This window comes from Crocuta crocuta, unplaced genomic scaffold (genome assembly GCF_008692635.1).
Source record: "Crocuta crocuta isolate KB4526 unplaced genomic scaffold, BGI_CrCroc_1.0 scaffold179, whole genome shotgun sequence".
Lineage (NCBI taxonomy): Eukaryota > Metazoa > Chordata > Mammalia > Carnivora > Hyaenidae > Crocuta > Crocuta crocuta.
In genome coordinates this window covers 17,110,304-17,182,392 of record NW_027551568.1, presented here as the reverse complement: position 1 = coordinate 17,182,392, position 72,089 = coordinate 17,110,304, and the positions used below count along the sequence as shown (strand labels likewise).

Genomic DNA, 72,089 nt, shown 5'->3' with positions numbered 1-72,089 from the left:
CACTCTGTCTCTCTTAGAAATAAGCATTAAAAAAAAAAGTGGTCATCAGATCCTCTTAGAGCTTCCCAGCAATCCCCCTAAGGTTTCCCACAATGGAGTATGATCTCCACTGTTGTCTCTACTGTGTTCTATTCAGGTACTTGACTTTGTTTTTTCTTAATGTTTATTTTTGAGAGACAGAGTGAGAGAAAGTGTGAACAGGGGAAGGGAAGAGAGAGAGGGAGACACAGAATCTGAGGCAGGCACTAGGCTCTGAGCTGTCAGCACAGAGCCTGATGTGGGGCTCAACCTCACAAACTGTGAGATCATGACTTGAGCTGAAGTCAGATACTTAACCAACTGAGCCACCCAGGTGCCCCAGGTGCTTGGCTTTTATAGATAAGGGAAGAACATACTGTCAGATATTATCTAAGGAAATGTCTTCCCCTCATTCCCTCCAATTTATTTCCTCTTTAGTTATCCCATGTACTGTTCATTCATTTATTAATCATTCAACAAACATGTATTGAGCACTTCATATAAGCCAAGCACTGTTTTGGCAGGTGGAGACTTGAAGATCTCATGGTGGTTATAGTCAGATTCAGCAGATGAAGGCAAAACCATCTCCTTCAACTTCTATGAATTTGGTCTTTAACCATTCCATGCCCATTTCCATGTGCATTGCAAAACAACATTGTAAACAGTAAGGAGTTATACAACTCGATTGTAATTACTGGGGTTTCTTTCACTGTATGGTTGCCATTGCTAAGACAAATGATCCAGGCGATACCCATTCAGGTAGTCAAGCAGGAGCACAATTAAATGTACCCACTAAGTAGCTGTTTTCTACCTCCTGACTCTGCTTACTCCCCTGATTATTGTTTTTAGTCTCCATGAACGTCTCCACGAGCACCACATTTCCCCACAACAGGTCATTTAGCAAACCACAATGGCTGCACATCGCTGCTCAGCTTAGGATGTGTTCAGATGGCATTCCTTTAGGAGCTCACATTGGCTCCTGCTGGTTGATGGGTCCTATACACTTCCCATATGGCCTCACTCTTTTGGTGTTTTTCCAAAGGACCACTTTTTTCATAAGTAGTAAAACACCTTACATTCTGATTCAATGGAACTGGAACAAGACCAAGGAAACAATTTTTAACACTAGGGGATAATCTTATCAGTACTGTCACACTCAGCAAAATGCTACCATAAACTGTTGTGCCCTATCATAGTGTCTAGAACTCTTTACTCCATTTATTTATTTATTTATTTTATTTTATTTTATTTAAATGTTTATTTTTGAGAGAGACAGCACAAACAGAGGAGGAGCAGAGAGAGAGGGAGACACAAAATTCGAAGCAGGCTCCAAGCTGTCAGCACAGACCCTGATGCAGGTCTCAAACCCACAGCTGAGTTCACATCTCAGATTTCGTCTGAGCCAAAGTCAGACGCTCAACCGACTGAGCCACCCAGGCACCCTCTTTACTCCATTTAAATAGCTGACATTACATGGACATAATCTTAGACTTATTCCATATCCATGTCTCTTAGATGCTCAGGAAGAAAACTAAGGTTACCTTGAGAACATGACTCTTGGACAATTACTCAAATGAAGACATTTGTCTCTTGAAATTGGCTTTCAAAACCGTATTATTTAAAATGAAGAAAAAGATTGAAAATTTGATGTAGTCATTTACTTTTTTGGTAGAAAACCTCGGATCCCACATTCTGCCAGTTCTGTTTTATTGCCAATAAAGGCCTTGTTGGAGTAGCACAGGCTGAAGTGAGGCTCACTTGCAATAAGGACCTGAAAGAATCAGTTGATAGTGAATGGATCTAGATTTGGGTTGTACTGTTTATTCCTCCCTATGGGGTTTTGCTTTTGCACTTTCCACTATCATATTGTTAACATCACCTAAAACCATTAAAATAATAGGACCTATGGTTGGCAAAAAAAAAAAAAAAAAAATCATTATCGCTATTTTCGTATCCAGAATCCAAATCTAATGGTCTTAGGTGGGCGTGAGTTCCAGTTATTTAAGCATGTTGATTTCGTGTGTGTGTCTGTGCGGAATGCGGCGGTTGCCATGGCATCTTTGTGCATGATTTCAGTGAAGGTAGTGCTGACTGAATCTATAAAAAGATGAGCACAGAAAAATATGTTTATAAAAACCATTTTCTGATTAAATTGTTAAAGTAGTGATAGTCTGTGTGTTTGTTTTGTTTCAGTCCACATTCCATTATTTAATGTTTCTTAAAATTGTAGATTTTTAGACTGCTGTAAGGTTGATTGAAGCTCTTACTGATGATTTATATCATAATATTCTTAGCTTTTATCCCTGTGCTGTGTATCTGAAAAAGAAGTGTAGAATCAAATTTTTAGAAATCAAATGAGACATCTGGCTATCTAAAACAATTCTATGTAATTTCATATGTAAAGCTAATACTCTCCCTGCCTGACCCCCCAGTCATGAGTCTGAGTGACAGGCTGAATTATTTTAAGTTTGGTTTTGGAAGTCTGAGGTCTGATTAAGTTCTACGATTACCTATGGGACTTAAGGCAAATCATTCCTCCAATCTGGACCTCTATTTCTTCCACTCTAATACTGAGAGGGTTGGCCAAGGTGATTCTAGGTTGAATGTAATTGTGTGTGTGTAATAATTCAACTGTTAAATGTAATTGTGTGTGTGCATGTACATGTGCGTAAATGTATATAAGCATATATTGTTACATATCAGATTTGCTTAAAGGAAGGGCCTTTTTTTTTTTAGAAAGCTAGTAGTTCACACTATATACATTTCAAGAAAACAATTTGTTGAAATTAAGAGAATGGCATTTGGTTTCCCTCTCTATTCACAAATTTGTCACAAAATTTTAGGGTAAAACACTGTAAAAAGAGTCTTGACATTGAAGTCAGACAAAATAAGCTGACATTGAGCTCTGCAACTGCTGAGTTGAGTAGATGAGAGACTTGATTTTGAATTTAGTTAAAAGTTCAATACTAGTTTAGAAATGATGGCACATGGGATGCCTGGGTGGTTCAGCTGGTTAAGTGTCTAACTCTTGATTTTGTCTCGGGTCATAATCTCACAGGTCCTTAGTTTCAGCCCCATGTTGGCTCTATGTTGACAGCATGGAGTCTGCTTGGGATTCTCTCTCCCCCACCCCCACCCCCACTCTCTTTCAAATTAAATAAATAAGCCTTAAAATTTTAAAATAATAAAGGAATGATGGCACATGCTGCCAACGGTTATCTCTCAAATGAATTGTGCAGACTGAAAAATTTAGGAAGGATTTTTAGAAAAAGAGGTATTCACAATGAGAGGGTTCTTATATACTTGGTGAGCAAGATTAAATAGTTTTTTAATCAAAAGTCCTACTTTTCACTGGATGAAGAAGATACTTTTGGTGACACAGAAGTGAGCGGGTCAAAGGTTTATCTGAGCATTTATGTATTAGTTGAAGTAGTGCATATTGTCTTAGATTGGGTTACTGAGAAGCAGACTCCATGATGGAGAATGGTATAGAGAAATTTTATTCGGGCTTTGGGAGAGAGATACCTGTAGGGAAGTAGTAACTAGGGAAGTCAGGATGGGACAAGTTGACCTGCTTGTAGATGCAGCAAAGTTTTTAGCTGAGACCCTACAGGGACTTCTGGAGGTTAGATGATCTTTAAGATTGGTCTCAAAATGAGAATGAGCCTTTACATTGGGGTAGGCCTTTACATTGTTATCAGCTAGTAATTGGCCACAGATCAATATCTGAGGGGTAGTTCCCTGATGCCGAATGCAATGCCTAGTGAGCAGCACGGCAATGAGCCTTCAGCAACTGACACATTTTTTTTAATGTTTTTTTTTTTTTTTTTTTTGAGAGAGAGAGACAGACAGCATGAGCAGGGGAGGGTCAGAGAGAGAAGAGGCCACAGAATCAGAAGCAGCCTCGAGGCTCTGAGCTAGCTATCAGCACAGAGCCCAATGCAGGGCTCGAACCCACAAACGGTGAGATCATGACCTGAGCCGAAGTCAGATGTTCAACTGACTGAGCCACCCAGGTGCCCCAGCAACTGATATTTTTAGCAGCAGGGGATGAGTGCACTGGCTCTGAAGGGGGATCCAGAAGGAGCACATAGTATTCACTATACTTTTTCAATCCATAGTAAGCAAAGTATACTTTATAAAGTGGTCCCCACACATGAATTTTCTGTTAAAGTAAATTGGTAACCATGTTCTCCTAGAGAATCGTATACCATGTTATCATGGCCAGAAGTTCCGTTACGACCTACCAGAAAAGAAGTTTGTGTAACTAAAGTGCTCCACATCTTACGATACCATGTGACTTATTTTGTTATAACACCAAATAAAAATATGTAGAATTAGATTCTATACACCATTCACTGGAAAATGTTAATTTATAAATAAATTACTAGGGTGACTACTGTTTATTAGTATCATTACCTAGAAAGTATTTTATCATTTCAACCATTCTTCAGAATGCAATATAACACATGCACACACACACATGTTCATGTGTGCATTTATCATTCTTCCTTCCATTCATGACTTGGTTGACCTGGATGGGTAAAAAAAGACCAAAGTTAAGTTTAGATTATCTGTATTTAAGTTTAGATTATCTTTACCCCATAAAAACGTATCTATGCACTCATACATTCTTTTGTTTACTCAATCATCTATTTATTCAAAAACCATTTACTTTGTATCTGAATATTTGCTATAGAAGCTAGAATGTGAGCTCCAGTGAAAACAGGACCTTTGTCTACCTTGTTAACCACTCAAGTGTCAAGCACAGTATTTAGTGGCACAAAAATATTTGTTCAATGACTGAATGCCCAGTGGATGTAGGTAGGCACCATGCCAGGTGCTGGGGTACAAAGAAGACACAGATTGTGTTTCCAGAGGCCACAGGGGCTCATCTCTGGCAGAGACCTTCAGAACAATGAAAGATTTAAGGTGAAACTTACTATGTAAATAATTTGAAAAATATTACCTGTGTTAGCTCCAAAGATCTCACACAGATAAAATATGCAGTAGGAATTCCCTTCTCATACATATATAATACTTGAGAGCTTGCAGTAATAATCCTTAGTCATTGTTATGATATCATTCTTTAGGGCTGCTAGGATGGGTGATTGTAGGATGGGAAGGAGACGGTGGTGGGTGGTGAGAATTGGCATCAGCTGTAGGAAAGTGGCAAAGTCATTATGTCTAATGCTGATCAACATTCTTTCTAATTCTTTGAACATGGAGAGAATTTAGGGAGAGTGAATTATAAGATTTGGAATCAGGCCTAAACCATAGGTTGATAATGGAATTCTTGCTATGGTTTTTCAGCCCTCTGGCTAGTTCTGGGGCCAAACTGCACTAGCACATCTGCCAGCCCAGTGTCTTCTCAAACTGCCAACCTCGTCTCCTCCACTCTTTGGCTCTTCTTGAGGAGATCTCTTCCTGCTCAATTCTGCTAAACTCCTCAAAGCCAACAGGAGCCTGGCTTTGGGTTGTCAGCAGCCGATATGTTTAAAGACAGATGGCTTAGGATTTGAGGGAATGAACACCTGTAATATAGTCAATGCCAGGACGTATTCAAAGGTAAAAATGAGAAGATAGTTGGTGATAGAGCCTGTGTATAAAGAAATGAAATGAATGGCAATTATATTTGATCTGATCCAGCATTGTCTACATGTTTTTAATGTTCTTTATGTTTATTTTATTTATTTTGAGAGAAAGACAGAGTGTATGAGTAGGGGGAGGGCAGAGAAAGAGACACACATAGAATCCAAAGCAGGCTCCAAGCTCTGAGCTGTCAGCACAGAGCCAGATCGGGGACTCCAACCATGAATCATGAAATCATGACCTCAGCCAAAGTTAGACACTTAACCTACTGAGCCACCCAAGTGCCCCATCTACATGTTTTTAAAATTTTTTTCTATTTTAATGTTTTTTATTTATTTCTAGGAGAGAGAGAGAGACAGCGTGAGCAGGGGAGGGTCATAGAGAGAGGGAGTCACAGAATCCTAAACAGGCTCCAGGCTCTGAGCTGGCAGTCAGCACAGAGCCCGATGCGGGGCTCGAACCCACGAACCGCGAGATCATGACCTAAGCGAAAGTCGGACGCTTAACCGACTAAGCCACCCAGGTGCCCCCCATCTACACGTTTTTAGATGAAAATTCACACACTCTATTAAGAACCTAAAATCCAAGTTGGAGGTCTCTTTGTTATTCCTGCTTTTTACAAGGTCATAACTTCAATTTTCTTCATGCCATTTGATATTATCTCTCCTTCTGTCTGATTCATAAGAATATTCATAGTAAATTTGAATTAGGAAGTAAAAGATCAGCAGGTTCTATGTATTTTGGTTTCATTTTTTTGCTTTTCATACTGTCTCAATATATTGAACACTTTTTTCTGGCTGATAACATTTCTAATTTTTTGTCCTATCTTTTACTATTGTTTCTCTGTTGTTTGTACTTTATTCAATATTAAAGCTATAGCCACAGCCCCATGGTAGCTTCCTTCCCTAAAATAGACTTGGAATTGGACAGCACAGTTGATTACTTCACTTGAAGTCTCAAACCTCCTGACAGAACTTTTGAATCAGTGAATATTGCTCTGAATCTCATTTCCACATACTTGAATACATTCAAACTTTGGACTCCATATGGGCTCCGCATGAAGTAAATATTCTTCATAATGGAAGTAAGATGATAACTAAAATATAGGTTAGAATTCAAAGAGATATCATTGCCTAGGTACAAAGAAAAACATTTATAAATGTTCTAACCGAACTGTATTCAACACAGCCTACTTGACTCTTGGGGTGAAAATGAACTTTGACTTACGTTTGTTGAAGGCTTCACCACCCTCTGCTTTCTCAGTTCCTCTAGCTGATGGATAGCTAAATCCAAACAGCTAACACCCTAATCTGCTCTCTTTGAGTCTCCTCTGTAAGCTTCTGTCTTTAGACAAGCTCTAACTTAAAAAAAAAAAAAATAGCAAAACAAGACTTCTGTGGCCATCAAAAGAATCTAGACACTCAAGTTTTATTCTCAGTATTAGAAAGCCTTTTGCTCCAACAAGTCTGTGGAAATGACAATTGTCAGCAGGATCCTTATTCCTTTGGCTCTGGTTCATTTCCCACTGGAAAGGTAGTTCGGAAAGCAAGTTCCAGATTCCAATCTGCTTTTTCCCTCCAACCCTACCTCTTCCATATATCTTTTTCTGGGTCGTAAGAGAAGGAAAAATGAATAAAACTTATTCAATTTCCCCTTGACTTAAGAACTAAATACCTTCTGATCAGAAAATAGTTTCTTGGCTGACAATGTGGGATTTCTAAATACTTTTCTCAGTGTGTCTTCCTGGATCATAGTACCTTCTTTCGTAATCAATAGCTAATTAAAACGGAGGCTTGTTGTTGAAAATTGAGATGATAGATGCCCTGAAGTTTGAGGACATCTTGAAAACTGATTATCAGTTATTTGTTTCCTAAAACAAACACAGTGATTCTCAAAGTATTTGTAACCAGAAGAACAATCTTAAACAGTATTGGAAGATTTTTCTCACAGACCCACAAGAATGTACCTTTAAACACATTTGCAAAGGGACAGAGTCGGGGGTAGAGTAAAATCATTACCTGTGATTTAAAAATATCTCGAGGAGTTTTGTCAAATAATGTAATATTGAATAAGTGAAACAAGATGGATAGAAAGACCAAAATCTGTGCTGCTCAGTCTGAAATGGTCCACAGAGAAATGTCAGAGCTTCAGTCCTGCTACTTAGGTCCCTCTGCCAGAGAGGCAGCCCGGACAAACAGCACAGACTCTGCAATCTATTGGCCTTGGTTCAGATACTGACTCTGTTGCTTTTTAGCTGTGTGATCTTAGACAAATTACTCAATCTCTCTATGCCTTTTCTGAAAAGAAAATAAAAGGGGGGATACTCATAGCACCTACCTCATAGGATCATTATGAGCCTATATTTTGTTAATATACATAAGGTACTAAGAACCATGCTTGGTAAGTGCTGGGCGCTCTGTAAGGGCCTCTCTAACTATTATCAGACTTAATTTTAAAAATGTAGCAATAGGGGCACCTGGGTGCCCAGGTGAGCCACCCAGCCTTGGTGGCTTAGTTGGTTGAACATCTGACTCTTGATTTTTGTTCAGGTCATGATCTCACAGTGTGTGCGTTCAAGCCCCACCTCGGGGTCTGCATTGAATCACAGAGCCGGCTTGAGATTCTCTCCCTCTCTCTCTCTCTATCTGCTCCTCCTCTGTTCTCTCTCTCTTGCTCGCTCGCTCTCTCTCTTTCTCAAAATAAATAAACATTAAAAATATTTAAAACTATAACAACAGTTTATCAGGAAATGGGAATGTGTTGTAGTTAAAATCTAGTAAGTCAGCTTTAATTTTTGCCCAATATTAACTATTTTACTTCTGTTAATACTGATGTCTCTCGCCTTGATTCTTTTTCTTGAAATTTAGAAAGGAAGCACATTGTGCCTTGCAGTGATAAGCAGAGAAATGTAGCTTTCCCCAGTGTCTGCTTCCTCCTGTCCACATTTTAGATGAGACTTAGTTTAAGCTTAGGCCTCTTGAAGGAGGCCTTGGGCTGTAGCTAAGCTTCTGATTGCTGTTTACAGGGTGACCTCAGGTGGTTCTTAGGCTGTGTGGATTCTAAAAGCATAGGAAGTCCAGATCTGCTTTCACATAAGAGAAGCAAGGAGAGCAAGATCAGAATCACTAGAACAATATGCTTTCCCATTCTCTTTCTCTCTCCTTCAATGCCCAATCTTTAAAGCTAGGTCACATGGTTTATATATCGAGGCTTTGTATAAGATTTTAAAAAGAATCAGACGCCAAAAGCCATTGAAGATGCCTTGCCCATGGCATGGATTTGGACAAACTAATATAAGCAGACTTTGGTGGCAGTTTTTTTTTTTATTTTTTTCTTTAATGTTTCATTTATTTCTGAGAGAGAGAGAGAGAGACAGCTTGAGCAGGGGAGGGTCAGAGAGAGAGAGATACAGAATCTGAAACAGGCTCCAGGCTCTGAGCTGGCTGTCAGCACAGAGCCTGACATGGGGCTTGAACCCACGAACCATGAGATCATGATCTGAGCTGAAGTCGGACGCTTAACCGACTGAGCCACCCAGGCGCCCCTGTTTTTTATCTCTTGCTTATGGTGATGATGAGGAAGAGGAGGTGGAAGAAAATAATACCAGTAGCTAGTATTTAATAAGCCCCTACCATTTTTTAGACACTATATACTAGATGGTTAAATGTGTTGAATGATTTAGTTTTCACAACAATCCTGTGAGGCATTATACTAATTTCATGGGCAAAAAAATGAAATCGAAGAGGCTAGTAGCTTTCACGGTGTGACGAAACCAGTGGATGTCCACCAGCCTCCAAAACCCAGCCCCCTCCACCTACTAACATCGCTTTATTACTATTAATTACCCACTTACACATTTCTGCTTAGTCAGAGTGCCTTCACAGCCTCTCAAAATCAAGATGCCCATTGTTTCTTTTATGTGTTTTTCTTTACGGCTTGATCATAAATTCAGGTTAATATAAATTGCCTTTGTTGACTCCAACGTATTAGGTTACTTGACATTGTTATTCTAATATATGCTCCTTCAAGATACAGTTACAGAGGAAAAAGACCTTGTAAAGCTCATGCATTTCCAGATGAGTTTATAAATAGAAGCAACATTACCCAGTCTCTTGAAATAGAGAGACATCAGGAGAGAAGGCATTTTCAGGCCTCTCTTGCCTTGACCAGGTCACTTCTTATTGTGTCCTTACTGATCAGTGAAAGCAACTGATACCCCTGTCTTTTGAACATTTAGTGGGTGCTGTTTGGTATAGAAAGAAGCTACAGGGGCGCCTGGGTGGCTTAGTCGGTTAAGCGTCCAACTTTCACTTAGGTCATGATCTCGCGGTTCGTGGGTTCGAGCCCCGCGTCGGGCTCTGTGCTGACTGCCAGCTCGGAGCCTGAAGCCTGTTTCAGTCTGTGACTCCCTCTCTCTCTGACCCTCCCCTGCTCATGCTGTCTCTCTCTCTCTCCTAGAAATAAATAAAACATAAAAAAAAAAAAAAAGAAAGAAAGAAGCTGCAGAATGCTGTTAGCCTCTGCCCATTTATCTCCTTTTAGTAGCTAGATAAAGTCATACTAGCAGGTTGGAAGAAGATAGTGGGATGAATTTAGCCCAGTTTCATTTGATTCAACAAACGTAAGCAAATGATTAGTCAGCCTTTAAGTGTAGAAGACTATAGAGCGCATTTACAACTTTGGGTCATATTTAACTTAACAGCAATGGTAATACAAATTCAGTGCAGTCTTATACTGACTCATATAGTAAAGGGATGTGACCTAATATGTAAGATGTACATTTAAAAATTATCGTTAAGTTCCATCTACTTATTTTGAAAGTCAAAACAAGACATTTTCTAATAGCATTTCCTGGCTTATTCTCCAACTGCAGTCTGCCCAGTATGTGGGCGTTCAGCCCCTTGCACTCTGGGGTTCTTTGTTAGAGATTCATGTGAGACAGAGAACTGAATGTCCAGTTTTCTGACTAGCTCCCTTCTTGACCTCATGCACTATAATTAATGGGACCATGGTAGCAGAAAAAGCAAGGGCTTTGAAGGTATTGAATCTGGGTTTAACTCCTAATTCATATTTTACTATTTCCTCGTCTCTAAAACACAGATGTAAGAATCTCAACCTTTTGTGATTATTAAAAGTTCAGTGAGATGGGATATGTAACAGCCAAGACTGGTGTCTGATATATATATTCAGTGCTTGATCTAGGTGTGATCTCTCCTTTCCTTACCATTGCCCACTTGTCTGGTACTAAAGAACATCTGAGATTCATAGTCATATGAGAATGCATGTTCCAAAGATGGAGTCCAAACTTTAAGTTCCATGTCCACTGTTTACTAAGTCTTTCAACCTGGAGCAAGTTTTTTTAATCTCTTTTGAGACCCTGATTTCTTATTTGTAAACTACTGATTTATAATAGCATCTGTTTTTTAGGGTTGTTTTGTATGAGATAATGCATATAAAATGTCTACTATATAAGAAGCATTTATACATGTTTGATATTAACATTATTAATGGAAAAGGTGTCTAATTCCAAATGGCCCTACCTTATCATAATAACAAATAATTGCCTCTCATGTGGCAAGTGTAGTTATAAAATCTTCTGTTTGCATTAAATCATACCATTCCCTTAACCTGATGAGGTAGGTATGTTTGTTCATAAACATGCCCATTTTTAAGATAAAAAAAATTGAGGCCAAAAGAAAATAGCTTTTCCAAAGGCCCACAGCTAGGGAATGACAGAGCTGAGATTTGAATTCTGGCTGTTGGGTTTCAGAAGGCACATTCTCAGTCATTTGCTATATCTTATCTGTTGCATATGCTATTTTGAAACAGCTCAGGGAGGTATATAGAAATATACCAATGTTTCTCATTTTATAATGAAGAGACTGAGGGTCCAAAAGGTCAGGCTTAGTGGTGAAACTTCTTCTCTCAATCCTTGAAATAAAAGAGCCAAACTTCCTTTAGAGTTCCCAAAAGAACTCTGAAGAATTCCTAACCACCTATCTTCTGTGCATATGGGGAGGAAAGGAAAGGAAATTACCTGAAATCTCGTGTCTTATTTAAAAAATTCACTTTATTTAGCCTTTACTCCATAATGTAACTGTTTGTTTCAATATAAAAATTATATTTTAAATTTCTTAGTGTTGAGTATAGTGGATGATCCTGGAAGGTGCACCATGTTTTTCCTATGGATTTGGCATCTAAAATTTGGCCTTAAATGTTATGTTATCGGTGTTAAATTCTAGGGAATCTTGGGCATCAGTGGATACTATCTAAATACCAGCTTTTGGGACATTTTTTCATACAATAAAGATGTCACTTAATGTTATACTTGAGAAGAGCCAAGATAAGCAAATTATCCTGGCAGCCATCCTGGTGAAGAAATAGCTCTTGCACTGAACTCTTGAACCCATACATTGATCACTGGGCAGAACAGTAATTAGCACAATTGGAGTCATTGCTCATCCCATTGCTTATGGTGGACTAAAGAAGCTTAGGACTGGTGAGTAAATCCCAAGTCATACACACTCATTCCCTCACCTTGGCACACCAGCTGTGCCGGATAAGTGGGGGTCTTTGGATGCTGTGATCTTCCTCCCACCTCCTACCTTTACTCATGCTATTCCCTTGCCTTGGGATATCTTTCACAAGTTCAGAATCTAGCTTACATGAATATGGGCTTTTCATCCTCCAAATGTTGAATGAATCCAAATGATTCTCACTAAAGGGAATAATGGGGTGATTTAATAATTTGATAAAACAAATGTTTATTGACTATTTGTTGAGTGCCAAACATTGTAAAAGTTACAAAGTAAATAAGAGTTAGAGCCTGTACAATTTAAGTTCAAATTAATAAATAGCTGTTTATTATGTATTATAAGCTAGTGACTTTGTTAGGTGTCAAGAATACAACAATGAGCACGATGTTTTCCATGACTTAGAAAATTTTACAGGTTGTCAAGGGAACCAAACATGCAAACAAACCCGCCCACATTAAAATATAATAAGATAATATCAGATAAAGGTGTGATATATCCTGTATGAGGTAGGTGGAGGAAGAGTCTAAAAACTGTATCATAGAGAGATATAAGGGCTGGATCATGAAGGGTTTGCCATGGAAAGTGTTGTGGAGGATGTCCCAGGGAGAAAAACAGTATGAGCACCTTGTCATTCAGCAGGGGACCCAGGAGAAGATTTCATACCAAGAATTAGGTGTACACAAAGCCATTAGAAAGATGGAAGAGCAAAAGTTAAGACTTTTGGGTTTTGATGATGCCTCCATATCTGTATGATCAGCAGGCAATTGCTGATGTATCCTCAAGATTAGACATTGGACTGCAGAGAATGGTACTCAGCTGCCATAAATATTCACATCTGTATAACTCCCTTCTGTGGACTTTCCTTGGGTTGCCACCATGCAAGAAGAAAGACTTCTTGTTCCCTTTCCACCTTCCAAGTCTTGCGTTTCTATTATATTGGCAGAACTGCCAATGTTCTGTATTCACAACCATACCCACAGAGGAATCTGTAATATATTGTTTTTAGCTTTCCATCCCATTCAATATTGTGTGGGAAGAACATCAGTAGGGGTGGAAATGATGCTAATGCTCAATATATGACATCTCACTCATGCAACATACAAAATCCCTTTATTACACAAGGGGAAGTGTCTTTTGTATATTAAGCACATAGTACAGCAGATACTAGGCTGGGTGATGTGGGCTCTGCCTTCAGGCTGTTCTCTTTGTCAACACAAGAAAAGCTAGCTTGAAAGAACGTCGTGCTACCTCCAGGTAGAAATTTAAAAGCTTTCTTTATAGGCAATAAGAAACAAAAAAACAAAGAAATTGGTGTGGGGGTCTTTTGTAGAATTTACCATTCTGTCTCAACAGCAACAAGGAAAACCCTTCTTCAAGAATCAGAGATTTAAACACATCTGTGGGTCATTGAGGCTCTGGGTCTTTAAAAACAAAAGTATTAGAAAGTGTAATCAATAAGTGCTTTATACAATTTGAACTGAATCCTCTAACTACTTAAAGAGAAATGTTCCATTTCATGCCAAGAAGGCTGTTTGGCAGATTGTACTGTTGCAAGTAGTGAGAAAACATAAGTCACCTTGAGAGCTGATTGAATATAATCAATGATTAATAGCAAATTTGTGGCTCTTTTAATGACCATAGCTAAGTCAAATCAAATTGAACCATAAATTCGGGTGCTCTCTGGAATTGGGTCATGTAAAAGTAAGCTTTATGAAGAAGAAAAATCAATTTTGTAATATTACTGTGATCAATCTCATAATTCACAATTTAGAGTTTTTCATTTGGAGCATTTTGACTACTCCTTTTGCACATTTGCATATGGTTAATTGGGGTAGCAGATTTGTGTAGATAGAGTTAACAGCCATACTTTTTTATTTTTCATTGATTTTATTTCTTCTACATGCACTAACATCAGCATGGGTTCAATCACTTAAGAGTATTGATGCTTTAATTATCATTTCAGTGAAAGATATAAGGAAGTGGACTAGTTTAGCTCTCAGTACCAAAGCCTCCTTGAAATTAGTTCGTGTCAGGGGTGCCTGGGTGGCTCAGTGGGTCAAGTGTCCAAATCTTGACTTCTTCAGCTCAGGTCATGGTCTCAGGGTTCATGAGTTCAAGTCCTGGATTAGGCTCTGCCCTGGTAGCATAGAGCTTGCTTGGGATCCTGTCTCCTCTCTCTGTCCCTCCCTGACTTGTTCTCTATCTCTCTCTCAAAATAAATAAAAATAAACTTAAAAAAGAGGAATTAGTTCATGTCAGGTCCTCTCTGGTTCCACCAAGATAAGCTTAGCAAAATTGTAATCATGTTGTGAAAAGTATGCTATTGATGTATTGATCTCAGGACTTATTATAACTGCATGGGCACTATTTCTGAGGCTATGCTGTCAATTTCTATCTGAAGTTCTGGAGAAAACAAAAATGATCCTTTATGGAACCATTAGCCAGTTCAGAAAAAAAAATGTTGGGATGGGTAGGTTGGGGGAGAAAAAAATGTGCAGCAAATGCACCCCCAACTGAATGGTTAAATTCCACCAAGAGCAGTTCTAATATTCCTGGTTTCACAACTCCAACCTATACCCTAAAATGTTTTTCTAGAGACTGCCATGGGCACAGGTACCAGAGAAAAAAGCTAGATGATCTGTCAGTTCTCTTCTGGGTTCCGCACCAAGAATCAGAGCTAAGAGTAGAATCAACAAAAGGATTAAGGCATTGAGAGTAGTCTTGAGAGAAGGAGGTGGGAGACTGAGTATATAAGGGTATCTACATCCCAGTGGCAGTCATTCTTCATCTGTCAGGGTAGGGAATGGTATAGAGAAAAACATACTCCCTTTCAGTCAATCATATGTGATACCAATGACTGATATTTGACTGAAGATTTTCTTAAATAAATTGTGGTCTTACAACCACCATATTGAAGCTCATTAAGTAGAGACAGAAGAATTGGGTTTTCAAACATCCTTGAAAGAGCAAGGAAAACTCTTACCATATAGAGAATATAGTCTTCAATTTTCTAAATTAGTAACAGCATCCCCTTCAGATGAGCTGCATGCTCTGGCTTGCCAGGATCCATACTCATTCTATCTGAAAGACACCACCATTCATCCAGTTGCTCAAGCCCCAAGATCTTCCTTGGCATCTTTCTTCTTCTCTCACTCTTCATCTATCACCAATTGTCTAGAGTATGTCTTCAGCATCCATCATGAACTCTATCCTTTGGTTCCACTATTACCACCCTCATCCTAGCCAGTAGACTACATCAGCAGGCTCTGCCCTGGTCTCTCTTCTTGCACCAAAACCAACATTTTAAATGTAAAATCTGATCATGTCCCTCCCTAGCTGAACACCCTTGAAAGGTTTCAATCTTATGTAAAGTAAAATCAAAACCGTTAACACACCTCTAAGCCATAAGATCTTGCCTCAGTTATCTCTTACAATGCTAGCTCCTACTATTTTTTTTTTTTTTTATCTCACACTGACCCCTTAGTACTGTTTTGAGCATGTCTGGAATGTGTGTCACTCAGTGTCCTTGTACTTGTTTATCTCTCTTCTTGAATGTTTTTCTCTCAGAAATGTGCTCCTGCATGTCATTCATATCTCTGCTCAAATGTCATTTCCTCAGAGAAGAATTCCTTTGTCTCCTATTTAATATCTTCCACAATAGTAACAATTATTTCTTCACCCCACTTCTAGTAAACCCTTATGGCACATGTATAACTGACTTGGCTCCATATCTCTACTTATTTAGTCCTTTTTCATATCATTTGTAAACTCTATGGGGGTAAGGACTTGACCTTCATTACCTGGAGTGGTACATGGCACACAGTATGTAATAAATGTTTACTGAATAAATATATACATATTAATTTGCACTTAAAATGGAGCCTGTTTCATGACTATATGTTAATTTCTTGTAGAGAGTCAGGTTTCAGAACTGTGTCTTAGATAATACAACAAGAAAGGCAGTGTATTACATAATCTCCCAGCATAATTTAATTATTCTCGTTGTTCCAATTGTATTGAAAAAGCTCCTCTCTGTTTTGACCTCACCAGGGAGATCTAGAATAACTAGTTTATGTTTATGAAGACACAGAATATTATCCACACACACAGTCATGCTTAGATGGACTTTGATTTATTTCAAAAATTAAATATTATTGTTTATGCTTGCCAGATTTGCCTTTACTTTTCCAATCTCCAAATAGTAGAGATTCTCTAATTCCAGGCTCAATACTGATATGGTATTAAATCTCCCCTTTGTTTTCAGTTGGAGTAGTACCTTAGGAGTTCATTCTGTCGTAGACAGCTTAAAATAGAGTTGCACGCAAGATCACAGCAGCAATAAACTTGAAAAGGCTTCTAACCATGGCATAAAGGGAAAGGCACAGTTCAGAGGGAAACTGCCGAGAACATAGAAGAGAATTTAACTTCGACAGAGATGTATTTTTAGAAAGTTTTCTATAGCAGGCCTGGGGTATGCGAAAGCATGACAAAATCCATTGCCCCACAGCAAATGTGTCATTCCTGGAGACAGAAGAGAAGGATGCTTGCATATGGCGATTTTTAAGGTTCCTAAATATCTTTTCACCGTTAGCTTTTTAGAATTTTTTCAGAATCATTTTCACTTTGTGATTAGGCAATAAAGACCAAAGCCAATGTTTTAGTGCAATGCTGGCAGGAGGAAAGAGATGCTGGAAATTAAGCTAGAAGCCCTAGATTTGTGTAGTTTGCTCCACTAGTTGAAGCTACATGACCTGAAGCAAACTATCCAATGTGGTGGATGGAAGTGTGTCTGTTTGCCCCTTCTTCCTGGGCACACAGCCCAGAGTCGTGCCTTATGAATAGCCTGTGACCACTGTTCTCATTGTATTAGTTTGCTGGGGCTCCAGTCCCAAAACACCACAGACTGGGTGGCTTCAACAACAGACATTTATTTCCTTACAATTCTGAAGGGTAGAAGTTCAAGATCAAAGTGCTGACAGGGTTGGTTTCTTAAGATGCCTCTCTCCTTAGCCAGAAGATGCCACCTTCTCCCTCACATCTTCTTCCCTGTATGGTTACCAGTTGTATTGGATTAGGACCCACCCAAATGACTTAATTTTAATTTAAAGTCACAAACTGAGGTACTGGAGGTTAGAAGTTCAACATCTGAATTTTGGGGGGGTGGGACACCATTCAGTATGGTCACTGGTGAATAGAAGTGATTGTGTACAACTTCCATCTCATCCACTTAAAAGATGCTTGTATGCATGTATACATGCAGGTACGTGCTTACTGTGATAACTTTCTTTCCTCCTCTTACCTTTTGCTAGAACTTCTATTATTCAGATATTGGGGCACTTAAGCTAGACCTCTATTTTTCTTTATTTTTGCTTGTTTTCTGGAAGAATATATCAACTTTATATTGCAAGTCTTTTTTATTTTTTATATATTTTTTTAATATTTATTTTTGAGAGAGAAAGAGAGAGCACAAGTAGGGGATGGGCAGGGAGAGGGAGGGAGATAGAATCTGAAGCAGGCTCCAGGCTCTAATCTGTCAGCACAGAGGCCAATGCAGGGTCAAACCTACGAACCATGAGATAATGACCTGAGCCGAAGTCAGACGCTTAACCGACACTTAGGTGCCCCTTACAAATCTTTTTGAATGTTGTATATTGAACTGATCATAGCTTAAATTTCCAAGTGCTCATTTTGGCCTCTGTTGCTTTTTGTTTTTTTGGATTCTGTTCTTGATTCCTGGTTACAATGCTGTCATTCTTTCTTCAGGGTCTGGTGGGATCCCACATAGCCACATTCATCAAAGTCCCCCCTGGAGGGTGACACCTTGACTGCCAGCATACTCAGAGCTGAGTGGGAGAAAAAGACAAAGGAGTCCCGTGTCCACTGTGCACAAGAGCACACAGTTCTCCCATTTTCACTGTGGTGGCTCCAACTTCCTTTTTTACCTGGTGCCTTCCAGTTCAGAGATCCTTTGTTTTATCATCTCCAAAAAATTAAAACTCCAGATCTTGCTGTGGTAGGGGAGAGAAGACACCTAGGAGGCTACTCTGGGGAAAGAGAGCTGAGGACAATATGTTCATAAACTCACTTTCAATCTGTTCATTTTTTTTGCATCCCATGATTCACCCCCATATTTAGAGGTAATTGATACTGCCAGTTACTGGACCTTTGGGCTATTTTGTGATTGTTGTGTTTTCTTCCCCTTCTCTTCTCATCCATAGAGACTTAGGTGCTAAACAAGTTTTTCTTTCCTGTTGTTATAGTAGAGTTTCAGGAGAGAGTAGAAGTCAGCATGCAGTTGCTCCCTGGAATGGAAAACTATGATCCTCCTTCATGGGTAACCTTACCTATATGGGATCATTTCTAGTTTTCCTCAGAGGCTAGACAGTCACTACTTATGTGACTCACTATGTTCATAGTTAGTTTCCTTACATATGATTGGGGATGATCAATACCTATAAATTAGGGTATCTGAGAGACCAAGTGAGGTAAGGTATGTAAAATTCATAGCACAGTGTATGGGACATATCAGGCACTCAACAAGTACCAGCTCCTTCAAATCGTTTGGAAAGAGGTCATAAAACAATTTTTAAAAGACAAAGGTTAGTTCCTCTTCCACTCATAACTCTGAGGTCTTCCCTGCCAAAAGTGATAAATTTCTCTCCCTAGGATTATAATGTCCTCCTGCATTCAATTCAGTATTAGACAGGCTTTGTTATTTACACTTGTTTTATACAAATGAAGATTCTTAGTATTGGTAGTGAGGTAAGATTTGGTGAAACATGGGCCCAACCTCAGAGACCTCATAGCTGAAAGCCTGAAAGTAGGTGTTTACTGTTTGGGACAGGCTTCTTTCAATTCCATGTGGGTTAGTAGAGATTCTTAGGAAAAACATAGACTCCCTTCTGGGAGACCAGAGGCTGTAAACCTGGCCATGTTGACATGCTTCTGGAGTTTATGCATTTGTTTTTTACTTTCTCTAATTAAATTGGAAAGGTTTTCTTCAGGTGAGGCAGGATTCGGTTTCCTTTCCCCTACTGCATATTCTGGGTGGAGGGAATCTGGTTAGACAATGATGGAGGATCCTGAATGTCTTTGCTTCCCATCTTTATACATCTAACAAGAAGCCAAGCTTCAAGATTCAGGTCTGTTCTCCGTGAACGTCCCACAGTGCCATCCTGCAGTCTGAAGTGCTCGCTCTGCATAGCTCCTTATTTGTGCTCTTCTGGCACCCTTCGTCTCTTCTTACCTTGATAAAGAGATGCTATCTCTCTTCTCCCCCCAGTGACAGGCCCTGGAGCTCCTCTCTGAGAATGAACACGTACATGCAAATATGACAGCAGAGAATATCCTCATGAATCCTGAGGACCTGACCTAGGTAAGAGCCGGGTCCTCCCCACTCCGCTCTATGTACGTTTTTAAAAGGATTTTACTTTTAAATAATCTCTACACCCAACGTAGGGCTTGAACTTCCAACCCTGAGATCAAGAGTCACGTGCTGTGTCAACTGAGCCAGCCAGGCACCCTTGTCCTGTGTACATTTTATTTCCTTGACAAACTTGAATTCCTCAGAACCGAAAATCAAGTTTATACACATTTACTTGGAAGAGTGTTAACTACTCTTTAATCACAACAGTGAGGTAAGTTAGTTGTGTCATTAAGGTGTTCTGAACTGAATGCAGTAGATGGAATGACTGGGCCTGATTCCCCTCTCCTCATGTGTAATTGCAAGTGTTGTCCATTCGTGCTGTTCCTGGCCTGTCCATCCATGCTGTTCGTGGTAGATGAAATGTGTTTCCCAAACTTTGACTTCAGGCATAACCCCAGAGATGCTAGTACCATCAGGGTATGGAAGTCTTTTGTGCAGTTGGCTTACCTTCTTGGGCTTCTGAAGACATAAGAAGAATGTGCTGCAGAAAGCTTTCCCCGAACTCCCAGCTTAGTGGCTCCAGCTGACCTGCTGACTCCCAGATATCATGGGTCCAGCTCAGCTGACTGGCAGATATATAAGTGATAAATAAATGTTGTTATAAGCTTTGCATCTTGTGGTTGTTTGGTATGCACCATTACTGAGAACATCGCAGACTAAGTCTAGTAGACCTTGACAGTGATATATATTTTCAGCTGCTAGCATGACTGATAACATGGATTTATTTTTTTGTAAGATCTTCATGTTACATGTGATCAAAGTACTATGTAGTTTCCTGTCATCATTATTGAATGATGGCACTATTGAGTGACTTTCCTATTTAATGTCTCTCTTATTTAATGTCTTTTTCTGCTGATCTCTGACTCCTGTGAGGTCAGCAATTATGTCTGATTTATTTCTTGCTAACCCCGGTGACTATCATGAGATCTAGTACATAGAAAGTACTCAATTAATATTAATCAAATCGATGAATAAATAGAAAGTCGATGGACAGACTCCCATGATACTTGGAAAAGCTATGTATTCCTCATCAGAAAAAGGAACAGAAATATGCACATGAACTCAGCATGTAATATAAAAGAGCTCATAAGACTTTAAAATCTGTCCAATTCTTGGGCTGAAAGCTTAGAACTCATGATTAGATAATGTGGAAACATTTCAGACACCAGAGCCTGAAAAGCCCCTAATTTTTGCTGTGGTATTTTAGGAATAAATGTCTATATACATTGGCAAGACTCAGTAATTTTCCAGGGGACAGGTTATTTGGCCAGATGAGTCACTTTCCCGGTCATGCTGTGTATCCTTCTGTAAGTTATTTCATCTTTTACTCATCAAACAGGCTAAGAGATAGGCCAGGAACAAAAGGAAACGGACTCAAAGGTCATTTTTCTAGGACCCAGAGGAGAGATATTATGTGACCAGAGAAAGGTAACAATATATACAAATGGTCATCACTGCTGAAAATGAAATGCATTATATTTAGTGAGTGTGAAGCTATATCCCTGGAAGAGAATAGAGGATAGTTAACAGTAGGGTGACTCTTTGAGGGCATTTGTATCTACACAGAAAGAGGGCAGAATGTTCTCATCCTTAATTTCCAGGTTGTGTCTCTTTGAAGCAGGCTATTCCCAGTCACACTGGGAAAAGTAAGGCAGCCCAGCAGGCCGAGATGGGGCTGTTTGTTAGAATTAAGTCCATTTAAATTTGGATGGGAGGAAATTTCATGTGTGGCTCTGTGGAAATGGAGAGGGAACCTTAAACTTGGGTGGGATGGGGCTGGGGGTGAGAATTCCAGTGGAGGATGAATGGACTATAGGCCCCATGAGTTCTTTCTTTTTCAAATCATCTCTTAATTATGCAATTTGTGGTGAGTCATTTGTTCTTTCTTTTATGTCTCAGAATGATCAGGTTTGTGGTTTGATTTTTACTTCCATGGTTGGGAGTCGTGATTTCTCCGCTTTTAGACCACTCATGACTCTCGGTGACTTGTGTAGGGTGAACAAAAGAGAATAGGGTAGAGACAAAATAGATGCACAAATTGAAACCACAGGGAGACATATGGTCTATTCCTAATGGTATGACTTTGAGCAAGAGACTTCTCCTCTCCAGGAAATGCCTTTCCCATCCCTTGAGATTATAACCTTCAATACTCACTTCCCTTGTTCCTGTTGAGATGATTCTTGTCACCATAGGTGCATGGGAACCGGGCCATCTACTGACTAGCATTGACCGAGACATTCAAACTCATGTAAACTAAGGTGTTAGTAAGCCAAATAAGAAAGAAACAAATGAGAGAGAAATTTCCCCTTTCATTCCAGACACAGAGAGTGAGGAAGTTTATGGAACTGGCTGGTGTTCTGGCTAACTGTAGGCTTAAGTTTGTATTTCATTATGAACAATGGAAATAAAAGCCATATTGAATATAGCATCCTTTTGTACTGGACTCAAATACTAAAAAAACACTCATCCATGTTTTGTTAAGTTTACAAAATGTTAGTATTTCATCACAAGAAAAATTCTCCAAATGTTTTATGTAGTAATGTCTTACTTATTCTGAACTTGAGCTAGCAACACAACAAATTACAAATTTCTATCAAATCTATTTTCTTGAAACTGAGAAATATATTGTTTCGGTTAAAAATAATATTTCACGGAAATCTTTTGAAAATTCATCAAGTGCATTTTTGCCCCATTGGGCAGATTATGTTGAATACATGTTAATCTTTCCTTAGTAACCAATCATTATTCTTATGTTCACATTTATCATAATCGACAGGAAGATAGCATGCTTTTCTTTCACCTTTATTGCTGATTCTCAGCTCTTTTTCTGCATGTGTAAACTTTTCTATACTTAGTTTCCTATACTTAGGAAAGGGTCATATGAATAAGTTGTTAGGATGACATATAAATTAAGAGTCAGTAGGATATGAATTAAGATCCAAGTTTCCTGGGGCACCTGGGTGGCTCAGTGGGTTAGGTGTCCGACTTCAGCTCAGGTCATCATCTCACGGTCCGTGGGTTCCAGCCCCGCGTCGGGCTCTGTGCTGACACCCAGCTCAGAGCCTGGTGCCTGTTTCAGATTCTCTATCTCCCTCTCTCTCTGATCCTCCCCTGCTCATGCTGTCTCTCTCCCTCTCTCAGAAATAAATAAAACATTTATTAAAAAAAAAAAGATCCAAGGGTCCTGACAATAAGGAACAAGCTTTAGAATGTTTAGTCATTGTCTGTGAGAGCTTTGCTATTTACTTCTTGAATTTTCAAATCACATTCTTGATATGTGAAGTTTACATTGTATGTGCTAAATACACACCTGTGCAAGACATACAGAAAGGTGTGTGTGTGCTTCTGTGTGTATATGTGTAAAGGGTCCAACATTGTATTGTGGAAGAAGCATGGCCATTAATCTTCAAACAGACCCTAACAATACTCCACTGATAAATAACTGTGTGACCTTGGGAAAAATCCCTTGTTCTTTTTGAGACATGGAGTTATAAAAATACCAATTTCTTTTCTTTTCTTCTTTATAAAGATACATGGCTAGTCCTTCTCCCTGTATCTATTGTCAATCTCTTTGCTACTAGAAATATTGAACTTGTTTCCTGTTATAATTAAAACTGGCAAAGTGATTTCCTTAATTAAGTTATTTTCTACCAGCTTATTTGTTTAAACTACTTCGTCCAAGAACTGTAACTACATGGCATATAGGCCACCAGTTTTTCTTTCATAAATGATAATCACTCTCTTTTCCAGTAAGCCTAGGTGAAGCCTCAGCCCTTCCCACACAGCGCTGGGTTCCACAACCAATCCACCAGTACTGGCACATAGGATGAAACCCAAACCCTTGATTTAGTCACTGGAATGACAATTCCAAGATCATAATAATTTTGACTGGTGTAGAAACAGGTGCATTGAGAAGTAGACAGAAGAGCTTCCCCTAATGTGTTAGTGAGTAGTGACGGGAGAAACCTGAAGATCTGTGTTGGAACAGATATATGTGATAGCAGAAGGAGCACAGCGAGGGTCTGATGAACATTTCCCATCACTCTGGTCAGCATCCTCTGTCACGATGCCAAGAAAATAAGCTTGCTCAGCCCTGGCACTGGTAACAAGTCTATCAACTATTCTTAACAGCCCTCAGTCTGAAAGAGTACTGTGTTCATGTTCATCTCATAATTTAGATGCCTTTATTGTGAGTTTTATCATTTCAGAGGGAATATCGTCCAGTTTTCAGTCCAGTTGAGTGAACATGTATGTATTAAGCACCTACTCTGTGTGAAGCATGCAAATCACGCCAAGTCTGTGAGGCTGTCCCAGCTCTCACAGTGCTCATAGATAGGTGGAAGTATGTACCTGTGGATGCATGGATGCTATCCACGGTGATAGTTTCCATGAGAGAGGAGAGCACATCCATTCATTGATTCTTCTACCTCTCATCCTCTCCAGAACTCAGTAGGCATGTAGGTAGTCTAATTTCCTAACTAGAGTGAACTCAAAAGTCTAAATCTTAGACATTACCAACCAGTAATGTATGTGTGCTAGCTTAAAACAAATCATCTTCATCAGCATCACCCCCTTTAAAAAGTCAGTCAGCCCCGGAGGCTAAACAGACTCTAGGATCTGCAATGTGCCATTTCAGAAATGAGTTCTGTAGCTCATTCTTTTAGAATAATCTTTAAATTTATTTGGCAAGCCTATTATATCCAGGGAACGAGCTAAGCTCTGGGAGTACAGAGAGAAACAAGATCTATGACTGCCTGAGCTGCTGGGTCTAGGGAGATAACTAACATGTAAATAAGAAATTAGCATAAAATGGAGGCATCAGAAAGCCATGGCATTTGAGTTAAACTGGATGGATGAGCAGACATTCATCAGGTAAAGAAATAAGATAAGGGTATTCTAGAAGGAAGAAATTTAGAGGAAATGGCAAGTCAGTAAGCACCAGGGCAATTTATGAGCAGGCACATGAGTTATCTGTTGTGTTAGCACTTGTAAGGTGAGTGGGGAGCTGGCAGATAGATGGAGGAATGAGTCAAAATGGGATCGAAACTGAGGTTCAGGTCATGAGAAGTGTTGACGTGCACATCAAAAACTTTAAATTTTAACCATCGGTAAGGAAGTTGCTCAGGAAATATAAGTATGGGAATGACATAACACTGATAGTCAGCATTTAAGCATATCCTCTATCTTTTCAACAAATCTTCATGAAATTACATTAAGCTGGTGGCTCTAATATTATCTCCATTTTACAAGGTACAAAACTGAAACTTAGGAAGGTAAAGTAATTGTTTTATTAAACAAGTAAATGTCAGAACCAGGACATAAACAGTTTTGCTCCTAAGCTCTGAACCTATGGAATGGAAGAATAAAAGACTAGAAACAAGATGTTTTAAGGGGAAATGACAAATTTTCAGGCAGGGGATGGAGGCAATTGGCTCCAGGGCAGAGGGGGTGGGTGCAGATGAGATAAAGGCTGTGGTACCGTATGCTTCAAGGATAGATACCCTTCTGTCATTTTAAAAGGCACCAAAAAATCACATACCCATTATTTTACATCCACTCCTTTTTAAATTTTAAAGCACTGTTACTGATTTGACCATCCATTTGACTATTTGCAAAGAGAACAATCAAGGATAAAAATTCACAACCATCAAGAAAGTTAAAATGAAAACATTGAGTCCAATTCTAAAGCAGAATGATCTGATCAACTTCAGTGTTGCTGGAATCATGCATGATTTGTTGGGTACAGTAATTTTCTCAATCATTTTTTCATTCAACAATCACTTATTGAGGACCTACTTTATCTTAGGTCCAGTGCTCAGTGATGGAGATCTAGTGATTTGATATAATTTAGCAAGAACCAAATGGAGAGTCTTGTGTCTCAGGATGTAAACTCTTGACATTACTTGGAAAATAATAGTAAAGGAGAAGTTATTATTGCAGCGTGTAGGTGTAATGTTTTTGTTAAAATAGTTTAAAAATCCATTCTCTTAATACCTTTCACTCCCATCTCATATTCCAGGCAATGTTATTATAAGAAGAAAGGTCCCCATGATGTATTTTGCACATTTATCAAAGAACAGATTGTAGCAAAAGACTTTGCTTCTGTGACAATAGCTTTGATTAACACCTATCAAAATAGAACCATCATTTGCTCACTTAAGCATTTGTTAAATAACTCAATCTGCTACTGAATTAGAAGCCAGATGCCTCTATCTCTGCACGTGCTGAGAGGGCAGTTGACACCTCCTTCTTCCGCCCCAAGCCATGAGTGGCCTTTGCCTATAGAATGTCTCAGGCTTGTAAACCAGTCCAGGGTTCTAGGATCCTATAGACTTAAGTGTTTTCTCTAGAGTGGCCTGTGGTATCTCAGTGGTCCATTCCATGCATCAAGTAAAAGATCCTGTAATGGTTACACCCACCAGAATGGTGCCTGTGAAGGGTGATGCCATACTGCGAGGGTAGGCCTTCATCACCCAGGCTGAATCCTATGTCACCTGCAAAGTAGTGTGAAAATCTGGATCAGTAGGTCATATTGATGAAAGAAACCAACTTCACAGAATCTCATTACAAGTGGTGCTCAACACATGACGGGGCCATGACTAGGACACTCCATACTAATATTCATTTTTAGAAGATCTGTAATCATTAATACCTGCTTTCTTATACTTGGGTAAGGTCTGCTTGTCATGTTCATTCCGGGTTTGTTCCCTGAAGCCAAAAAGAATAAATTCATCATCATGACTAAAAGATGGTGCTTGGGGAGCCTGGGTGGCTCAGCACATTAAGCATCTTGCTTTTGATTTCAGCTCAGGTCATGATCTCATGGTTGTTAGTTTGAGCCCCAATCCCCAAGTTGAGCTCCATGCTAGGCGTGGAGCCTGCTTTAAAAGGAAAAAAAAAAAAAAAGATAGCTCTCTTCTGTGTGATTCAGGTCTTCTTTTTCTTCAATTAAGCAACTAGATTTCCTGTTGTTCTTCAACTAACACCATTTCCAGACCCCCTCATTATCCTGAGCACTTTCTTCTTGACTCACTCCAATTCTTCAGTGTTCCTAGTTAAAATGTGGTACCAAGTACTGAATTTAGCACAGTATCCTAAATGAAATCTGTTCAGGAAAAATTACAAAGCAATATGAATTCCTTACTGTTCTATGAGTAAAATCTAAAATATCCTTTTTGAAAAAATATGACAGCCATATCTACAGTTTCTAATGAGGAACGCTCTTGCCTTACAGCCTTTGCACTTTCTCTTCTCTCAGGAAAGCTTTCCTCAGATATTCACGCGGCTTCCTCCTCACTTAAATCTGTCCATGAGTCACCTCCTCAGCCACCCCCACAGAAGCAGGGTTCCCCCTTCACTCTCTTGCCCCCTGCGTGGCTTTATTCTTTTATTATAGGACTATCATCACTTGATATGTAATTATTTTATGTGTGTATCATCTGCCTCCTTCACAAAATGCGTGCTCCATGAGGCAAGAGAGTGTTCTCTGCTGCGTCCCTCTGTATGTGGACTATAGAAGACAGCCAATAAATATTTGTGGGCTGAATGAAAATTGTGCATGTGATCAATCTTTCCCATGAAATGCTGTTAGATTAAGTCTTTGCCCATTTTTCATTGGCAATAAGTTGTTTTTCTAATTAAAAAATAGCTTATATGTATTGCAAATAATCAGGCAATATAGGTAAGCAAAAAAAAAAAAACCTACTGAAAATCTCTTGTTTCTACACAGATTTTTAGTATATAATTTTCTAGACTGTCATTCATATGTATAAATATATATATATAACTAAAAGGAGAAGTTTACGTATTTTAACCTGAATTATCTTTACTGTGTATTCCCTTAGCAGAAAATATTCTTAGTAAATAAGACCATATAATATTTTACTATGCAAGTATATCATAATTTAACATAGCTTACTTAACTGGTTGTCAGTTATTAGAAATACAGATTATTTCAGATTTATTGTGGACTTAACAGTATTGCATCAGACTGTGTTGTAGCCAAACTTATGGATTACTCATGATTATTTCTTTCATATTAGGATTTGTGCATCACGGAGTATAAAATATCCAATACCGCTAATAAGTATTGTAAATAGACACATGTAAACTTTGAATACTCAAGCATTTTTGGTTTTTAGAAGTAGGGAAGAAGACATATGTGTACCACTAGCAAAAGTGTAAACTGACCTAGTATTTCTGTTAGGTAGTATTATACCTACCAAACAAGGAAAACAACATAAGTTATAAGTTCCTTCTTTGTCTGTAAAATTTATTATTTTTCCCTTGACCTAAAGGAAAAATCAAATACATTTTTAAAAAAGTTTTCATCCTCCTTTTCTGTTGAAGTTTTTTATTTTTGGAATCTTGAGTCTGTACCTGATCTAGGCATCCCTACTCTTCACTTTGTACATCTGGTGAATAAATCTTCTGAGTCTTTGCTTACAATAAATAGATTACAAAGTTTTGAACAAGCCATGTCAAAGACAAAGTAACCTTGCAAACCATTAAGCACTTTGTTAAGGGTTTTAAGACTTTTTTTTTTTTAAATGAAGACTGATGTAGAGAAATGAAGTGACTTTTAGTAGAAAGGTACAGAGAAAAAGAGTTTTTAAAGCAATTTAAAACAAAGCAAAATATAAAGGAAGGCTACACAGGTAACAATTGTCTGTTTCAATGAAGAGAAGTCCCAAGCACAGCTCAGGATTCAAGTGCCCTCACTGACAGTTCTAAATCGCGCCCTTGGCTGCTGAAGGTGCTTCTGTAGGGCAAATGCTGATCCCTATCTCCACTGAGGATAAAAGAAGACACTCAAATTAAAGATCAAGGTTTTGATAAGAAAGAACTCCTTAACAACACAGAACTTCAAGTATTAGAATATTCTGCAAATGAAGATTCTATAATTCTTATGTTTAAGAGATTAAATAAGTTAATGATAGCAGTTCATTACAGTAATAGCTAATTTGTTAATACTTAGCTATTTACTAGTAAAATAGTAATTTGTTATCTCTCACAGTCTATACATCTGGATCAGGCCCACTTATCAGCTTGCTTATGTGTCTGCAAGTAGCCTAGGGGTTTATTGGAAATGGCTAGTTTAGGAGTTTCTATGCTGAGATGATTTTGTTCTGCTCCATGGGATCCCCAACAGGCTATCACAGACTTCTCAAGGAGCAGGAAAGGTTCAAGAGAGGAGCAGAAATATGCAAGCACTTTTTTGACATTCTGTGTGCATCATTTGTTATGTCCCTTTGTCTACAGCAAGTCACACAGCCTAGCCAATGAGGAAGTAGATTACCAAAGGCAAGGATACAGGAAAATGTAAAAACAAAAACAAAAAACAAAAACCGTGGGGCCATTAATGTTTCAGTCATTCATGTGGGAGTGTCTAGTAAAATCATTGGTTCAAAGGAGGCCCCCAGCATTTATCTCTGAGTTAATAAGACTAATGTCCTTGATGACTTTGGCATAGTCACATCGGAAGGCAGAATGACTGTTTGAGGTATCATCTGAGCTTATGACTCTATGACCTGGAAATTAGTTTTTCTTATGCCATAAGACTGACAAGATTGGTATCTATGTTTATAGTAGTAATATATTATGGCCCAATTTCAGCATCTTATAATGGACTTTTATCGATAACAGGTGTTCCTACTGGTCTCATTTGAGCTTAAAACCTAGCTTCCAATATGATGTACATTTATTTCTGTGTTTATTTAACTGCATTAGAAGGTTAATAAAGGATATACCTGCCTGAAACTACCATGAAATGTACACTCTTCAACTTGGCCAAATTGTTACATGTGGGTCTCAACAGTAGGCAACGTCTGCTAAGAATATAGACAATATAAATAAATATAGGATTCCACAGCAGGTATAAGAACACCAAAAGAAGATTTATAAGGAAAGTGTCTGAAAAGCAATGTGTTTGGAAAAGTCAAAGAGATAGTTGTTAACTAAACACATTTTTAAAAATTTCCCAACATGCATGCAAAAACAAACCAGAAGTATTCTTGGAGAGATATGTATGTGTGAGTGGAATAAAGGAGAGACGACTTTCTTCGCTTGCTGGGTTTAGTTAAAGGGTGGGTGAATTTGACTGGATGACATGGTCATTAACTGTATGGACTTTGTGAAACTAGAGCACTGTTGATGGAATGAGGAGATATAAGGGAATTTATCGGGTCCTCTGGGAGGCAAAAAGATTGCTTACACCTGCCTCAGTCTTACAGCTGCCATTATGGCTGTTTGTGCAGTAAACAGAACTGCCTCCTCTCTCTCTCTCTCTCTCTCTCTCTCTCTCTTTCTCTGTCTCTGTCTGTCTGTCCTGGGACATCATAGTAATAATTAAAATATGTCCATTAATTTTTATTTTCTCTGAAAAAGTCCTTTGTAGGAGTCAGGTCACATACTATTATTCCCATTTTACAGATAAGGGAAAGGAGGGTAAGATAAGGACAAGTGACTTGCTCCAAGTACATAGTTAGTGGAGGCTCTTCTTAATCCACCTCAAGTCTTTCCTTCCTACAGTTTACTCTTTGTTCCTATATGGGTTTAGGGTCACAATCATCCCACTCCTTGTGAAGGCAAATGATTGGTGTCCCTGGTCAATTTATCCGAGGGAAGTAGAGGTTTAGGAGAATCAAACAAGAGATCACTGAATACATATATTGAGAAAAGAAAACAAGATCAAGGTAGATAATATTACAGGAATTCAAAACAGGTGGCCTGAGAACCAGCTGTTTCTTTGACAACTTCATTTGATTGGCATAATGATTTGAAGCATAATGTGGCATATGTTTGATTGCAATACAAGCAGATTAGCACCTATGATTTAATACTTATATTTTTATATACTGATGATGCTGGTTTGGCTTCTGCAAATATTTGGTATTGAAACTCTGAATTAAAATTTAAATTAAGAAATTCAATAGTGCACTTTAAAGAGTATGTCAAGAATCTGTATCCTTTTAGGGCACAAAATGTTGACTGGTTCTTGTGACTCTGGTTGGTCACATGGTCCGTGAGTACGATCCGGCAGTATGGATTGGGAATGGCGGCTGAATAAGGGAACGCTGAATGTGCACATTGTGGATGAAGCCTACTCTGTGAGTCTGCGCAGAACTGCCGCTGCACCAGAGTGAGGTCAGCGTGGCATTTGGCATGCGCTCCCATCTCCCTAGAGGGATTAGAACTGTTGAAACACAATATGTTCCCTGAAAACTGGCTCTAAAAGGAGAAACTGTCATCCTAATTATGTCACAGAAATTGGGGATTGTGTTGATCACCAAAGCCAGTAATGAACACTCAAGGACACATCATGGTGAGTTGAATTTAATCACCTTTAAGCCTCAGCTTTAGACATTTGAGATGTCCCTTCACCAGATCCTAAAAAACACTGGGGAAAATATATCCCACTTGACCGAGGGAAAAGGAAAGTCTTTCTAGTACTAACTACGTATGTTTTGCAGACTCTGTTTCAATATACTATAGTCTTTGTAGATATTTTACAAAAAATAATAATTGGATTCACGAGGATCGACCAGATTTTTCTTGCCTTGGACTGGACCACATTGGATAGCATCCTCTTCTAAATCATGGGTATCTTCTGCCTGTCCTAATCAGTTATTCCCCTCATGGTTCTTCAAATCATTTGGCTAAGAACACTCAGCTTGAAATAAATCCACCCTGATTGTCCCTAAATTTAAGATTCCCATGCTAGTCTAAGAGATTAGGAAATTGACAGGAAAGGAGAAGGGAAAGAACTTATTCTGCTCCCAATGACAGACAGAGGTAACTCTTAACACAGTACTTACCATATCTCCAGCGATGTTGGAAGTGGTTCATGTGCATCAACTCCATCAATCCTCAGAGAAAATCTATCCCCAATTTATGACTACTGTCTCCATTTTACAGGAAACTGAGGCAGACAGATGAGGTGATGTATCTAACTGTGCACAGAGAGTAAGTGACAGGCTGGGATTTACACCTGAGCTGTCTCTCCCCCAAGCTTCTGCTCTTGACCTTCATGTTATTCTTTTTTCCTAGGTGAACTGGACAAGTCACCCAGAATTTTTTCTACTTAGTGTCTTTGCTCAGGCTTCTCTCTTCTGGAGTGTCCTTCCTCAGATTCTCTGCCCGTTGAGGTCAAGTTTAATTATTTTCCCCTGTATGAAGCCTTACCTAATCCTTCCTAGCCTCTCTATTCTTTCATCTCCTCTGCCATAACACTTATCCTTTGGTGTTGTCATCTCCCTCCTACAAAGTATAGTCAGCTCCTTGAGGAAGAGGGCTACCATGTCATTTTTTATATTTGTATATCTACAGTGTCTTGGATAATATGTGGTACCTAGTGAAGAGTAGGTATTTCTATTGGACATGAATGAATGAAGATAGTTGGATATGCTTATTAATAAAAGTAGGTTTTATATTTCCTTTAGCATTATTTATTTTATCTGACATATTTATTAATCTCTGACCTAATAGGAAGTGTTTTTATTGGATACTTGTCAGATACTCTGATGACTCTAGACATATGGGTCCCTGTTTATTTTAAAGCTCAGTTGAAATGAAAGAATGGATAACCCTGACTTAGGTAAATTTAGGTAACTTCTTTGATCTTGAGGCTGTTGTTTCTGAATCTTAATTAGCTTCAGCAAATCAGCAGTGGCCTGTGGTAAAATAAATGGTTTGCTGTAGTTCCTTTATGAATCTCACAGAGTATCTGCATTCCCCATATTTCATTAGATGTCATTATTTTACAGTAATTGCTTAATCTGAAATAATGACATGTGCAAATTATATGAGACTCCATCCATTGATGTTTCTCTGAACACTTATGGTGTTAGTCTTCTTTTAATTATTTTCTCTGCACCGGAGTGTTCACTCTTCTCTCTGCTACTGCTCTGGGTATTCATGGCTGAACAAATCAGTTATTAAAAGAAAACATGTGCCTTTTGTGCATTTCCTGAATGTCTTAAAGTATCATTATTTGATGAGTGACTTGTAGAAATATTTAACTCATCCTGCTTGACAGATGTCATGTGCTCAACAAGTATAATGAACGTGCTCTCTGCTACTGAGAAGGCTGTGTTTGTAATGGTTTTACTCTGATTTCAGCACTGCCAGGGGTGAGAGGTTTCTGGTTTAATCACAGCCATGTTTTGCCTCAAAAGCGTTGAATCGTCTGACCTTGATAACTATCTCCACAGAATACACTTTCAAGGTAGAAAAAGAAAGAAAGATTTGCATCAGGTCGAGGTTAACTGTAGCTGATATTTGCTTAATAATTAGTCTCCTACCATTCTGGCTTATGATATAATAAATGAACTATTTTGGGGAGAAGGAAGGTCAATGTTATATTCCATTTACTGCAATAGGTGAGCTTCCAATTGGGGACTTAACTTGAAGAGGATTTTAATAAAGGAGAGGTGCCTTAAAAAATGTCTAGGTTACCATAGCACATTTAAGGGATTACTTCTGTCAATGGGGTTATTTTATGTTCAGAAAAGGAAACTTTAGACATAGGCTCAGTGACCAAGGGCTTGGTCTTCAGATGAATTCTTGTGAATTTTAAAACCTTTTCTATCTGCATTTCCAAAAGCCTCTCAGGCACATGCCTCTCTAAGGGTTACCACAATGCTTAACAGCTAGTACATACTACTGTGCATATCAGACCTTCTAGGAATGGCTTTTTTCTCATACATAGAGCCTGCTGGGTCATCCTTTAGGACAGAGATCCTGCCCTGATGACACTATTTGCAGCTCCTAGTATAATGTCTGGGCCACAGTAGCCCTTCGAAAATAGCTATTGGGGTGGGAGGGTGCTGGGGGGCTCAGTTGGTTGGGCAGCTGACTTTGACTCAGGTCATGATCTCATGGTTCGTGGGTTCGAGCCCCGCATCAGGCTCTTTGCTGACAACTCAGAGCCTGGAGCCTCCTTTGGATTCTGTCTCTCTCTCTCTCTCTCTCTCTCTCTCTCTATCTCTCTGCCCCTCCCTAATGCATGCTCGGTCTCTCTCTCATGCTCTTGAAAATGAATAAACATTAAAGGAAGAAAAAGAAAAAAAACAGCTATGAGATTGATTACTTTTTTAATAATTATAATATTGCCACATTAATGGTGACAAAGCAAATTTTATTGACTCATTCTTTTCCACAAAATATAAGAATTCCAGCTCCTTTCAAATTCAAACCCAGTATTTCCTAGGAGTAGCTTGAGGTGTTCCTTATAAGCATCCTCATCTTATTTTTCTTCTCCACCGTCCCCATGATAACTTAGCTGATGCCCAAGTCAAAGGCATGTTTTTCACTTCTTCTCAAAGCCACAAACATTCCAAATCGTAACATAGGCCTGTTTCTCTGAGGATATTCACAGTGCTGATGGCTGTCTCTTATGCAAGTGGACAGAGTCTCCTTTTGCTCCCCTTTGCCATTTTGGAATTAAAGATAAACCAAACCATATTATTTTTACAAAGTATCCTCATGTCTCACAAAGTTCCCCCACAGAGCAGCTTTTTATTCTTACCTGAAGCCCCTTTCTCCATCCATCTTGGTTATGTGTCCATGGTGCCAGTCTTCATACTAATATCTGGTTTCAACCCCAATTTTCATGTTGCTTTCCTATCCTGACCTCTCCCCAGGGACCAATTAAGGATTTCCCTTTTTATTCAGACAAAAATAGAATTTTATTTCCTTTTTAGCTAATTTTCTACTTTCCATCTTCTTTCATTCAGGCACTCATTTATTTAACACAGTGTTGTTGGATCAAGATTATGTACCAAGCACTATAATAGATTCTGGGGATAAACTGAAGAATAGCACAGATGAAATTCCTATCCCTTTGGAGTTTAAAATTCTCTTCACTTGAAGATGCCCAGATATGCTTTAATCCCACTTAACACTTAACTTGGATTCATGCTAAGTCCTAAAACATGACATATGTTTTTGTCTCTCTTGCTAAAACCTTAATGTCCAGAAAACTTCATCCCAATGTTTTGATTAATTAGGGCAAGGCATAACTTCTGTAATTTGAGGATTTATAAACACATTAGGAAGAGGCAGAGAGTAAGAAGGAGCAAAGCTACTTATAAGGGCCTTCTTTAGTGCAATGGAGACAAGAAGAAGTATATGGGGAGATGAGAAAGACATTATTTGATCATCTGATTAGGAATAATGATATGAAAATTCCCAAATAATATGAGGAAATAGAAATAGTCTTAGTTAGGACCCTAGAAGACAGAGAAGGGGTGGTATGTGGAGAAAAAGAATAACAGAAGGAGCTGGGCCTCAGAGGTCAACTCCAATGTAAAGGCAGCCTCTCCATGGAAGGGTTGATTAAGTCTGTTTAAAATCCTAGAGTTGGCTGAACTATCTTATAAAGAACATACACTTAATGAATGATTTTTTTAAATTGTCAGCAAAGCCCAAATTCTTGAAATATTTTGTTTTTAAAAAACCCACAAAAACAGACACTTGAAAACAAGGTAACCTGTTTGCCAACAGTCCCAGTCAATCATGGAGAGATACCATTTTTCAAGAGTGTCTTGTCAAGAAAACAGTGACTAACTAGCTGAAACCATAAATAGGAAAGATGATCACCCATGAGCTGATGAAGTTCCCCAAGAACCGAGGGTAGGAGACCCAAAAGGAATTTCTTTTCAAAACTCCTGTTATAATTGCTAACATTTTCCTCTTTTGAAGCCTCTCACCCAAATGGGAAGATGGAAAAATCAATCAGCTAAACTGCAGGAGACAAACCTGAAAGACACCAAAGGTTGAATTTTTCCTATACTTGACTTTTGGAAGCTGCTCAAGTCACTGATCACTCCAAGAAGTAGGCCATGGCCCAGGGATGTGAACCATCAGTCAAACCTCCTAATGACCATGTCACTGAAGGGAAGCATTACTTGGAACTCAGTGCCAAGAATATTCTTTATGCAAATAAAGTGTATAATCACTTAAAGGAAAGCTCTTAGGATAATATTCATCCCAGAGAAGATATTGTGGGTGCTGCTAAATAAGATACATTAAAACAATACATTTTTCTACAATTTCCTTCAAAGTTTCCTTTTTTTTTTTTTTTTTTTTCAGAAGGAAAACAGATGTGGCCCTAGAAAGAATACAACACAAATAAATCTTGGGTCCCCACATGGCTCAATGTATAGAATCATGAGAAAGAAACCAGGTTCAACATCCAAACGGTAATATAAACTTTTCAGCAACTTAGCTGAATGAGATAAGAGGCCAACAGAGTAATTTAATTTTTTCTCCCATTCTTCCTTCAGATTTGCTCTATGGGTCATTTCTTTCTCTGCCTCTACATGAAAACATAGATTTGTACCATATCTTTTTCATCATCGTTAGTTCTAACCACCATCTCATTTCAGCAATTAAAAATGTCCCATCATCAGTATAATGATCAAGACTCTGATCAGGTAACACATACAGAGCTATTCATCTCCCACCACCTTGCACTGCTTTAGATCTAGAAGTCTCGCTGGGGAAGAGGAATGTGAATGGCTTCTTCTACCATCTTTGATTAGATCTTTGCCTTCTCATTAGCTGGGCTCCTGACCAGACAAGGTACATTTAGGGAGGTAATGGATTAGGAGAGAAGGATCATAGCCCATGTGGCTGGGTGGTCACCATCTGTCACTGGCTTTTCTGCATTTGAAGATTAGGATTGGCTCATTCTCTCAGGACCTGTACTATGCTTCTCAGAATAATAAAAGTTGTATAATAGAAAGTGAGTGTCTGGGATTTTTTCAAGTATTGGTTACATAGCTCTAAAACCCTTGAAATCCCTGAATTCATGAGTGTTTTACATATGCTAACAAGATGACTGTGATTGGGGACCCCCTAGATAGTGTCACAGTGGGTACTGGTCACCAGATAGCCCAAGGCCAATTAACACCTCCCTAGGGAAAGTGGGTAGAGATTAACTCAGTCACCAATGGTCAGTGATCCAGTCAATCATTCCTACTAATGAAACCACCATAAAAAAACACCTAAACAATAAGGATTCGGAGAACTTTTAGGGTGGTGAACACTTTGAGGTGGTGTAAGGGCATGGAAACTCTGCCCAATTTTCCTTACTTTCTCCAATGCATGTCTTCCGTTTGACTATTTCTCAGTTGTATCCTTTATCATAAAAAAGGGTAACAGTGAATAAAGTGTTTCCTGAGTTCTATGAGTCATTGTAGCAAACTCAAACCTGAGAAGGGCTGTGGGGGAACCCCTGAATTTGTAGCCTGCTGGGTAGACATGTGAGCAGCTGGGCACCCCATTTATGGCTGGCATCTGAAGTGGAGACAGTCCTGTGGGACTGAGCCCTTAAACCTGTGGTGTCTGTTAGATCTGCTTCTCAAGCTGTTCTAGAGTCCAGGGCTCACCTGGTTCTCTTCTGTCAGGGTGGACCAGGCTAGCTGTGTGAGCATTCAGAGGCCCAAGCTTTGGCCATCAGTGGGGCTCTTTGCAATGTTTGGATGTCTGCATGGATGGAGCACGGACATGAGGGCTTGGGTGTCCATCTACTTGTTGATGAAGTCCCTCACGGTATAGAATGGAGAAGGAGTGGCACAAGAATGGGACAGGCCATGGATTAGGACATGGCTTCCTCTCCCTTAAAAAGCTGATAGCATGGAACCTGCCGGGATTCTCTCTCCCCTTTTCTGCTCCTCCCCAGCTCACATGCTTATGTACACACACTCTCTTTCTTTCAAAATAAGTAAATAAATTTTTTTTAAAAGCTGTAACTTTTGGGGGTGGGCAAAGTCATGGCCTTATTTTCTTTTGACCATCAGGTATTAGGCTACCTTGAAACATCTCCATCTTTGGCATTATTGAGGTAAAGAAGTACCTTTCTAAGTGACAGTCAACTAAACTTTTCAATTTTCATCTGGTTGTTTGACCATCGTAAGCAATCCCAGAATATAGATATTTATTATTGACACAATTATTTTACTTTAAATATGACATTCTATAGACATAACTGGATTTAAGTTGTTTTCATGTTAGAAACCTAGCTAATGCAGACTTGTCATTGTTACTTGAGCTCTTTCACATCTTTTAAGCCATCTATTACCCAAGAAATAAGGAAAATATTTTTCAGTCTGCTTGCGTGGATATTTCATAGTATGCAGGGGAAATTTTTCTTATGTTTCAGTATTCTCAATTCCAGTTTTAATGGAATCCTATAACTCAGACTAGATTGAAAATCAAAACACAAGCATATTTTAATCATGTGCAAATATTATTCAATCTCATGCTACTCTAGAAAAATTATGACATTAAAAAGTGTGTAAGCCTAGCCCACAAATCATCTCCTTTATGAAACTGACTGTAATTTCCTCATTTGAAAAAAGTGTCGTTTTTCTAAAACTCTGTGATATGGGCCCAGAACTAAAGTGGATTCTGCACATAGAAGTGAAAGTAAGAGCAGTTCGCATCAGAGAGCTTATGCATAGCAGGCATTACACACGTACAGATATGTTGTTTAGTATAGTGGTGGATGAATGTTATGAAAATAAAAATGACACCACTGATAGATGGTATAATTAACACACTGAGATTTCTGAGGAGATATTTAAGTTTTTAAGCTGACAAGAGTTAGCTACACTCAGCACGGGGCAGCCAGAAGAGTCAAGGCCACATGAGAAGCCCTGAGGCCTTTTGGAATTTTTCAGGGGAGGTCAGTGTTGCTGACCCATACAGTGAGTGCATGTGGTAGGTTCTCTGGGGTATATCTTTTTAGAAGGTTCCAGAGGTAAAGCTGTCAAATGCTGTGCTAAGAAACATGAGGGTAGAGAATGGAGTCATCTATTTCTGGAATGTGCCAATTGCGTTTCTTTAACTGCATTGTGTTATAGTTCATACGGCAGGAGTGGGGGCATGCAGGAGCTGATGCAGATCTTCCTGATGCAGATCTTCTAGAATTCAGTGATACCCAGGAATGGTTTTCAGTGCCTGTTGTGTGCCTGATGCTGCTCAAGCACTGACAATAATAATATTAAAATAACAGAACCTAAAAATTCTACGGTTTTGCTGTGTGCCATAATGTTTCTTCATATTTTATGTAGCTTTACTACGTGCCAGAAAACGTTCTTAGTATTAAGTGTGTTAACTATTTTAGTCTTTACGTCAAGTTTATGGGATAAAGTATTCTCATTATCCCCATTTTAGAGATGAAGAAAGTGAGGCACAGAGAGATTAAATAATTTCCCTGCGGTTACACTTTAGAAAGTAACAGAGATGGAATTTAGACTCACATCTTGTTTCCAGTGCTGCATTCTTAGCTGTTATGTTGTGTTACAATATGAATTGTATCAATACTGAGGGGACAGTGAAAGACACCAACAAAGCTACTATAAATAAAAAGAATAAAGTGCCAAATAGGAGTGTCAACAAAAGATGCCATACATTCCGATTTTGGAAAGGTCCAGGGTTGGCAGGAGGCTTTGGGTTGTAGGAGAGGAATCTGGTAATACTTTCGGTGTTACAAATTGTAACAAGCCCCTAATAAAAAGGAATTTCAGAAGTGTGCCTATGGAGAACACCTCCTGCCCAGGAAGTATCCTAAATCAAGGTCAGAACCTGTGGTCATGTTCAAACAGCCCCACTATGCTACATGGACAGAGGGAGGGGTTCATGCCTACCCCAAGGTAGGAAGACACTGAGTAGAGGTTTGTTGGAGGATTAACAGGAACCGCATCTTCTTTCCTCATAAATGATTACGTAATGACAGTGGCACTTCGTTCCTGCCACAGATGACCAACTGATGAGCAAACACACGATTGCACCTGTGTTGAGGCCTGGCCTCAATGACTAACAATATCTTCAGCATCAGGTATGATGATTACCATGATTAGCATTTACACAGATTAATAATCTTTTATTACAAAAGATTCCCTATGTAATATATCATTTTAATGCCTAGGAAGTCACTTATTTGGCCCATACTTTTATGAAAACTATTTTGCTTTTGCTCAAAGTAATATATGTTTACAGTTGAAAAAGTTAAGTGGTACTATTAGGTAGAAGTTGATAATGAATAACAAGCATCCTCACTTCATTGTTTCTCCTTCTGGTTTCCACCTATGCAGAAATTGTTTTATTTTTTTTTTAAATGTTTATTATTTTTGAGAGAGAGAACACAAGTTGGAGAGGGGCAGAGAGAGAGACGGAAACAGAATCCAAAGCAGGCTCCGGGCTCTGAGCTGTCAGCACAGGGCCCGAGGCAGGGCTCAAACTCAGGAACCGTGAGATCATGACCTGAGCCAAAGTTGGAGGCTTACCCCACTGAGTCACCCAGGTGCCCCAAGAAGCAGTTAGTTTTATTTTTAGCTGTTTCTTCTGGCATTTACTCTCATATGGCTAAGTAATATGCTTACATTGCCATTTTTTTAATTTTTCCATTTTAAATATTATCCTTTGGCTTCTTACGAGAGAAGATGAAGCTTTAACCTTTTTTTTTTTTTACTTCTTTTAACTTTTTATTGATTTTTTTTTAGAGAAATAGAGTGTGAGTTGGGGAGGGACAGAAAGAGAGATGGAGACAGAATCTGAAGCAGGCTCCAGGCTCTGAGCTGTCAGCACAGCTTTGTGGGGCTTGAACCCATGAACCATGAGATCAGGACCTGAGCCTAAGTCAGAGGCTCAACAAAGTGAGCCTCCTGAGGCTTTAACTTTTTAATGCCCTCCCTCTTCCTTCCTCTTATACATATACATAACATACCCTCAATTAACACTTCCCTTTCCCCTAGCCTGGCAATACAGTTACATTATAGCTTTTGGTTATATCAATATCTTTGTTTCTTTACTATGAAGTTTAAATGTAATTCACAGTTTTCCTATGTGTTAATTACACCATGGGTCTTATCGTGTATTGTTCCCTCTCGTGCACATCTGCTTGGAGTAAATAATTGTCTTATTTTTTAAGTACTTAATTTTCTCTGTACTATCACTAATTAATTCCCAAAGTTTTGAACAAAACTTGAAAGTTGTTATTAATATGTCCAAACTCATCAAGTAGCATATCGTCTTTTCCCAAAAGAAATCATTCCTCAGTGTTTGCTTTTCCACTTTTGAATGGCTGACACGTCAGCCTCCTGCCTCTCGGATCATTCTATCACTTTTATCTGAGAACCCCCTCTCTTCTTGGTTGGTTCCTTTGGTTCCTGAGTCCTATTTTCTGATTCATATCTCTGCTTTGTGGCAGTATATTCTTTGACGGCTCCTTGAGAAGGACTGCAGGAAACATTTTTGAGGTATTGTTTATTAGGCAGGATAGGCTATCATGGTATCTCAGCCTCAGCACTATTGACATTGGAGCCAGATGATTGTTTGTTGAGGGAAGCTGTCATGTTGACTGCAGAATGTTTAAAGTCATCTCTGGGCTCTACTACCTAGATACCATTGCTAAATGTCCCCTGGGAATCATTGTCAACTCCAGTTAAGAACCACCGAGCTCTGTAAACATATTCATCTCCAAATCTCAGTTGCTTAACGAACAAATGTTTGTAGCTTATTCATGGTACATGTGCAGTGTGGGTTGGCACAGTACTCTGTTCTTCATATTAATTTATATAATTATTCAGGAACCCAAGGTGACAGACACACCCTTATCTTTTATTGGCACAGTGATTGTATTCTAAGGTCAAAGGAGCTGAGAGAGTGGGAAGCAGGGCAATTTTCACTATCTCAGTTCAAACCTTGTAGATTTACTTCTTCTCACATTCTAAAAATTGGCCAGAATTAGTCACAGATACATTGTTAATTTCAATGACGAAAAGGAAAAATGATCTCTGTCACATCTTATAATTCTGAAAATATCTTTATTTTGCCCTTATCTAATTAATAGTTTGGCTGGGTTTAGAATTCTCCACAAGAAAGCAATTTTGTGGTATAAATACCATTTTACAGATGAAGAAACACCTTCAGAGAGGTGTGGAACTAGTAAATAGTATAATCGGGAATGAACCAACTGCACACCAGAGGCAATGTTATGTGTTCATTGTATGCATCTCATTTTCCTCCTGGGCACATAGATAAACTGCATTTGCCAGCTTTCTTTCACTGGATTTCTCACTGTGACCAAATTTTGGCCAGTAGAATGGGGCAGAAGTGAAGTGTGCCTGGTCCATAAATATATTCCAGGTGCAATTCTCTATTATTCTTTCTTTCCTCCTGGTGAACCCAGAAGCCATGAGTTAAATGGTGGCAGCATCAGATGGAAAGAGCATGAGTGTCTGAATGATGTGATGAAGAAAGAGTCCTGCTCCAACCTCATTGGAGTGATTAAGTAATAAACCTTTTGTATTAAATAATAAACTTCAGCTACTATGGTGTTGAAGTTTGTTATTTTACCAGCTGGCATTTTTTCTCCTGACTAAGGGAGAAATGGATCCTAGAAAGTGCTGCTGTAAGCCACTTGCAAGAGTTCTCTTTGACTTAGTACTCTGGAAGGCAGTGACAAGAAACTCGGGTGAAAAGATGGTGACCATGTTATCAAAAACATTTGATAAAACTATTTCATATAATAATGTGAAAGGTAAGCAATATACCTCGTATGCCAGCAGCTCTAGGGAGAGTGATTGAAAAGGAGTGTTAGTCTATAAGTTACTAGAGATGAGAATTTGCCAGTTTGCCAGTAGAAATGAAAAGATATAAAAAGGGTCCAGAAATATGAAACCTTGAAGGTAGGAAAAACCAAACTTTTTCCCATACCATAGAAGACACATTTGAGAAATACTTTGAGCAATTAAATTCCATTAAGATCCACCCTGGGACAAAGAACAGGCTAAGGGTGTGGTCCATTTTAGCCTGATAGCCTCAAAGCAGAAGCCATTCTACCAAGAAGGAGGCAGGGAGTGATAAGTCAAATGAAAGGGATTTGAGACCCGTGTTTATAAAAGAACTTTTGGATTAGAACCCAACAAATTCAATATAGAAGGAAGAAACTCAATAAAAGCCATATGTAACAACTCCACAGCTAACATCATACTCAACTGTAAAAAGCTGACAGCTTTTTCTCTAAGATCAGGAATAAGACAAAGATGCCCACTCTTACCATTTCCATTCAATATAGTACTGAAGGCCCTCGCCAGAGCAATTAGGTAAGAAAAAGAAATAAAAGCATCTAAATCAGAAAGGAGGAATTAAAATTGTCTTTATTTTCAGATGACATGATCTTATATATAGAAGGCCCTAAAGACTACATCCAAAAACCTGTTAGAACTAATAAACAAATTTAGTAGTTTCAGGTTACATTATCAACATATAAAAGTCAGTTGCATTTCTATACACTAACAATGAACGATCCAAAAAAAAATTTTAAAAATAATCCCATTTATAATAGCCTCAACACTCAATTACTAATCATCAGGGAAATGCAAATCAAAACCACAATGAGCTACCACCTCACACCTGTTTGAGTGAAAACAAAAAGAAGAAAGAAAACAAGTGTTAGTAAGGATGTGGATATATAGATATATTGAATGCCTCATTTAACATCATGGTGTCCCATACAGCATTACTTTTGTTGTACAGCTTAAGAAATGAAGCACTGGCTCATATCTTGGTATTCACTGCCTTGCCATGTACACAATCACCCAAAAGCAACTAAGCATATTGATTAGTGGAATGGAGTGTTGAAATGATGGATAACACCTTGCATACTTGGGTTGTGTCCAATCCATTGAGATATATTTTTGGAGCTTCTGACTAATTTATGATTCTCCTACATCCAGAATATACATATCTCAAAACTAAAAGGGTAGAAGGAAAATACCTTCTTGTCATTATTATCCCTAATGATCTACTTACAAAGTTGTGCTTCCTACTCTTTCAATGCTTGGATCTGCTGATTTTTAGGTCTTAGTTCTTAAAGGAGAAAGTATCTAGCAGGTACACACTCAGGGTTACCTTGACTAGAAATTGTGGAATGTCAGCTAGTCATCTGTGTTCTTCATACCAGTGAACTGACAGTTAAGGAAGAGAGTTACTTTGTTGTCTGGAGTGATTGATTCTGAATATTAAGGACAAACAAGGTAGCTGTTACATGATAAGGTCCAAAGGAAAATTTTAGAACCCAGGGAATTTTACGGGACCCCTTTTAGTATTTCAATATCTAGATGTCATAGTTAACAGAAGGCTGAAGCAACTCATACAGTCAAGACCACTCATGTTTCATTCCTTCAGGAATGAGGATTTAAGTTATTCTGTCAAGTAAAGAACCATTACCAGCTGAGATTTTCACTGAGGGCATAGGGAGCATGGAGCCACGAGTTAGAGAATAGAGGACTATGGTAGCTACGCATTTTCTTTCTCACATGTTTTGCATAAATATTTACCAATTTCTTTCCCCCTCCCCCATTGTGTTAGGGATATTGGTGCTAGTTACCTTATAATGGAGTCTTTTAATTAAAGATGGGTGTTGTAATGGACTTATAAGAAGGATGAACATCATCCAGAGATGGATACAGTTACTAATAAGACTTTGGGTTTCCTTGTTTGGACAGAGGATGAACATGTCATTATTTGTATGAGGAATAATTGGATCATATTCAGCAGAAGAATAATGTAGTCTTATTGTTCTAAAGTTTAAATGCATGAATAAAATTATGTACAGGCCCTGAATATCCAAAAAAGGCAAACAGTGCATATATTGTTGAATCTCTGCACCATTTCTGCCCATTTGGACCCTCCCCCACATGCAGGATCTGGTTTATAGAATAGGTTTGCCGATGATGGGCATGCATCCAAGATTTGGAAGGTGAGAGGGAAAGATAAACCATTATTCTCTGGCAGCAGCTCCTGGCAGACACACAGGCATATAGCAGACATGAAATTTGCAGGGGCTTCCTGGCAGACTCCTGCAGAACACCGGCTTCAGCCTGCAGTCAGTGGAGTCCATTAGGGTCAACTTTCCTCTTCTTTCTGAGTCCCTAAACATCAGCTATAGTTTCTGGACCTTTTACCCTCCAATTCTTCCAAAAGTTTGTAAGCATTTAATTAACTGCCTTACTTCTCTTCCTGCTTAAAATAGCTAGAGTGATTTCTGGTCTCCTGAGCAACAGCTGATAAATACCTGTTTTTTCATTTTTCTCCTCTATACCACTCCACACCTGTTCTGTGTTTAGCCCTGTGGGATGTGATTTAGGAGACCCAGTAGAAGAAAAGGCATAGCTATACCTGGTAACTACTTGCTATATAGCAAAGCACCCCAAATTTAGTGGCATTTAACAACAACAATTTTATTCTGCTCACAGATTCCATGGGACAAGAATTCCAGCATGACACAATACCTTGGCTTGTTTCTGCTACATCACATCATGGCCGATCTGGGAAGATACATAATCTGGAAGGACGTCCACAGGTAGTTACTGAAATCATCTGAAGGCTTATTCATTCATGTGTCTGGCACTTGGGCTGGGAGGACTTGATGTCTATTACTATATAGTATCTATTGTCTGCACTATTGCAGACTAGAGTGTGCATGCGTTTTCTCACCATGTGGCTTGGCTTCCTCACAGTATGGCAGCCTCAGAGCAGTCAGATTTCTTATATGGTGGCTCAGGGCTCCAAGCATGAGACGGCAAACAAAATGGAAGCTGCATCTCCTTTTATGATCCAGCCTCAGAGGTCACATGGGATCACTTCCACTGAACTCCATTAGTCAATTATTGTCAGAAGGCCATCAAGATACAAGGGGAGGCATATAGACTCTGGGCTTGATAGGAAGGGTGTCTAAGAATTTAGGAGCCATGTATCAAAACTTTCGTACCATTTGGTTGAGAAGTCAGAGCTCCTTTATTGCCGTTGTAATTCCTCCTATTTGGAGTGTTCTCTCATTACCTGAGACTCAACACAAATGCTGACCTGACACCATGTAGAATAGTAGTCAAGCACCCTGACTATGAAGCCAACATCTCAGTGTGAATCACAGGTCCATCACATATGGGCCTACTGACCACAACACACACTTACTCTATCTGTAATGGACTATCTATATGTGTAAGAAGATGACAATAGTTTCTACTTCAGAAGCTTGGTTTAAGACTTATAGTGCATTGAGTGGTGGCCCCCAACAAAAAGTATTGTCCATTGGGAACTTGTGAATTTAGTCATATTTGGAAATAGGGTCTTTGCAAAGTAAGGAAGTTAAGGATCCTGTGATGAGATCATCCTGTGTTATATGGGCTCTGAATTCAATAAGTGTGTTTATTAAGAGATCAGTTGTGCTTCACATAATGAGTGCTGTATGAGTGTTACTATTTTTACTTAAATTATCTCCCTTTTCCATCAGTGAGTCCTATGACTTTTATTTCATAGCTCCTATCAATTGCCCCTTTTCTTTTATTTGTTTCCTTGCATATTATCTGCCTTTGTATACTGGAATGTAGGCACCTTGATAGGTGAGTCCTTGTCTTTTTCATTGTTGTGCCCTAGTTCTGAGAACATGAAAACAGGTATTTGATGATGACTATTTACTGAATAAATGGATAACCAAATGGATCTGGGGAAAAAAAAACACAGAAAAAAATAATGCTAAACTACCTGGTCAAATGGATTACAAATGGGAAGTGCACAGTATGATAGAATAGTTAAAAACTTTCATGAAAGAGGTTGAAATTGAGGTATGACTTATGCAGAATGAAAGTTCAATATGGGGAAAGTCTTTTTGAAGGTCAGAAGTATGTCTTATTTCACCTTTAAGTTCCTACCTCCCCATATGAGTGTCTGGCACATAAAACACCCTCAAAGATATTTTTTTAATTGAATTGAATTTAGGAAAGTGACATTCCAGAAAGTGAACAGTATGAGTACCTTATAGAAGGTTCCATGAGGAATGAATATATAAGTAAAACAGAAACAAACATTCTGAACCCATTTACTTGACTGAGGGTAGAATTGAAAATCCTTTTTGTACTTAATCTCCTACAAGTTGTTTACTACAGATTTCATTTTATCTAGAAGGAGCCTCCCTTCTGGAAATATGCCCACCAGGAAGAGCAGCCTCTAATACAGACTTAAACTTGATGCCTGGTCCAATTTTGTCATTGTGAAGATAGATTATTAGTGTTCCCAGTCTCTGTGTCTGAAGCTAACAGTTCAAGTGGTCTGCTCATCACATCTTCTTTCCATCCTATATGTCTGAACAAATCTACCCTTAAGTGATTGAAACTGTTTTTTTCCTTTTGTTTATCTTTTATCGTTCTTTCTCTTGGCTGCACATATGGTTATTGCTGCACAAGGAAAAGCAAGCCACATACAAACTCTGTATTTTTTTTTTTTTGGGTGGCTTCAAGCTATTCATTTTTAGAACCTATTTCCTTTTATTAATGGGTGAGTGAATTGCACTGATTTTCCAACTCAATTTCTAAGCATTTTACCACATTCCTAATTTAAATCTTCTTTTATTGTTATGACAGATCAGCAGACCATTTTCCTTTTTTTTTTTTTTTGGTCTCCGTTGTGCAATGACCTATATGAATAAAACTACTTTAAGAAGATGCCATAACGAGTAATCAGAATTGTAAACATCTTAAATCAACACACACCGTTGAAAGTCACTCTCTAGAAAAGGCAAGCATCTTCCAGAAACCCTATGATAAAAATGAAATAATAAAAAAGAGACATTAGAATAGATAATAAAACATAAATACTTCTGCCTCCCGAGTATTTTTTCCCCATTCCATTTTATCTCACATCTATGATAAAATAGTGTTGAATTTTAATAAGAAAAAATTACAGCTAATTTAAATATAGACTCTTTGTCTTCCAGTTGCCTGCTTTTGCTTTCCAGTTTCATCATCTGTAAAATGGGGATAGTTTTGGTGACTGTCTCTTGGGTTGGTCCACTGATGTATGATTTTGTGTGTTCTGTTTCATCTCCTTTCTTGATACTCTATTAACATGGGGATATTTATTAAAGGGAAATGCATATACATGGAACTGAAAAACAGAGTTAGTCTAATGATTGGCTATAATTTTTTTTTATCATTTCAAAAGGCACTTACTAAGTTTACCTGAATTGAAAAGAGTGAAGTTGGTCTTTATAGAATTCTGTAGAATGGGGCATCCTTGGAGTTGCTTTGCAGAGCATGAAGCATGGGTCCCGCAGAGACACTGCTTTAGTTCACCCTGTGGGCAGTCTCCATGAAGGGCCATGGCAGATCTGCCTGGGCACCTCACGCCTAGGCTGGGTTATAGCGATAACCCCTTTTCAACAGAGCAGTCACATGCAGCACATACCTTTTACAAGCTCTGGGCTTATTTCTCTTGAGGACCTCTCTTCATCGCTCGATGCTTCTATAATTAAGTTAGGTACCGAGAGAGCTGTATTCCTTTTTCTTTTCTACCACTGAGAGAGCACTTAGTTGAGTCCTATGTTGTTTATTTTAGATGCAGGCAGTGGGAAGCAGAAAGCCCAGTGTACTATCATCTCGTCTCAGATTTAAATGGTGGATTCTCCTTTGGATTGAACTGCATCTGTTCAGTGAAATTGTAAATGGCCACTTACCTCTTGGAACTGACTCATTTTTAGTCTGGTTTTTTTTTTTTTTTTTCCTATGTCTTCCATAATAGAACAGCAAACAATTCAAGGGCAGGGTTATTTGTTCTCTTTGGCTTCCTCTAGTGTTTCACCTAGCATCTTCCAGCACACACCTACAGTCCTATTTAAATAACAATTATCCCACACTGAGTCAGAGCAAATAATAAAGCTCACTGCAGATTCATTTCAAACCCCAGTGATCGGGAAGGTCAAAACCTTGGGGGAAAAAAACCTAAAACACAAATAACTCCGTCTCTCACAAGCTCCAGTAGCAACTTGTACATGCTAATGGCAGAAATAGTGTCTGAAATATTATTATCACTTCAACTATCAAATTACTCTCTGATGTTAATTTGGAGGCAGATCTGTTATATACCTATAGCAATCATTGTATAGTAATTGAGAAGACTTCACAAAGTAGTAGACCCAATTCCAAACATTTTGTTTAGGTAACATTTAGTTACCTAAACTAACTCATTTAATTTTTACAACCACCCCATGAGATAGAAACTATAATTATGTCTGTTATAAAGATGAGGAAACTGGGATGTGTAGAGTTTAGGAATTTGCCGAAAGTCACATGGCTAAGAATGGGATCAAAGAAATTTGATCATGGGTTGTTTGGCTCAAAACACCCACGGTTTCAGCAGGCAGGCTGTACACACATACCTGCTTGTGAAAATATGAATGTAAGGAACAAGTTTTCAAGTGTCCTCTCAATTTTGGTCCCTAATCATGATACCCATTTTTCTGTCCCTGCACCATGTCTAGCATTATGTCCCAAGGGAAAAGGGGAGGGAGTAAGTCTAAGAAGTTATGATATACGGAGCTCTCCTGGCCGTATAGAAGGAAGAAGAGAGAAAGGAAGGTCCAATTCCAGTCTCTCTGGGAGATTATGGAGAAATGAAGGAGACAAAGTTGGGAGAAACAGAGTGGGAGAGACTGCCTTTGTGTTCCTAAAACATGGAAAGAGCCCTGAAGTTCTCATAGGCTTACCTACAGTTCACACAGAGGCTGCTGAAGGCTTGGCAATAGTCATTACCAAACGGGTGACCTTTAATCAAAGCCAAGACTGCAGGTGGACCACCTGAGTCTGGGTCAAAATAGCATTGATAGTTGCTCTGCAGCACCAATGAGAATGGAATGGAGGCAGCAGCAGCAGGGACCCCCGGGACTTGATCAGGCTAAGCAACAGTGAGCAAGAGATACTTGAACTGCAGACTTCAGCTGCAAATGCCCACTGTACATCTACAGCGAAGATCAGATCATGGACACCTTAGGAGTGCAGCAGGGGACCAGCAAAGCACCAGGGAAACCCCACTATTGCTAATTTTTTTAAAAAAATGCTTATTTATTTGTTTATTTATTTGGAGAGAGAGAGAGAGTGCATGCACTGGAGGAGTGGAGGAAAGAGTGAGAGAGAAAAGAGAATCCCAAGCAGGCTCCATGCTGTCAGTGGAAAGCCTGATGGGAAACTTGACTTTACAAATTGTGAGATCATGACTTGAGCCAAAATCAAGAGTAGAATGCTTAACTGACTGAGCCACCCAGGTACCCCTGCTAATTTTTTAGCTGGGAAAATTAGAATGAGATTTTTTTTAAGCCTCATAGTAACATTGACTGCCATCTTGAAGAGAAGTAGCTGGAAGAGGGACCAAACCTGAACAAAATGGAATCATTTTAAAGAGATTGGGTTACTTTGAGAGATGGCTTAAATTATTCCATTATATCCTTATTGAATTAAAGTTTTATCTTCTTCTACTATTGAAGTGAGACTCAAGAGAAAGATTAACGCCATGAAACAAATATCTACCTTTTCTTTATCCTGGTGGTGTGGTATCTTAATTTTCTTCAAAACAAGGAGGGTTCTGCATAAATCTCTCTTTCATGGTATGAGTTTATTCCCTTTAAACTTTTTTCTAAGGGTGCACATGGGTTTAGAAATTAGTTCCTACTATAGTCTGAAAGGGCTCCAAATATCTTCAACCCTCTTAAAGAATGTTACTAAAACAGTGGCAAAATTTCCTAAAATATTAAGTAAATGCTAATTACTTAATTCTAAAATTTTAGAGTTAGACCAGAGTTTAAAATTAATTGATCTTATGGCCAACAGACACATGAAATGATGCTCAGTGTCCCTCATCATCAGGGAAATACAAATTAAAACCACACTGAGATACCTACTCATTCTGGTCAGAATGGCTAGAATGAACAAATCAGGAGACTATAGATACTGGCAAGGATATGGAGAAATGACACCCTCCTACACTGTTGGTGGGAATGTAAACTGGTGCAGCCCCTCTGGAAAACAGTGTGGAGGTTCCTCAAAAAATTAACAATAGAACTCCCCTATGACCCAGCAATAGCACTGCTAGGAATTTACCCAAGGGATACAGGAATGCTGATGCATAGGGGCACATGTCCCCCAGTGTTCATAGCAGCACTTTCAACAATAGCCAAATCATGGAAACAGCCTAAATGTCCATCACCTGAGGAATGGATCAAGAATATGTGGTCTATATATATATATATATACAATGGAATACTACATGGCAATGGGAAAGAATGAAATCTGGCCATTTGTAGCAACATGGATGGAACTCGAGTGTGTTATGCTAAGTGAAATAAGTCAGGCAGAGAAGGACCGATACCATATATTTTCACTAATTTGTGGAACAAGAGAAACTTACCAGAGAACCATGGAGGAGGGGAAAGGGAAAAAATAGTCAAGGAGAGGGAGGGAGGCAAACCATAAGGGACTCTTAAATACTGAGAACAAACTGAGGGTTGAATGGGGTGGGGGGGAAAGGGAAAATCGATGATGGACATGGAGGAGGGCACTTGTTGGGCTGAGCATTGGGTGTTATATGGAAACCAAGTTGACAATAAACTATAAAAAATAAAATAAAATTAATTGATCCTACTGTTACTTAATATATTACTTTGGTTATTGATTGCTGCAGAAGTTGCCCTAAAACTTAATGGCTTAAGATAACAATGATTTATTTGCTCATAGTTCTGTAATTTGAGCTGCATGGATGGATGCAAATCATGTTATTCTTGCCTGGCCGCAAATGAGGCCTGTGGAAGGAAGGTCTAGTATGGCTTCATTCAATGTCTAGGTACTTGGTGTTGTGTGCTGACTAGACCTTTTTTCTAGGCAGTCTCTCTTTGCTCCATAGCCTAAGAAGAACTCGTTAACATTGTTCAAGGAGTGTCCCAAGAGAGCAAAGGGGAAGCTTCCAGATCTCTTGAAGCCTTGGTGTCAGTCAGCACTGCTACAGTTTGATCTCTCCATTCTACTGTCACATCAAGTCAGAAGGCCATTTCAGACTTGAGGCTGGCCAGAGAAACACTCCCACTTCATGGGAAGAGCAACAGAATATTATAGGAATGTTTTTCCAGTCTACCACATGGACCTTCCACCTGTTATGTGCTTTCTTCAAAATTGAGTTCAATATATGGCTTAACCTCCAAAAGATGTTCTTACTATAAACTTTTATATATTCACTTTTGATTTATCTGTAGTATCATATTTATTTTCTATTATTCTTTATTCCTTGTTCTATTAAAAAAATCCATATAAGATCATTTTTATTCTACTTGAAGGACTTCCCCAACATTTCCTTTACTTTGGGTCTGCTCTTCATTAGTTCTTTTAGTTCTGTTTATCTGAAAATTCTTATATTTCACCTTATGCTTTTGGAATCTATTATTTGGGCTTGCCAGTTATTTTCTTTCAGTTTTCTAAGTATATGTATCCATCAACTTCTGACATTCATGATTGCTAATGAGAAGACAGATGTCAGTCTTAATTTTGTTGCTTTCAAGGGACTATGTATTAACTGGCTCTGTTGCTTTTACATGTTCCTTTTACTTTCTCATTTTCAGCAGTTTGGCTCTATGTGTCTAGATATGGGGTTTTTTTTTGTAATCACCCTGCTTTAGTCTTTCAGAACTTCTTCTATCTGTAGCATGATAAACTTCATCAGTTTTGGAAGAAAATTTTCAATTTTTCTTGACATAAGTGTTTGTTAACTTATTGTCATAAGTAGAAAAAAAGTATGTCATATAGAGACCTATAATTAAGATGTAAAATCCATAAGAGATTGCCATTCTTATATAAGCAACCAAAACAGAGCAGAGAAGCATAATTTTTTAACTCCTCAGAAATCTTGAAATAATAAAAAGCCCAAATCAACTAAAATACAGGATATGATTAACCTCTCTTAGCAGAGAAAATGCCCATATGGGGATCAGGAGAAAAAAAAAATAGTTGAACCTTAGTTAAATATTTAATGACCATAAGTGGCCTGAAATGACAAATTAGAATTTTTGGGACCTCTTATCTCAGAAAAGATGAGGGCCTTTGCACCAACTATTTTCATTGTTCTTCACCGAGTGCTTGGATATAGTTTGTCGACCAGGATATTGAATGTGAAATGGTGCTTCCCCAGTTGTAAGAGGGCCGAGAGGGAGCTACTTTCTTTCCTCTCTCTCTGTGTTAGTTGCATGAAACAAATGACCACAGCGTGGTGCCTTGACACAATCTCTTATAGTTTTGGAGACCAAAAGCCCCAACTGTTTCACTGGGCCAAAAGCATGGTGTCAGCAAGGCCACACTCCCTCCAGAAGCTCTAGAAGGGAAATTTCTTTGCTGTTCCTGCTTCTAGAGCTTCATTCCTTGTGTTTCATGGCTCACGGCCTCTTACCCCATCTTCACAGCCTGGAGTGTAGCATCTTTAAATTTATCTCTCTTTCCACTGAGTTTTCCTCCCCTCACTCCCTTTCTCCACTCCCCACCCCCTACTTTTCCCTCACTTCCTTCCTTCCACAAATAGTGCATGCCTGCCATGTGCTAGGTGATGTACTTGGCTTTCATGCAGAGCTTTGTAATCATACAAGACAAAATATATGTGATCTCATGTGATCATTGCAATCTCATTGAGAGACAAATGTGGTCATCATACTTCTAGATAAAGTCACGTTTCTTCTGAATGGTAGGTCAGGGTTTCTAAATTCAGGTGTCAGATTTTACATCCTTTGACTTTTCCATCCATACGTGTACCAGCCTTTTCCTCACATGGAAGATTATACCTCAGTTCGACTTGCCTTTATGGTTACAAACATTTATAACTTCCTCCTGGTTGAGGGGCATGTTCCATTCACTTCAGCATTCCTAGATCTAGAATAGCACTTTTGTCATATCGGGAACCGCATGTTTGCTAAATTAAAGTAATATTTTCTCTCATTGGTTCCCATTTCTCTCATTATTTCATTCTGGAGCACAGGAATATTTTACAGTGAACCTGGAGCTCCTCTTTCCTCTAGATAAATCACAAATCACATCTAGATAGCTAGTCTTACTTCTCTGACCAGTGCACAAAGGCAATATTAGAGCAAGTCACTTTTGTCTTTCTACTCCTTCACTTGCTCCTCGTAAAGGGAAGAGGAGGTTTATGTACAACTGTTAGGTCAGGAGAGCTATTACCTATTGCTTCTGACGTGTTCCTCAGAAGCTAAAATCCATCCTTTGTTTTAAAGTTATATCCAGATTTAATTTATAGCAGTATGACTGAAAGGTAACATGGAGAGGCCAGTGCCACTGAAAGAAGAATTTGTCACTTACATTCCCTGAGGGAAGAACCATGTCACACAGGCCCACAGAGAAAGCATTAGGACAGTCAGAGTGCAGAAGACCTGGTGTGAGGGGAACATCGGCCAGAGCCATTGTTGAGGTTTCTGTGGGAAAGACAAGGCCAGGCAGAGTCCACAGTGTAGGCTTGGCCAGTTTGAATAATTCCAGTGGGCGTTGGGCTATACAATGGTCCCAGTTGCCTGGTATCTGGCTCTGGGATGATTTAGGGCAGGGGAAATGTTGGCTTGGTGAGAGTCAGATAAGGAAGTGGCTATAGATCCAGGATTGATTGGTTTGCAAAGACAGGTGTGCTCCTAGGCAATATATTATCTTTAGTCCTGGGAAGGGCAGTCTTTTCCTGGGTCTGTAGGGCACCAAATGCAACAGCATCAAGAATATAGAAAATAAGAAAGTATAGTCAATATAATTAGCACTGTGTTGAATGGATGACAAGTGGACAAATACAGAATTTAAGAAAACAAAGGTAGGACATCCTTCCAGCTCCTTCTGGGCATTTTGAAAAAAATTTTTTAAATGTTTTACTTATTTCTGAGAGAGAGAGAGAAAGAGACAGCATGAGCAGGGGAGAGTCAGAGAGAGAAAGGGAGACACAGAATCCGAAACAGGGTCCAGGCTCTGAGCTAGCTGTCAGCACAGCCTGACGCGGAGCTTGAACCCACGAACCGTGAGATCATGACCTGCGCCAAAGTCAGACATTCAATCGACTGAGCCACCCAGGCGCCCCATCTTTTTGGGCATTTTGGACAGGCTGGTGCTGAGACACAGCACCTGCTAGGACCCCCGGTCTCCCAACTGTAAGTAAATTAAGAAAATCTTATTTCTGACAAGCCTGGCTGATCCTCTGCTTGCTTAGCATCAGAGATTTTGTTTGTTTGTTTTATGTTTTTGTGGAGGGAAGTTGTTTTCTACCACTTTCATTTGAGTGGATAAGGTATTATTGGACAATTCCAGAAATGACAGGTAGAAGATGCCACTATTCTCTAATCTAGTCTTTTCTAGAGAGTCAGAAATAGAGCAGATTCTTTGCTTTGTTTGATTTTATATGATATAGTATTGGCCAATACCCTGGGGATGTGGGATGAGAAAATGATAGAATTTGGGCCCTAAACTTGACCCTGCCTCCAAACAGCCTGTTAGCTATTCCCTTGTTCCCTTGTCTCACTCCCATGCATGCCCTTGTTTTCTTTTCTCTCTTTCCTTCTCTCCCTCCTTTCTTTCTCCTTCTTTCTTTCTTTCTCTCCCTCCTTCCTTTCTTTCTCTCTCCTTTCTTTCTTTCTTTCTTTCTTTCTTTCTTTCTTTCTTTCTTTTTTTCTTTCTTTCTCTCTCTCTCTCTCTTTCTTTCTTTCTTTCTTTCTTTCTTTCTTAGTTTTAGAGAAAGAGAGACTGCAGAGAGGGAAGTGGAGAGAGAGAGAGAGAGAGAGAGGGAGAGAATCTTAAGCAGGCTCCATATTCAGCACCAAGCTTGACATGAGACTCAGTCCCATGACCTGGGGATCATGGCCTGTGCCAAATCAAGAGTCAGATGCTTAACTGACTGAGCCACCAAGTGCCCCTTGTTTTCTAGTCTTAATGCCACTATCCTACTTCTGGTATTTATCACATCGCTCCTGAATAATTGAAGTAGTGACTTTATAAAGTCTCTGTCAAGCATATTTACTCCATGATCAGTACAAACTAGCTGTGCCTTTGTGACCTTGATTTCTTCTCACCACCATGTCTGTAACACCCTCTTCATACACAGGACTTTCTAGAAGTTTCTTTGAGAATGAAATCAGAGCCAACTAAATCACATATGCCTTCCCAGTTACTCAGATATTCAGTGAATCCTTTAGTTCACATTCCCCAGTTAATACTATATATTCTATATATGTATACAATTTCATTTAACACCTGGCTTAAGTCCCTGTGTGCTAGATATATGTTACATTCCATCCTTCTCTATTTTTCAGTTTCAACTGGTTTGTCAATGGAAGGAACCAGTTCTACATGGAAGAGAGGAATGAAAGTGGGGTATGGTTGGTTTTTGGCCCCTGGGTTTCTCCTTGGGACTTTATGTTCTTGTGGCCACAACGCTTACTGAGCAGCCTTCTATAATGGCAGCTCTTATCTCTGAGTTCTGGTATTGTCCCCAACTTGTGTACTTTCAGTCTTGAGGGTGATAGTATATTTCTGGTGCAGTAGCCCAGAATCTTTTCCCTTTAACTGCCTATACTTTTATAAATTGTGCTTTAATTAAATGTGTCATAAATAGTCAGTTTGAAGGTGCTTTTTCTTGACAAGATCCTGATGTTCGGTGCATGTCTTAGCATTGGAAATGTAAACTGAACCAAATAAATCCTCCAGGGCCTTGGTCAACACTGTATCATATAAAATCAAATAAAACAAAAGAGTTTATACTTTAATGGGGAATGCTTAAAATAAACAGGATAAATAAACAAAATCCATAGTAATTTAGAAAGCAGTTAAGTGCTAAGAACAAAAAAAGTGAAGAATGAATGACAGTCAGAAACTAGAGTAAGAGGAATGTTGAAATTTCAAAATATTTATATAAGCTTGAATTGAGAATCTTTGAGCAGGAATCTTTATCTGGTTCAGTGCTATACCTTTAGCTGATACAATTGTGCCTGATGCATAGTAGGTGCTCAATAAATATCTGTTGAATGAATGCAAATGCATTCAACCATTCATTCAACTAATACTGATTGAGGGACCACTCTGCTGGGCCCTCAGGATAATATAAAATAACAAAAGTTATTGCCTTTAAGGATTTGACTACTAATATCCTTTCTGTCTAACAATACTGTAATTTCCTCAACACTCACTTCATATTCTGAGCTTCTTTTTATTCTTAGTACTTACCATGGCCCACTACATATAACAAAATAAGCAGCAAAATTAGTCAAGACTCCTACATGCAAGTGTAAGATTTTAACTGATTTTAACGACACCATAGGTTCATGTTATTGACTCATAGAAACAAGTCAGTACAGATTTAGTTCAGGGTCTGGTTTTCAATAAACAATGGACATTGATCTCTTTCCTCCTCCTGGCACCCTTTTCCTCTTTAACTCAATGCTAGCTTCATTTTCAGCTCTCTTTTGCCCACGGACGGTAGAAACTTGCTTCTGTATGGTCTCAGGCTTACACTCTGCTACTTTGTAAGTGTCTTCAGAGAAAAGTTTCTTTCCTAACACTTCCAGCAAAAGTTCAGTGTACATCTTTCATCGACCCACTGTAGGTCACATGCCTTTCTTTGAATGAATGATTGTAGTCGGAGAGATGGGAATCTCTGACTGTCCATAGCTGGCTCACATATCATCTCTGGATTCAGTAATGAGGTCCAAACCACCTAAATCACTTGACCTTACAGAAAGTCCCAAGGAAAGTTGGATTTGTAGTACTAAAAAGAGGAATAGAGGATGCTGGTCAAACAAAAGCAACAGATGTCCCAGATACTTAACTAAAAAGCTTTATACTTTATATAGTAATATTCTAGTTAAAGCTTCTAATTTGGACTAACTGGGAGGTGGAAATTTTGGCTAAATTTGTAGAAACATTTAAAAGAAGTTTCTGTTTCTTTTAAATGAATTTCATGTAGATATGTAACAGAACAAATTTTCTAAGCTTTGCTTCCATTTCCTTAGGGCTAATTGCTGTAAAGAATACATGGCAAGAGTTTGTAAGAGAAAAGACGCTTCTGAAGTATTTGGGAATGGTTGAAAATGTAGTTCTTTAAGTGGTTTTAAGCACTTTACAATAATTCTTCTTACACTATTAATTTACATGGCCAAATTATCACAGATTCTGACTTAATGAGGTGTTAGTACATATGCAGATGACATTATCTAGTTTGCTTTAAATAATCCTCAAGGCATAGTGTTTCCTCTACCACTGGTAGAGTTGTGCAAATGTGTGCTGTCTTTCTAGAGCAAAAGCTTGAAAGATTAGTCCATTTATTTATTGAAATCACATGAATCTAGTTTGAATCATAGACTTTTTTACTCAAGACAAAGTAGGTCTTGCTCATTTTAGACCTCTTCCGTTACCTGCAGGATTTCCTTTCTGTCTCTTGGAACTGAGTATCTCTAAGTGTGGCCTCTAACAGTGTCCTTAATGCATAGCCCCTCAATAACTACAAGAGGACAAGAAACCAAATGCAGAAGTTGAGAGTATTTAGAAATTTTTGTAGCAATTAAGTAGTTTTGTAACATCCTAATACCCACTCAGGGGATTCATCTTACTGAACATGGTATAGACCAGTCAGGTGTTTTTGAACTTGTGTCATGAATCACCTTTGTCACAACTGCATTCTAATATAGCACAATAGACCACACTGTGCTATCACAGTGTTGGACGACGTATCATTTGTAATGGATTAAAAATGAAAAAGGAAAGAAAATAAAACTGGTCACTTATGCCAGATAGTTTGAAAAGAACAATTGTGCCAAAAATTATTTGAAAGCATCAGAAAGCTACAAAGGCAGTAAAGAATTATTCAGCCCAATGTGGAAGAAGATAGCATGATGTAAGACCTCAAATGATCCTAGTCATTTTTGTATGTGGTATCTGGAACCCCCCAAATATTATACAGACATTTGAGGAACAAGACAATGTGACTAATGATCAGAATAAGCATTAGACAATATAAATAGACTTGCTGATAATCCAGATAATGGGTTTATCAGTTATGGAATTTAAAACAGCTATGCTTCAGATATTCCAGAAATAAGATAAAATTGGAAATTTTGTCAGAGAACTGAAACATATTTTATATAAGTACCAAATGGAAATTATACAACTAAAAGATGCAACAACTGTATCAAGAATTCAGTGAATGGATTTGTCAGCAGATTGGGCTCAGCTTGGAAAGAAAATGAGTGAAGTAGAAATTGACTCAGAGGAAAACATACAGAATGCAGCAAGGAGAGACAACAGTGTTGGAAAACACACCACACAAAATGTAAAAACACCTGAGATACAGTGAAAATATCTATGTCCATGTCATTGGTGTCTCATCAGAAGAAGGGAGAGATAATGAGGGTGAGTAATATTTGAAGAGAAAATGGGGGAGAATTTTTCCAAATTGACAAAAAGATTTCAAGCCACAGATTCAAGAAGCTCCGTGAATCTTAAGCTAGATAAATACAAAGGCACCACACTGAGGTGTATCACCATCAAATTGCTGAAAGCCAAAAACAAACAAACAAAAGAAAATCTTCAAAATATCTAGAAAAAAATAATGTTACCTTCCAAGAGCAAGAGTTTGACTAGGCAGATATCTCAGCAGAAGTAATGTATGAAGAAAGTGAGTGAGACAAAATTTCAAATTCTTAAAAAAATTAACTATCAACCGGTAGTTCTGTACTCAGTGGGGATATTCTTCAAAAATAATACTGAAGTGAGGGAATTGTCAGACAATCAAAAAATGGGAGAATTTATCACCAGCCTATGACCCCAGAGAATACAAGAAGATTCTGTAGGCAAAAGGAAAATGTTCATGGTTAGAAGCTCAGAGTTACAGGAAGATATGAAAAGAAATATAAAAGTAAACATGTGGATGAGTCTAAATGAATGTTAATGGTATAAACCAATAGAATTTCTTATGGAGTTTGAAATATATAGAGAATTAAAATAGCAACAATCTTGTTTTAACAATTGAGAGGAGGGATAAGTAGATATAAAAGTTGAAAGGTCTTTACATCAAGAAAAAGAAAAACTGTACTCATTTACGTTAAAATCTAAAACAAACAACAGGCTTGTTTTAACAATTGAGAGGAGGGATAAATAGATACAAAAGTTGAAAGGTCTTTGCAGGTCCAGAAAAAGAAAAACTGTACTTATTTACATTAAAATCTGAAAAGCCTGGGACACTGATTCTCAACCAAGAGTGATTTTGTCTTCCAAGGAATATTGGCAATATCTGGACACATTTTTGATTGTTACAATTGAGAGGATATGGCTGGCTGTCAATCGGTAGAAGCCAGAGATGGTGCTAAAATCCTACAATGCACAGGAAAGCATCTCTCATCATAGAAGATTATCTCATCCAAATTGTCAATAGTGCTGATATTGAGAAACACTTATTACGAAAGGATGGAGTCAAAGCATGGCACTCAGGCTAGTGGAGAAAGCAAAAGTGATAAAAATAATAAATTCATATGTGGACAAGAAAAAATAGAAAAAAGGAAGAAAGAGCAGGTGGGGCAAATAGAAACTAAATCAGATGATGGCAAATTATTATCAATTCTATCAGTAATTGCATTAAATATAGCTGGGCAGACTCTGGACTTCAAAAATGATTGTATTACTAGATAAAATAAGCAAACCATGTGCCACTTACAATAAATGTATCCAAAATAAAGTTCATAAAGATTTAAAATAAAATGCAAAATGAATGAATAAAATATTTCAGCATTTTCCTATTGCTTCTAGAAGCATTTATGTGTAGAATTTTTTTCTCTTTCTCCTCATCCAGACATTTCATTCAAAGACTTTTTGCACTATGACAGTTAGTAGTAATTGCAGATTCAATTTTGTGATAGATTACTGTCTTCATATTTCACTAGACCTGAACTTCATGAGGGCAAAGATTAGTTTTGCTTTTTATTTTCCTGATATAAACAGAGCATCTGCCCTGGTCCTCGGCAGGCAGCGCGTATTCTATATATAGAATGACTTAAAAATGTTTGTGGCATTCCTTTATCCCTATAGTTCTCCATCCTTTTATAGGTCTCACATCCTTTTATACTATTAAAAACTACTGAGGGTTCCAAAGAACTCTTTAGTCATATCAACTAATAATTTCCATATTAGATATTAAAACAAAAATTTTAAATACCTTTAATAATTCATTTAAAAATAATGAACCTAATACAGGTTAACATAAATTATGTATTTTATGGAAATAACTATATTGTCAAGAAATTTCTTGAGAATAATAGCATTGTTTAACTCTTTGGAATCTTGTTAGTGTCTGGTTTAGTAGAAGACAGCTGGGTTTTTCCATCTGCTCATGCATTCAATATGTCACAATATGTTTCTTTGGTTAAAGTATATAAAGAAAAGTTGATCTTGTGTAGACATTTACCTTTCCAGAAAATGGTAGATATTATTGTTTGATATTACTCTAAAACTTGACAAGTAGTATTTTCTTAAAGGTTAATTACAATATGCAATTGGAAAACATCAATTACATCTTCATACTCTGTTACTTTAAGATTTGTGTATCTCTTTTGTACTTTGAATGGATCTTTTCTCTATGCATTCAATATCTGAAAAACCTTAATTCTTCAAATTATGAAGATCTCTGAAACATTGATACATTTCATTTTACAGTGTAAAACATGCATTCATTAATGTAACAACCAGTTTCATCAGAAAATATTGGGATATGATGAAGCTTAGGTACCATGTCAGGTGAGTTTCACAAATTCTGATTTTCATTTGAAAGCTCAAGATATATCATTGGCAACAATCATCAGTTGCCTCCTTCGAAGTAAGAGTCTCATTTCATTCATTTTGAGACAATATCTGCCACCTACTGAGAAGTCTGAATAATCATAGTTTGTCAGTCATTGTTTTCAAGTAAAAATGTGTTCTGGGTTAAAAAGTAAAAAGCAGCTACTTCAGCTCTCACTCAAATAACCCCACAAGTACTTTTCCTGGAGATAACTGTTTCATTCTGTAGATGGGAGAAATACTTCATGCATATTTTCCATTTTGTCAAATGGAAGATTAAAAAGACATGTACTGAGGGATCAAGATTTAATAAAATTTAAAAATTTAACTACTTCAGGGACATTCTTAACTGAAACTAGCTATTTTTTTCCTTCCTGTGAGTGTATGGCAGTAAAGAACACAATTACTAGCTATTAGGTAAACTAATAATAAATTTTATTAGAGTTTGGTGATTGGGCATTAATATCTGCAAAGCAGCCAATAGTTTTACTCAGCACTGCTTTTGTATCAGAAAAAATGCCAAGAAAGTGCATAGATGAATGGTTTTCACCTCATGAATTCCCTGCCAGAGCCTTGAGGACTGCAGGTGATCTTTGAGCACACTCTGAGAAGCACTGCTTTGTATTGTATGTTGAATGTAGCCATCAAACTACCTACTTACCTACATACACTTCTCACTTCCACATTAGGGAATACCTTCCTTTAGAAATGCTCTTTCTCTCACCTCTGCCTTTTTCAATGTGGTCTTATCCTCTCCAAGGCATATGCATTAGTTGACCCTGAAAATGGATTGGATTATTCCCATTCTGAGTCCTGACACTATTTTGAACATCTTGTGGTATAATTCTACATTGTCCCTCCAACATTCTTCTAATTAATTCTTCTAATTATGTCATCACTATTATGCTCTAAGCTTTCTAAATGGGGGCTCTGTGTGCTATTTATCTTTGAAAATTACTTAGTGCCTAGGACAAAGTTCTGCACATATTATATGTCCCACATAAATACTTATTACATCAAAATGAATTAAATGTGATTTTATTAAACCTCATGGAATTATCTCCCAGAATTTAATCTTAAAAACCTACTTTTGCTTTAAGTTAGCTATTTTTATCATGAACCCTAAAAAGTAGAATTAAGACTATTAAACCCAGTGACCTGAGTGGTTTAATGCCATATTTGATGATTTTGCTAGAGACTGAGTGTTCATTTCGTTACTCACTCATTTGTATTCCTCATTACGTTTAGTTTTTAAAGAAGAATTTATTTAGTTCTTGCTATGTGGTATCCATGACAGATATGATAGAAAACAAGGCATACTGCTTAATCCAAAGGGCATTACACAGAAACTGTGTCATGATCATCTATCAAGTGTACTGCCCTCTCTAGTTATTTGCTAGACAGAGTTCCTGCTATCATGAAGTATATAGCATAAATGAAGAGATATGTATGTAAAAAATTAAAATACAGGAGTGCCTGGGTGGCTTAGTCGGTTGAGTGTCTGACTCTTGATTTTGGGTCAGGTCATAATCCCAGAATCATGGGATCAAGCTCCATGTTGGGCTACATGCTGAGTGTGAAACCTGCTTAAGGTTCTCTCTCTCCCTTCTGCTCCTTTCTCCTGCTTGTGCGCGCACGCTCTCTCTCTCTCTCTAAAATTAAAAAATAAATAAAATATAGGATTTTGGACATTGTCACAGAAATAGGAACAATAAATGGTTGCAGCTCTGAAGAGGGAGCAAGTAATTCTGCCTGGAGATGTGAATGAAAGCATCATCACTGAGGTCACATTTGAACTAGATCTTCATTAAATGAATTGTGGCTGGAGAAGTAGGATACAAGCACAGTTCTTGCAAAACCCAGCGAAAGAAACATGGAGATGTGACCATTTGGTGATTAAAGCCCATAGGGGCAAGATCAGAGGGTATATGAAGGAGAATGTTGGGAGAGGAGGTTGGAATATTGGTTTAGATTATTCCAAGCTTGGTAAGACATCCCAAGGAGTTTGAATTTTATGTACAAGCATTGGAGATCCAATACAAACTTTTAAGAAAGATGGTGATGTGGACACCTCTGCTTCTTTGGTGGCTCAATCTGATGACCGACTGGTAAATAATGAGTAGGTAGATAATGCAGAGAGATTGATTAAAGCAACATGCACACTTTTAAGTCAGAAATGATGAAAACCCCAAAATAATATATTAGCAGCAAAGAGTGAAGAAAAAGAGCCAGATTTAAAAGGCATTTCTGAAACAAACAGAATTGATGTGACTCAGCAATCATTTGGATCATGGGAATGAGGTAGAAGTAGGAGAGGAGGGTGACATCAACATTTGTACATTGAGAAATTAGAAAAATGGAGGTGCTGTTAACCAAGATAAAAATTTCATGAGGTTGAACTGCTTAGCAAGATGGGGAGAGAATTTCCATTTTAGATAGAAGTTAAACTTTAGGGACAAATAGTCCTGGGTCCCCACTCCAGTTTTTCCAAGTATTGTACAGATGGTTCCCAACTATGATGGTTTGATGTACAATTTTTTGATTTTAGGATGGTGTGAAAGCAATATGCATTCAGTAGAAACTTTAGCATGAATTTTGAATTTGGATCTTTTCCCAGGCTAGGGACAGGCAGTACCATAACTCTCTGGTGATGCTGGGCAGTCACGGCTCCCAATCACCCAACAATCACAAGGGTCAACAATGGACACACTGATAACCATTCTGTGCCCATAAAACCATTCTAATTTTTACGTTTAGCATAGTATTCGATAAATTATATGAGATATTCAACTCTTTGTTATATGATAGACTTTGTGTTAGATGATTTTGCCCAACTATGAGCAAATGTAAGTGTTCTGAACGTGTTTTAGGTAGGTGAGTCTAACCTATGATGTTTGGTAGATTAGGTGCATTTTTGACTTATAAAATGTTCCTTTTAAAATTTTTTATTTGTTTTTTGAGAGAGAGAGAGAGAACAATTAGGGGCAGGGCAGAGAGAAAGGGAGAGAGAGAGAATTCCAAGCTGGCTCTGTGCTGTCAGCACAGAGCCCAATGTGGTTCTCCATCTCTCGAAACATGAGATCATGACCTGAGTTGAAGTCAGATGCTTAACTGACTGAGACACCCAGGCGCCCCTTGACTTATGAAATTTTCAACTTACAATGGGTTTACTGGGACATAACCTCATTGTGAGTCAAGGAAGGTCTGGATATGATATTTTTATTTAATCTCTAAAATGGATAAATTCACTGTGCAGTTAAAAAAATTGCCTTTGCCCCAGAAGGGGTCTAGCTTTTGTTCCTGGCTTCTGGGAGGCAATCTTTAAACTTCTGGAATTCCCCAAGTAATAGAATGTCTTTGTTATTCGTGATGGACCCCTCAGAGCACACCTGATAGTTTACACTAAGGAAATGACTCTTGGTGGACCCCTTGGACCACAGGGTATACCAATCAATCAGGCATACGTAACAAACTCCTAATAGAAAAAAGAAAAGAAAAGGAACACAGAACCTCAGGTGATCTTCTCAGATGGTTAATACTCTGCTCATATTATCACCTATGAGTGACAGAGGGTAAAGTAGGTTGAGGACAGCTTCTGTTGAGAAGCTTCACATGTAACCCTTCTATACTCTAACTTATGTATCCTTCCTTTGGTTTGTTCTAATTTGTATCCTTTCTCTGTAATAAACCATATCTCTGAGTATAATCACTTTCTATGAGTTCTGTGAGGCTTTTTAGTGAATCATGAAAACAGGTTGATTTGGGAAGGCTCTTGAATTTGTAGTTGGTATCAGAGGTGAGCCTGGCCTTATCTGAATTCCCCCCTCTAACTTTGTGGTTGGATCCCGATTCATCACATTTGAGTTAAAAGTCTTGGGCACAATTTGGTAGTCTGGAGAGCTACACCCTCAACCTCACAATTGCCTTAACTCGAGGTACTCACAGACTTATTGTAAAATTTATTTTACAAAATTTTGTACAAACTACATAGCCGAAATGGTGTGTGGCAGTGGGGATATAGTAGTGAAAATATATGTAGACTCTGACCTTATGAAGCATCAAACCCATGAATGATTGAGGACAAGTGTGTGCAAGGAATCAAATGTTGGTGCCCTCCCCCCAAACTCATATGTTGAAATCCTAATTCCCAATGTGATCATAGTAGAAGAGGTGGAGTCTTTAGGGGGTAATTAGGTAATAATGGTGGAGCTGTCATGAAAGGGATTAGGATCCTTATCGCTCTCAGACTTTTCCTGCCATGTGAGGACACACATGGCCATCTTCTGCAGCCCAGAAGAGAGTCCTCCCCAAAACTCAAACATGCTACTAGATCTCAGACTTCTAGCTTCCAGAACTGTGAGGGGAAAAAATGCTGTTGTTTATAAGCTACCCAATCAATGACAATTTGTTGTAGCAGCCGTCTGTGTTTGGATGTAAATATGGGTGTCATCAACATCAAGATGGTATTTGAATTCATGAATACAGATGAGGTCATATAGAAAAGGATTTTAGACAGAGTCCTTGACTCAAGAAACTAAAGGTCTCTTTTAGCTCAAAGCAAAACAAATGATCCTAGAATGGAAGAGGCAGCTTTTTCTATCTTTGCTTTTTGCCTGTAATTGAGAACACTGAAACATGTGATCTGAAGTCATCAAAATAATAATTTATTCCCAAGTGAATAGGTAAAGGAAACCCAAAATTGATGCTTTCTTAAAATGTTTATGGGAAACATAGGAAAAACACATATATAGAAGGAGAGCTTTCCATGATAAGTTGATAGGGAGTTTCATGATATTTTTACTGGTAGGCCACACATCACTAGATTATAACATGTTGCAGTTACAAATACACCTTTGGCCCCAGTGATCTTCTGGAAAGAACAAACTCATTTTTAACATTTGAAATGGGCATGTTAGCAGGAACAAACTTTCTGAATGTCAAATAAGCATTTCTGCTTTGAAAGTAGTTTAGCATCTATTTCTGATCACTTTATAAATGTCAAGCACAAAAATAAAAGAAATTATCATATATTTCATACCCAAAGACAGTGCAATAAAAAGTAAGCCTGAAGAAAGAAAGTCATGGCCAAAAATTCAGGTGAAATTGATTTTTGCAGGTGACTTCATTACTATTGTTAACTGTGTGGTTTCCTAGCACCTATATTCCAAAAGCTTCCAGTAAGCTTGTAGAGTTCATATGCTATGGACAGAGGAAGCAAGATTTTATTTCTCAAGATGATAAAACACATGAAAATAGGTAATTGACTAAGCAACTGAAGTGTGGTATTGTCCTTCTCTCCTTGTCTTCATTTATTCCTTATTATTAAGTACTGCTTCGGCTCAGTTTAACGAGTAGCCTAGAATATAAAAACACTCTTGGATTGTATCTTAAGAACAAAACAAAACCTTTTGAAAATGTATTCTTTTTCTTTTTTTTTTAGAAAATCAATTGCTGGAGTAGAACAATACTGGGAAAAACTTATGATTCATCAGACAAAACACCACTATCTTTCTAGTATTAGAAAAAGAAATGATAGCATATATTTTTGAAAAGAAGACTCTGTGCAATGCAGATTAACCACATTTTCAGCAAACTGAAGCATTGCATATGCTAATAAAGACAAAACACTTAGCATTTCCCATTGTTTTCAATGGTATCAGTCAGTCCTAGACATTTTAATGAACACAGGAAGAGCATGCAGTGAAATGGAGATTTCTGCATTGTTTTGTACCTTTCACTATTCTCCACTACAGAAGTTGTCTTTGTGGGGTTTTCTCTGCTGTGTAAAACTATATATCTCAATGCACTGATTGGTTGTATTGAAACTGGATGATTAAAAAGTAGACAAATATGGTAAATACACAAGATATTATTATATTACTGTATTTGATCAGGAAACATTTGTAACAGAGCAGTGTATTAAATTCTACATGAGGACAACAGTTCGACAATGGGAACCTTAAGTAGCACAGGATCAGATCCTCACTGAGGCGTGAGCTCCTCTGGCCTGCCTATGCTGATTTCAGGGCCATAGCAAAGACCTAGGATTCAAAATTGCTCAAAAAACAGTTGCTTCAGGGGCGCCTGGGTGGCTCAGTCGGTTGAGCGTCGGACTTCGGCTCAGGTTGTGGTCTCACGGTTCATGGGTTTGAGCCCCACATCGGGCTCTCTGCTGACAGCTAGCTCAGAGCCTGGAGCCTGTTTCGGATTATGTGTCTCCCTCTCTCCCTGACCCTCCCCTGCTCACACTGTCTCCCTCTCTCTCAGAAATAAATAAAACATTAAAAAATTAAAAAAAAACCAAAAACCCCCGGTGTTTCAGCTCAAACAGGTTGAGTTTTTTACATTGCTGCGTCACATCTAATAGAATTGCTTTTAGTTTTTATTTAAGATATTATAGAGAATATCAGAGGCTTGTGCATTTGTTCACATTTTAAAATTTTTATTTAAACAATATTGTTTTTAAGGTTTTTTTTATTATAAGCTTTTAATCTTTCTGTCTTTTTACACATACACACACACACACTCCCAGAACGATGTGTATTTATATGCTTCTGTGTTCCCATTTGATGTTATTTACAAAGGTATTTCAATAATCATTGATGACCAAACTTAAAATATTATCAAAGCTGATTTTTAAAAAATTTAAGGGGCATCTAGGTGGCTCAGTCAGTTAAGCATCTGTCTGACTCTTGATTTTTGGCTCAGGTCATGATCTCATGTTCATGAGATGGACTCCCATTTTGGGCTCATGGAGCCAGCGTAAGAGTCTCCTTCGGCCCCTCCCCCTAAATAAATAAAAAAACCAAATAAGTAAATAAATAAAAATTAAGAAATTTCAGAAGCAATGCTGATATAATAAACCATTGCTTTTTTGCTTTTGATTAACTAGATTTTATCAAAAAGAGAATACATACACATGGAAAAATTGAGGAAGAGAAAAAAAGATAAAGAATGATAAGGAGATATCCATTTTCCCCCCAGAACCCTCAGGTCTGTCTGCTTCCCAGAGGCTATCTAACTGTCAAAAGTTAATTGTGCCTCCAGAAATAGTCTATGCATATAAAAACATATAATATATGCAATGCCTTTTTGAAGTTTGAAATAATTTTAGATATTTACTGAAAAGTTGCAAAAATAGTACAGAATGTTCATGCATATCTTTTACAAATTTTCTCTCATGCTGACAACTTGTGGGAAAATGGTACAACTATTACAACCAACAAATTAACAGCAGGTCAATAATAATAACTAAATGATTTATTTAAATGTCAGCGATCCCCTGCCCCTAGTGTCTTTTTTTCTGTTCTAGGATACAATACAGGTCCCCATAATACTTTTAGTGGTTGTATCTCCTTACTATTCTCTAATCTGGGACAGTTCCTCAGTCTTGTCTTTTATTACTTACTTTTGATGAGAACTGGTCAGTTATTTTAGAGAATGTCTCTCAATTTGAGTTCATCTAGTGTTTCTCATGATTAAATTGTATTTACATTTTTGTCAAGAATAGTATGTCTGTTTCATATCAGCAGTACATGATATGAATATATCTTAATACTGATGTTAAAGTTATAAAAACTTAATACGGGTTTTAGTAAATTACACACATCTCTTGGGCCCACAAATGAATGGCAAAATAATCTTCAACAAAGCAGGAAAGAATGTCCAATGGAAAAATAGTTCAGAGTGACTGGGTGGCTCAGTTAGTTAAGCGTCTCTTTCTTGACTTTCGCTCAGGTCCTGATCTCATAGTTGATTCCTTAGATCAAGCCTCATGTGGGACTCTATGCTGATATCACAGAGCCTGCTTGGGATTCTCTCCACCCCCCACCAAAATAAATAAACACTTAAAAAATAGACAGTCCCATCTGCAAATGGTGCTAGAAAAACTGGGCAGTGACATGCAAAAGAATGAACCTGGACCACTTTCTTAAACCATACACAAAAATAAACTCAAAATGGATGAAAGACCTAAGTGTGAGACAGGAAGACATCAAAATCCTGCAGAAGAAAACAGGCAGCAACCTCTTTGACCTTGACCACAGCAACTTCTTACTAGACATGTCTCTGGAGGCAAGGGAAACAAAGCAAAAATGAACTATTGGGACCTCATCCTGGATATTTTTTTAACTTAGCATTTTATTATAGCATACCATGTCTTTGTGTCTATGTAGTATTCAATTGCACTATAGGCCATAATTTATTTAACTGGTCTACTATTGTTGAATATTCAAGTTACTTCTGGTCTTTTAAATTGAATTAAATTAAATTAACTTTTTAAAATAAGCTTTCCACCCAAGATGAGGCTTGAACCACAACCCCAAGATCAAGAGTCACATGCTCCACTGACTGAGCCAGCCAGGCACCCCCGATCTTTTTAATTTTGAATAACAATGCTAGAAAAGACATTATTTTAAAAGTATTTGTGCATGTCTGTATTTATACATGTAGGGGAAATTCCCAGAATTGGAATTGCTGGGTTAAACCTGACGTGCATATTAATTTTGATTATATTGACAAATGTCTTCATAATTTACATACCCCTCCTTAGCCACATTGCAGGGGGGCTTATTTTCTCACGTTCTGGCTAACACTTTTTAATCTTTGCTAATATGATAAGAGAAAAGTGCCACTTTATTCTTGTTTTAATTTACATTTCTTTTATGATGTGTATCTGTTAGTAAACTATTACAGTTTTATATGAAATAAGTCAAAGATAAATACCAGGTGATTACACTCAAATGTGGAACTTAAGAAACAAACAGACAAGAAAAACAGTCTTAACTATAGAGAGCAAACTGATGGTTACCAGAGGGGAGGTGAGTGGCAGATGGGAAAATTGGTAAAGGGGATTAAGGGTACACTTAGCATGATCAACACTGAATAACGTATGCGGGTGTTGAATTACTGTATTTTACCTGAAAAGTAATATAACATTGTATGTTAATTATACTAGAATTAAAAAATAAAAGTAAAAAATTACATTTTTTGTATACTTTTTACTCTTATCCTTTGACTGTTTTGCTACTGAGTCTTTAGCCTTTTTTGTATTAATAGGATTCTTTAAATAATAAACCAATTAACCCAGTGTCATTTAGGGCAAAGGTTTTCCTCTGTATTTTATTTGGATTTTGACTCCCTCTGTATCCCTCTCCTGTGATAGGTTACTGATTCTCATAATGGCTGTTGGACAACCTGTTTCTCAATGTCAAAGATCTCCTGAAACCATTCTATAAAACTCCCTATAGTCATAATATGATATAATTCCTTCCTTTTATGTTAATGAATGTTTTTTTTAAAACCCACCACTGAGTTAAAATGTGTAAGATGATTTAAATGTGTTTTTTGACTTATTTGCTTGTTTTGCTTTAAGTCTGAGCACTCACACTACCAAAGATTCAGCAAAAAGGTAACAGGTTTTATCTGTCAAAACCATTCACCATTACACTCACATACATTTTTGGTCAATGTATTTACTACTGTAATTGACTCTAGTATCAAAACACTTATTCTTCAACCTGTGCTATGGAGTAAAATGGAACAGTGACTGCTTACCTGCATATGCATGTATCTGTATCTGTATTTTTAAATATGTAGATATTTATGTATTTATGTTTATATTTTAAAAAATACAGATGTCATAAGCTGACAATTGCAGTCTCTTGGATATCAGATGTTCTCAACCTGGATAAGACCAATAATTTTCTCTTGGAAAATATATACTTTAAAAAACTGGACTGTTGGCAGTGTTCTCCAAAGTAAAAGTGATTATTGCTCCAAAAGGATTAATCCAAAAGGAATAAGGAAGTATTTTTGCTATCTTGTTTTGTTTGTTTTATTTTGAGCCATATAACCTTTCCATATCCTATACTGCTAAGGGCTTATTTATTTTTGACATAATAGGTGCCAGATATAGCTATGCTCAGTTTCTGAATTTGAGGCCAGGAAACATTTGGTTACTGAAAAGAGAGATCTGTTGGAACTGGCTGAATCCTGGAGTAGAGTCATGAAATTCAATGTTGGAGAGCATCTACATGACCTGGGAATGTCCAGCCCTCCCTCGTCATCAGCCTGTATGGCCGCCCTCACACCTGGACCCCTTGGCACACTGCTAACAGTTCAGCCTGGTCCCAGGCTCTGGGAGAAACTCTGAGTTTAGACAGGAAAATGTTCCATAGCTCTGAGTCAGTGTTTCTTACTTTAGCTGCTGATGGGGGGTAGGGGGGCTAGAATTTGGTATTGGTGCTCAGGAGGGCAGAGGCTGCAGTTTATTATTATGTGCAACTCAGATGGTAGTTGGCACTTCTCAGGCCCCTCAGAAATTTGGTTAAATTTGTTTTCAATTATACACAGATGTATGTGGCCTGAAAGGGGACACAATTTCCCAACACTTCCTAGCATTTCTCATAGTTCACAGCTTCGTGCTTCTCTCTGTTCTGTACTGCTGGTTCTGTTCTTTGTGCAGAGAGCGCACATAGGGAAAGTCCATTTCCTTCCCTTGTTCCCAAAGAAAGCCACACAAGCCTTCCGTGACTGTTTTGTATATGGGAAGAGGAGGTCACGTAAAGAGATGCTCTCACAACAATCCTATACATTTTATATATTCCAAATTTTCATTTTAGAAATGAGAACCTTGGGCCCAAAGAGGTTAAGTAAACTGACTAAGGTCATAAGACTAAAAAAACTGTCAGAGTCAGTATTAAACCCAGATCCTTCTGAGTATCTTATGCACTCTATTCCTAATATCTGCTTCTTTCCAATCATCATGTCTCACCTTAATGGGATTGAGTAGATATGCATGGATGGATAAATGTGTAAAATTAGTTTTGAATGAAAAGAATATAA

At 38.2% G+C, this 72,089-nt stretch overlaps 1 long non-coding RNA gene across 1 annotated transcript; it reads left to right on the top strand.

Moving 5' to 3' along the window:
• The first annotated feature begins 19,431 nt into the window (after positions 1–19,431).
• Positions 19,432–51,644, top strand: LOC144220332 (uncharacterized). Its single transcript, XR_013331698.1, has 3 exons — positions 19,432–19,521; positions 44,841–44,947; positions 51,310–51,644. It is a non-coding gene; the product is annotated as an uncharacterized LOC144220332 (long non-coding RNA).
• Positions 51,645–72,089: the final 20,445 nt, after the last annotated feature.